This window comes from Oryctolagus cuniculus, chromosome 16 (assembly GCF_051225735.1).
Source record: "Oryctolagus cuniculus isolate XC-2025 breed Fujian yellow rabbit chromosome 16, ASM5122573v1, whole genome shotgun sequence".
Taxonomy (NCBI): Eukaryota; Metazoa; Chordata; class Mammalia; order Lagomorpha; family Leporidae; genus Oryctolagus; species Oryctolagus cuniculus.
The window spans coordinates 40,889,041-40,961,129 of NC_142882.1; the positions used below are offsets into that span (position 1 = coordinate 40,889,041).

General features: G+C 44.1%; 1 protein-coding gene, 2 long non-coding RNA genes and 1 pseudogene across 4 annotated transcripts; 2 read left to right on the plus strand and 2 right to left on the minus strand.

The window, feature by feature from the left end:
• Positions 1-12,879: 12,879 nt before the first annotated feature.
• On the minus strand, positions 12,880-22,740 carry LOC149121700 (small ribosomal subunit protein uS5 pseudogene; annotated as a pseudogene). Its single transcript, XR_016222403.1, has 2 exons — positions 22,534-22,740; positions 12,880-14,215 (listed from the first exon to the last, which is right to left on the minus strand). The product of XR_016222403.1 is annotated as a small ribosomal subunit protein uS5 pseudogene (transcript).
• A 153-nt stretch (positions 22,741-22,893) lies between these two features.
• On the plus strand, positions 22,894-28,661 carry LOC149121701 (uncharacterized). The gene is made up of 2 exons (XR_016223076.1): positions 22,894-23,142; positions 28,399-28,661. It is a non-coding gene; the product is annotated as an uncharacterized LOC149121701 (long non-coding RNA).
• A 3,411-nt stretch (positions 28,662-32,072) lies between these two features.
• Positions 32,073-36,202, plus strand: LOC149121702 (uncharacterized). The gene is made up of 3 exons (XR_016223077.1): positions 32,073-32,155; positions 32,454-32,507; positions 35,267-36,202. It is a non-coding gene; the product is annotated as an uncharacterized LOC149121702 (long non-coding RNA).
• Positions 36,203-55,449: 19,247 nt separating this feature from the next.
• On the minus strand, positions 55,450-56,571 carry LOC149121703 (MAP/microtubule affinity-regulating kinase 3-like). The gene has a single exon (XM_089315614.1). The coding sequence runs from the start codon at positions 56,569-56,571 to the stop codon at positions 55,450-55,452; it is 1,122 nt and encodes a 373-aa protein (XP_089171740.1).
• Between the last annotated feature and the right edge of the window lie 15,518 nt (positions 56,572-72,089).

The following is a 72,089-nucleotide window of genomic DNA, read 5'->3' on the forward strand; positions in this document are numbered from 1 at the left end:
TTCAAAAGAAGAAGTCTAAATGGCCAACAGACACATGAAAAAAATGCACAGGATCATTACCTATCAGGGAAATGCATATCAAAACAACAATGAGGTTTTACCACACCTCAGTTAGAATGGCTTCATACAGAAATCAACAGCCAAGAAATGCTGTCGAGGATGTGGGGAAAAAAGTACACTAATCCACTCTTGGTGGGAATGTTTACTGCTACAGCCACTGCGGAAGACAATAGGAAGTTACCTCAGAAAATCGAATATAGAACTTGGGAAGGTCTGTTTTACCCCTACATTTGTAAAAAGTTACTTTTTTTCAAACACCTGCTGTTGACACTCAGAACTTGCAGTGTCAGACTCCCAGGGCCCCATTAGGACCCTTAGTACACAGTGTTGATGAAGTTTCAACTATCTCACAATCTGTGCCCTATTCCAAGCCACCCCCTAATTTGAAGGCCCAGTTTAGGCCCCTGGAGCACAAAACTGGCCACCCTGTAAATCTTCTCTGATTCTTGCTCTTCTGAGGCTGGCAAGACACTGCCACACTGGTGGTCTCCATATCTGTGGTGACACACAGAGAGGGATATGCACCCACATGCCCAGAGATGTTCCATCCACTGGTTCACTGCCCAGAAGTCACAATACCCAGGCCTAGGCCAGACCAAAGCCAGGAGCCCAAAACCGTATCTGGTCTCCTGTGTCAGTAGCAGAAACCCAAGTACTTGGGCCACTATCTGCTGCCTCCTACGTCCACCAGCAGGAACCTGGATTGGAAGCAAAGAGAAGCTGGTGCTCCAACGAGGCACTCCTATATGGGACATGAGTTGCCCAAGTGGTGCCTTAGGTAGTTAACTCTGTCTCTACTTCTCTTATAACAAAGAGTGTTATAAAGAGCTCTTCTGATTGGTTTAAAGGTAGATTTTTTAAACCTCCGTGTATTTCCTTTTGGATTCTTACCAGCTGAGCGGCGCAAGAAAAATTTGTCAATTATGTGTACCTCGTATTTCTCAACTTGAAAAATTGAGATAAAAAGTAGTTCCAGGGCCCAGAATTGTGGTGCAGCAGTTTCAGTCAATGCTTGCAGTGCTGGCACCACACATAGCTGCTGGTTCAAGTCCTGGCTGCTCTGCTTCTGATCCAGCTCCTTGGTAATGCTCCTGGAAATGCAGCGGAGCATGACCCAAATATTTGGGCCTCTGCACCCATGCTGGAGACCTGGATGAAGCTCCTGGCTCTGGGTTTCCACCTGGCCCAGCACTGGCTTTTGAGGCCATTTGTGGCGTCAATAAGCACATGGAAGATCTTTCTCTCTCTCGCTGTCTCTCCCTCTCGAATTGTGTGTGTGTAATTCTGCCTTCAAGTAAGTAAAATAAATCTTAAAAAGAATGCAAAGTGTAAGATAGACAGGGCCCGCGCCACGGCTCAATAGGCTAATCCTCCACCTGCGGCGCCAGCACACCAGGTTCCAGTCCCGGTCGGGGTGCCGGATTCTGTCCCGGTTGCCCCTCTTCCAGCCCCGCTCTTTGCTGTGGCCCGGGAGTGCAGTGGAGGATGGCCCAAGTGCTTGGGCCCTGCACCTGCATGGGAGACCAGGAGAAGCACCTGGCTCCTGCCTTCGGATCAGCGCAGTGCACTGGCCGCGGCGGCCATTGGAGGGTGAACCAACGGCAAAGGAAGACCTTTCTCTCTGTCTCTTTCTCTCTCTGTCCACTCTGCCTGTCAAAAATAAATAAATTTAAAAAAATAAAAAGATAGATAGACATGCTGTAAAAATTGAGTGAAATCAGGTATGTGAAGCTGAAAAATGGTATTTACATATTAGCTGTCAAAATAACAAACACAAATATAATCATTATTAGTGTAATAATAGTCAACTGACTGTCATTCTCAAGTAGAAGCACAGTTTTGAATGTCACATCATAGAAATATGAAAGAAAGAAGCAATCAGAGCATTTTTGATTTAGAATCGGACTTAAACCTACCTCAAATAGCCAAGAACATGCAGTGACTGAGTTGAAAAATGAGATACAGAAATCCAAATTCATTGGTGCCTCTTTCTTGCTCTTGCTCACTCCTTGATTCTTCCTTCCCCTGCCACCTCCATCATCACGGCTTTAAATACTTAACAGTTTACTATAGATTTATTCAGGGAACTTAAAATTCTATCCAAGAGAAAAAGATGTCCCGGTGGGTGTCCGGTGCCACATGCCTGCCTCTGGCTTAGCATGGGCTGTGGAAGACTGGGGCACTGCTGGCCTCTGATTGTCGAGGCAGTGTTGCATTAGGTGAGGCCCTTTCATTGCCAACCCCTCAGGATATATTTATATAAAATATGGGTATTCCCCCCGAGAAGGACTGCTAATAAATGCATGCTTTTCATTGCTAAAAGAAAAAAGTGGAAAACACATCTGCAATCTACCGCTGGCTTAGACAGACACACCATCCAAAGACTGTAATTCTGGGACTTTTCCAAGAAACCTTGACGGCTGTCACCACACTGACAGACTTGGGCCCTATTCTGAAAATGTACAATGTTGGCAGACTTTGACACTCAAATGGAGTGAAATGTATTAGGTTTTCATTTATTTTCCTTCTTCTTCCAAACTGCATTATAACACTATCTGGGGAAAATATTTTAGCCAGGAGTACTACATTGTCATAAACAGAAAGAAAAGGGCTGGTGCTGTGGCGTAGCAGGTTAAGCCAACGCCGGTAGTGCCAGCATCCCACATGGGCGCTGGTTTGAGATCCAGCTGCCCCACATCTGATCCATCTCTCTGATATGGCCTGGAAAAGCAGTCGAATATGCCCAGGTCTGTGGGCCCCTGCACCCGCGTGGGAGACCTGGAGGAAGCTCCTGGTTCCTGGCTTCAGATGAGCACAGCTCCGGATATTAAGGCCAATAGGGGAGTGAACCAGCAGATGGACGACTACTCCTTCTGCCTCTCCTTTTCTCTCTGTGTAACTCTGACTTTCAAATAAATAAATAAAATCCTAAATAAATAAAAAAAAAAAAACAGAAAAAGATAACAAGGTCTTAAATAAAGCTGATGACAGATATGTAAGTTTTAGAGTATGTTATATTTAATCAAAATATGCTACCCCATTGGAAATTTCAATTACATTTTCCAAGGTCAGTGAGTATAGGTGATGATCTGCCAACTCTTACATAATCTGCTCATTTTAAAATCTGCATGTCATTTGTAAAGTTGGTAGTTCATAAATTAACTCAATAAATACTCTTTGATTAATGTGAACAAGATGTTACTAGTAAGTTTCCAAATAATTCTAGCTGGCTTGTTTAACATTAAGATAAAATGCTCCCCACTTGGTTAAGTGATCAATTTACCTGCACTGGTTAAGAACGGATCCCTTCCAAGTTAACAGAGATTATGGATGTTAATATGAGAATCATGTTTATTATTTATTTATTTATTTATTTATTCATTTATTTATTTTTTTGACAGGCAGAGTGGACTATTATGCCAGGATTGAGTATTGCAGCATGCTGATTTAAGCCACCCTGTGGTGCATGCGTATCCCGTATTGGGGTGCCTGGTTTAGTCCTCACTTCTGATGCAGCTTCCTGCTAATGCACACTATGGGGACCGGTGTGATTCTTCTGGTACTGGGGTTCCTACCATGTACGTGGGAGACCCAGATGGGGTTCTTGGCCTTGGCCTTGCCCAGCCCCAGCTCTTGTAAGCATTTGGGGAGTGAACCAGTAGCAGAAATCTCCCTCTTTCCCTTTCTCATTCTTTCTCTACCTCCTTTCCTTCTTCCTTTTTCTCTCCCTCCTTATTTTCTTCTTTTTTGAAAATATTTATTTATTTGAATGACAGAGTGACAAGGGTTAGTGACAGAGGGAGAGAGAGAGAGCGCGAGAGAGAGTGGGGGGGGAGAATATTAATAAACCATTTTAAACGTTAAGAATCATTATTACAATTAGCTTACATTTAAGATAAGTACTCATTTAAGGCTAAAATCTTCTTTTTTTGTTTTCTTGTTTGCCTTTTAGTATGAGGGTAATTCAAAAAGTTACCATAGGGGCAGATTGTTAGCCTGGTCATTAAGATGCCAGTTAAGGGATCAGAGCTGTGGTGGAATCAGCTAAGCTTCGGCCTGCTGCACCATGACCGTTCATGTCCTGGCTGCTCCTCTTCTTAGCCAACTCTCTGCTAATGGCCTGGGAAAGCAGTGGAAGTTGGTATAAGTGCTTAGGCCTGTGTACCAGCGTGGTAGACACAGAAGTAGATCCTGGCTCCTGGCTTTGGATCTACCCAGCTCCAACAGTGGCTGCCATTTGGGGAGTAAATGAGCAGAGAGAAGGCTTTTCTCTCTGTCTCTGCCTCTGTCTGTAACTCAAACTCTCAAGTAAATAAATCAAATATTTTTCTTTATTCAACATGGCATTTAAGACACTCACGTTTCACACTGGATCACCCCCATTGCCCACAAAAAAAGTTCCATATGTATTTTCACCAAAATATTATTTACATAACGTATTATTTGACCACTTCTACTCTGAACAGCTATCAGGCACTCCAGAACATCTGGTAAGACCAGATATTTCAAAAAATACTCAGGACTATCAACTTTATGTAGCGGTGAAAAAATGCACACAGGAAACAATAGTTGTGACAAGGAGATGTCTTCTCCACATGACCAGGTTGCCCTAGAACCATCCCTCCTTCCCTTCCTCCTCACACTCCTTTGCTCCAGGACCTCGAACCTTCTGAAAGGCCACAGCGGAAGTCCCTCAGGGGTGCCCCCAAGGTATGGGTTAATCAAGGCCATTTATGGTCACTTCCAGAGAACATGTCTTTCCTATGATAATTCCACTAGCAATGGGAGCTCGCAAGACATGTGATTTTTCTAAGTCCACTCTATCATACGTTGGGAAGCTCTGTCCATCTAGAAGACCTAGATGCAGGCAAAGCATTTTGTTTGAAAAGGCCGAGGGGAAAGCTGAGAACAGCTTGTTCCAGTTATATCCACAGGCCTTCTAAAAGGGGCCAGCACACCTTCCCGAGGGCGGCTGGCCTTTCCAGGCGGGCTTCTCCCTGATACACCCCGTCCACCCACGCCCATGGGTACTCACCGCTCTGCTGGCCATTGTCCCACGGGGCTCTGCTCCCTGCCGGGCCGATGAGTCCTTGGTAGTTGTCGTCATCATCTACAGCCCAGGTGAGGTGTCGGCCAACTGTGACACAGCGCTCACCGCAGGTCCCGGATCTGCCTGGCCACAAGGCCTGAAAGCCTGGCCTGGCCTGCGTCTGTAGACCCCGACTTCTTAGGCCCTCAAAATCATAATGGCCATCACAGCATTGGAGTCACCGCACCGCCACCACTCAAAGGCGCAGTGTCCTTGGTGCCTCAGAGCATGAGCCTCACAGAGGCCCACGGGGTTGGGCCTGGAGCCCCAGCTGCTGGTGGGGTGCAGAGCCCTTACTCTCGGAGGCGGGGAAAGGTCTCTGAGGCAATCGCCCACAGGAGATCACTGAGGTGGGACCGGGGGACTTCGCTGCCTCTTCAAGGCCCCGATCAGGGACACCGATCAGTGGCAGCCCGGGTTCAGGTGCGTGCAGCCCAGATGCAATAGTCCATCCCGGAGAGCCCTGGGGCTCAAACTGCATCTGAGTTCTCAGCAGGAACTCCCACTTTGTCTCTTTTAAGTTTTTGTGCTAAAACATATGTTGTTTAGCTGTACATATGAAATTTGCATTCATGAAATAAAAGCTTTAAATCAAAGAAGTCTAAGATGTTTGATTTCAGGAAGGTTTCAACTGCCCTCTTCTTTTCTGTTCCCATGGGATATCTTTTCCCTTCTCTCACTTTCAGTCTATGTGTATCATGGTAGGGGTCTTTCTTCTTGGTAGCAAATAGATGGGTCTTGTGTCTTAGTCCATGTGCATAAATAACAATGGACACAGGATTGGAACATTGTAAGAGGAAGGGAACCCTTCAATGCATACTCGCTCATGCCAAACCCCGCCCCCACCTGACGCTGGCCACCACCCAGTGCTGTCAGCATTCTCTCCTAGACCTCAAGATTTATGCCATTCCCAAAATGTAAACCCTCCTATGAAATGACAAACTGCTTACCTGGGTGTTCATTTTAAGCACCTAGAGACCCGATGTCTCCAGGGAGGACTGCACGCTCCACCCACCACAAATGAGCCTCTAAAAAACCCACCCATGTCACAAAGTCTCCAAAGTGAATGCCTTCTCAACAAGAACACTGTGCCTTGCAAACCATTCCCTTCGCATTTCGACAAACCCAGTGGACCTGTATAACCACCTGTAATACGTACAGGGAATTTAACCTCTTCACTTCTGTGATGGAATGAGAATGCCGAGCCAGGATGGCGCTGGCGAGAGAGTCAGACCTGTGCTCAGCTACTCAGGAAATGATAGGGATCCTCCTGGTAAGGGAGCCTGCCTTGCAACAGGCCGTGATTGGTTACGGCCTAAACCTCCCCTTGAGCAGTTTGGCTGCCTGGGCTGTAGAAGCATACGTACTTCCTGGAATGAATGAGCCTGTGACCTGCTCGCCTCCAGCCTGCTTTCACCTGACTCCCAGTATCCGTGTCTTGATTCTGCGCCACTTCTCCCCAGTCCATTCACGGCAAACTAAGAAAGCCACCCATGTAAGAAAGGCTCTAATGTGAGTGTCTTCTCAACAAGCACATTGTGCCTTGCAAACCATTCCCTTCCCAGCTCCACCAACCCAGTGGACTTGGATAACCGCCTCTAACACTTACAGGGAATCTAACAATTTCACTTCCATACTGGTTCAAAGAACAGTGTTTCCCATGAGTGGTAACACAAAGCAGACTCAAAGAAATTGAGCACTAACTCTACTTTCAGCATACCCCAGCAACCCCTTGAACACCTACAAAGACTAGATGTTGTAAAGTAGCATGCCTTTGCCCTGTATATGTACATTCTAGACACAGCAAAGAAAAGAAAAACAACATGACAAACAGCATGGCCCATGCTTAACCTTGTCACTCCACACACAAGCTGGCAAAAAGCCCTTTACTTTTTTCCACCGCTTCACCCTGAAGCAGCACCAAACACAACAGATGCAGCTCTTGCAAAAGTTCACAGAAAATACTTCGTACGAAGAAGCTGTATGGGCTTCAATTTGTTTGCACCAAGATAAGCTTCTTCTGATTTCATTTTCCATGAACTTTCTGAAGTCTTCTCAGGTCAGGGCTTGCCCACTAAGAACACAACACCTTAAACAAAATTGCGCATCGTCTAAAGGTTAGGATCTGGGGTATCCTTTAAATGTGACCAGTTTGGTCTGGGGCCGTTCCCTTCTCACTTTCCTCTCCGCCTTCGATCTAGTAAACAGGTACAAGCTTATGTAATGCTTAGAGATGGCTTCACCCACGGACATCCAAAAGTCATTTACAGAGGACGAGCTTTCCTATGAATTTAAATACAAATTCTGTCATACATATCATCTGCAATCTTGATGTTGCAACATTAGGACTCCTTTGACCATTATACACACACTATACAGAGTAAAAGGAAATGTAGAAAACATACAGGGAAATGGCTGAAAACATCCCAAGTAGCAACACCTTTTGCAGTTCCTCGCCTCCTACCTCCTCTAAAACGCGGAACAAGCACAGGTGGCACAAGGCTCACTGTGGTGGCCAAAAATTCCATTCCCCAGAGATGCAATTCACGATTGTTACCAAAAAGATATTTACAACGCGATTTCACTCCTTCTGTGTTTAACCTACATTTAGGAACTTCTGAAAAGGGCCAGCACACATTCCCTAGGGTAGCAGGCCTCTCGGGGCGGCCTTCAACATGATGACACTACTGTCAGCAGGAGCCGAGACCACCAGCCCATGCCCACGGCCACTCACCGCTCCACCTCCTGTCCTCTCGTGAGGCTCTGCCTATGGAACAGATGAGGCGTTGGCCAACTGCGACACAGCGGTCAACCCAGGTCCTCGATCTGGGTTGCCCCAAAGCCTGAAAACATGGTCAGGGATCCATAGATCCCGCCTTCTCTGGCCCTCCAGCTCTTAATGGCCACTGCGGCATTCGAATGGCCTCACCATCACCACTCAAAGGTGCAGCGTCCTTGGTGCCTCGGGGCAGGGGCCTCAGAGGCACCGCGGAGTTTGGCCTTCAGCCCAAGCAGCTGGTTGTGTACGGAGGCCTAACTCTTGGAGCCAGGGTCTGCATTCTGAGGCATCGCCCACAGGAGATCACTGAGCTGGGCCCGGGGGGCTTTGCCGCCTCTTCAAGGCCCCAACTAGGGCCGTCAATCAGTGGCAGCGAGGGTTCAGGTGTCTGCAGGCCAGATGCCATAATCCATCCTGGAGTGCCCTGGGGGAGCAAACCGCATCTGAGTTCTTTGCGGGAACTCCCTCTATGTCAGTTTTCCTGCTGAAGTATATGTTGTTTAGCTGTACATAGGGAATTTGGAATCAGTAAATAAAATCCTTAAATAAAAATGTCGATGTTGTTTGATATTAGAAAGCCCTTTTCAGTTCGCATCAAATATCTTTTTTCCTTCTTTCAGTCTATGTGTCATGTTAGGAGTTTGTCTTCTTGGCAGCAAATAGATGGGTCTTGTTTCTTAGTCCATGCACGTATATAACAACAGATAGACAACTGGAACTTTATAAAAGGAAAGGAACCCTTCGACGCATACTTCCATACTCCAACCCCAACCCCACCATCCACCATCCACCATCCACCATCCACCATCCACCACCCACTGACTTCAGCATTCTCTCCAAGATCTCAAGATTGTTGCCTTTCCCAAAATGTAAACCCTCCTATGAAACAACAAACTCCTTACATGGGTGTTCATTTTAAACACCTAGATATCTGATGTTTCCAGGGAGGACTTCAGGTTCTCATGCACCACTGTAGTCTCTAAAAAACCCACCCATGTAACAAAGGCACTACAGTGAATGCCTCCTCAACAAGAACACTGTGCCTTGCAAACCATTCCCTTTCCACTTCTACCAACCCAGTGGACTTGGATAACCACCTGAAATACTTACAGAGAATCTAACATTTTACTTCCATACTGTTTTTATTATTATTATTATTATTATTATTATTTATTTGACAGATAGAGTGAGAGAGAGAGACAGACAGAAAGGTCTTCCTTCCGTTGGTTTACCCCCAAAATGGCCGCTATGGCCGGAGCTATGCAGATCTGAAGCCAGGAGCCAGGTGCTTCCTCCGGGTCTCCCATGCGGGTGCAGGGGCCCAAGCACTTGAACCATCCTCCAATGCCTTCTCGGGCCACAGCAGAGAGCTGGACTGGAAGAGGAGCAACCAGGACTAGAACCCGGTACCCATATGGGATGCCGGAACCACAGCAGAGGATTAGCCAAGTGAGCCAAGGAGCCAGCCCCCCATACTGGTTTTAAAAACAGTGTTTCCTAGGAGTGGTAACACAAAGCAGACTCAAAGGATCTGTGCACTAACTCTGCTTTTAGCATACACCAGCAACACCATGAACATCTATGAACACTAGATGTTGTAAAGTAGGACATGTTTGCCCTGTAAATGTACATTACTTACACACCAAAGAAAAGTAAAACAACACGACTAACAACATGAACCATGCTTAAACGTGTCCACCGCACACACGTCGGCAGAAAGCTCGTTATATTTTTTTTTCCCCACTGCTTCTTCCCTTAAAGCAGCACCAAACACAACAGTTTGTACTACTCAGACAAGGAGTGCCTGGTTCCATTCACAAGGGACTGCAATTCGTATGAATTTCACAAAAGGATAGCTACAAAATCATTATACATTACCTCTACTTTTAACATACTTTGTGCACTTCTAAACTTCCAGAAGGACTAGATGTTTCAAATGAGGACTTCCTTGTGTCCAGCCTATACACAGTAGTGTTGAAGAAACTATATACACGGAACGGGTTCTATCAGAAAGTGTCTTCTAAGTAGGAACCTTCACGGAGGTCTAGAGAAGACTTCGTTGCTTCTATCTCCTTCTCTCTACAGCCAACAGGTAGATGTGGGCACACTTGTCACTGCCATGTGATGTTACAATTTCACTTTCCAAAGTCCTTTTCAGAGGACAGTCTTTCTAGGGAATTTAACACAAAATACACAACACGTGTGAGTTTATGTACACTACTTTTGCCATACATCGGCACCTCTTTAATATTACTGACTAGATATTGTAAAATGAGGACTCCTTTGTCCAGTATATACGCATCGTGTACATTACAGCAATGTAAATGAAATACATGTAACATATAGCACAATAGCTAAGAGCGAATGTTCTAGCACACACTCGCAAACACACAGTTTGGAATCTCTTCCCACCCACTTCTCTTGACCCAATAAACAATGTACAAGAGAGTATACTCTTCACCAAAGGGACTTAACAATTCTACTGCTAAACGGTTCCTATCACTTTTTAAAACTACTTACTGCTCCTACTTTTACACACACCAAGCACTTGTACACATCTAGAAGACTCGGTATCTCAGACGCAGCACTACTAAAACTTCATGGAAAATACTTAGTTCAAAGAAGGTATGTGGGCTTCAATTTGTTTGCACCAAGATAAGCTTCTTTTGATTTCATTTTCCATGAACTTTCTGTAGTACCCTGGTAAGGCCTTGCTTACCATGAACACAACACCGTTAAACAAAACTGCACAAAGGTCACAATGGATAGGATCTGGGGTATTCATTAAGTATGACCAGTTTGGTCTGGAGCCAATCCCTCCTCACTTTTCTCTCTTCACTTGATCCAGTGCACAAGTACAAGCTTATGTAATGCTTAAAGATGGCTTCACACACCGACATCCAAAAGTCATTTAGGGAGGACAAGCTTTCCTATGAATTTCAATACAAATAGATAACATATGCTAGTTTTCCCATTGCCATACACTGGCAACCTCCTTAACATCTGAAATCTAGATGTTACAACATTAGGACTCGATTGTTCTTTATATACACTATGTATACAGAGTAAAACAAAATGCAGAAAACATACAGGGAAACGGCTGAAAACATCCCAAGCAGGAACATCTTCCGCGGTTCCTCACCTCCACCTGCTCCACACCATGGAACTTGCACAGATGGCACAAGGCTCGCAGTGGTGCCAACAATTCCATGTCCATGAGATGCAGCAAAGTGAAACACATTGCACAACGCACACACCCAGGAAGACAGTGGTCTTGCCTCACAAGAGGCTCAGTGGCGTGGAGCTCTAGGGACTTCCGTCCTCTCTTTCAGATCCTCCTCCCACAAATCCTTCCCCAAACACAAGGTCTACCACTCAGGAGTGAGTCTGGCCACACGCCAACACCACCCGAGCCCCGTCCAAAAAAAGTTTCATAGTTTCATAATGCATTGAAACAGAAAGTCTATTTAGAAAATGTGTTAATCCGTTTCTTCTACTTTGAACATATATCAGGCACTGCAGAACATCTAGTAAGACTAGACTTTTCAAAAAAGTACTCAGGACTGTCAACTCTACATAGCAGTCAGAAAACGCACACAGAAAACGATAGTTGTAACAAGGACATGTCCTTCTCCAATGACCAGGCTAACTAGAATCTTCCTTCCTCCCCTTCGCTCCACTCCAGGTCCTCCAAACTTCTGAAAGTCCACAGCTGCTTGTCTCTCCCGGGACACCACCAAGAGTGGCTTAATCAAGGCGGTTCACAGTCACTTCCTGAAGAGCTTTCTTTCCTTTAATAATCCAGACGAATAGGCAAGACCTGTGATTTTTCTAAGTCCAATCTCAAATGTGTCAGTAAGCTTTTCCATCTTGAAGGACTGCAAGCAGCCAAGCGTTTTGTTTGTAAAGGCCAAGGGGAAAGCTGAGAACAGCTTTTTCCAGTGATATCCACAGGCCTTCTGAAAGGGGCCAGGACACCTTTGTTCCAAGGGCGGCCGGCCTCCCCCTGATGATACCACCATCCATGGGAGGCGAGACTGCCCGTCCATGCCCAGGGCCACTCACTGCTCTGCCGCCCATCCTCAGGGATCTGCTCACTGCCAGGCCACTGAGTCCTCAGTGGTCATCATCATCCTCCTTGGCTTTCGACCAGGTGAGGTGTTGGTCAACAAGGCAGTGCTCACCACAGGTCCCAGATGTGCGCAGGCCCAATACCTGAAAACATGGCTGCTCTGGGGTCCTCCAGCTCCCAATGGCCGCTGCGGCATGCGAGCGGCCTCACCGGCACTTCTCCAAGGTGCAGCGTCTGTCTTTGGCGACTCAGAGCGGGAGCCTCACTGAGGCTCCACGGGGTTGGGCCTGGAGCCCCAGCCATAAATTTTGATATTTCTTACCATCATTCATTTCCGGAAATTCTTTGATTTCTTCTACGACCCACGTTTCATTGAGGAGCATGTTTTTCAGGCATCTTAAGTTTGCATATATTTAATTTTGGGGGATTCCCTTCCTTTCAATTGTTTTGAATAGCTTGTGAAGAATTGAATTACTTCTTTATATATCTGGTAGAATTCAGAGTAAAGCCATCTGGTCCTGGGATTTTGTTTGTGGGAGTTCTTTCTCTGAGATTCAACCTCCCTTTTGCTCATTGGTGTGTTTAGATGTTCTATGTCTACTTTACTCAACTTAGGTAGATTGCATCTGTCCCAGAATCTATATATTTCTTCTAGGCTGGCATAAACCTCTTTGAAGTATTTCCTCAGGATTCTGTTTATTTCTGTGGTATCTGTCATTAAGTTTTTCAAAACTTTGATTTTGTTGATTTGTTTTCCCCTCTTTTTTTTTTTTTCTCTTGGGGGGGGGTAATTTGGGCAAATGTTGTGTCAATGTTGTTTAATTTAATTTTATATTTTTAAAAGACTTTATTTCTTTATTTGAGAGGTAGAGTTATAGACAGTGAGAGGAAGAGACAGAGAGAAAGGTCTTCCTTCCATTGGTTCACTCCAGAAATGGCTGCAACAGCCAGAGCTGCACCGATCTGAAGCCAGGAGCCAGGAGCCAGGAGCTTCTTTCAGGTCTCCCACAAGAGTGCAGGGGACCAAGCACACAGGCCATCTTCTACTGCTTTCCCAGGCCACAGCAGAGATTACTTTTATAAACTACTGTTCATTTAGGAGCATGTTGTTCAATCTTGATGTGTTTGCATATGTTCTTCAGATTCCTGAGTTGTTGGATTTGAACTTTTTTTTTTGCAGGCTCCATCCACTTTATTTTTCTCAAGTAAAAACCTATGTTGTGGCCACAGCTGGAGCCTGGGTCCTCTGCACGGACACCCCGGTATGCGTCTTCATGAGGTGGTTGGTGAACTCCTGGTAGGGAGACTTGGTGAACACGGTCTCTTTCCAGAGGTTGGGGATCAGGTAGCTGTAGGTCTTGGAGATGGCATCGAAGGTGGCCTTGGCGAAGTTGCCGAGGGTGGCAGTGCAGCCCCGGGCTGAGGTGTCGCAGTCGTCAATGCCAGCCATCAGCAGCAGCTTCTTGGGGACAGGGTCGGAGACGATCCCGGTGCCCCTGGGCGCGGGGATGAGGCGCACCAGCAGAGCCACAGCGGCCGGTCACCTTGCACGGCACTGTGTGTGTGTGGGGCTTGCTGATCTTGTTCCCCCAGTATCCTCTCCGCACAGGCACGATGGACAGCTTGGCCAGGATGATGGCCCCTCGGATGGCGGTGGCCACCTCCTTGGAGCACTTCACGCCCAGGCCGATGTGGCCGTTGTAGTCCCCGATGGCCACAAATGCCTTGAAGCGGGTCTGCTGGCCGGCCCGCGTCTGCTTCTGCACCGGCATGATCTTCAGCATCTCATCCTTGAGGGCGGCGCCCAGGAAGAAGTCGATGATCTTGGACTCCTTGATGGGCAGGGAGAACAGGTAGACCTCCTCCAGGGACTTGATCTTCATGTCCTTAACCAGGCGGCCCAGCTTGGTGACAGGCAGCCACTCCTTGTCCTGATCAGAGAGTTGTGCGCTATGATGTTGATTTTTTTTTTAATTTGATGACACTTGCTTTATGGCCTCCTATACGACCTATTCTGGAGAAAGCTCCTTGCACTGCTGAGCAAAATATGTGTTCTTTAACTGTGTGATGAAAAGTTCTGTCGAATCAGTTAGATGCATTTTGTCCATAGCAGGGGTCACCTTTGTGGTCTCTGTTGGTTTTCTGTCTGCGTGATCTACCCATGATGAAAGTGAGGTGCTGAAATCCTCTGTTGCATTGTGTCATCCCTCTTTGTCTTTTTTTAGGGGGGGGGGGAGGGCGTTAAATGACTTTAATTTTATCAAAGCTACCAAGTGAATTAAATGAAACTTCAAAACAAAAGAAGCAAATAACAAAGTCATCTACAGTCACAAGCAGTTGAAATCAACAAGTCCTTTTAGGTCCCTTGCATACACACTCAACATCTGCTTTTATGTGACTTTGATAAAGAATGTATGGATCATGGTTTTTCACACTTCAAAAACTTTTTCCCAATTCAAAATCCCTACGTTCTATGACTACTGGATAACCAAAAATATACTGCATCAACTCAATCTAGGAAAAAATGTCACTGATTTTCTTGGGAGCAAGAATTTTGTAAAAGACAAAAACAGCAACAGGCCTCTAAAAGCAAGTTTGGTACAGGTTACAATTAAGATGCTGCATTCCCTTACTGCATCACAGTGACACACACAGCAATGTTGCATACTAAGCGTCCTGTTTCTACGAGAATTCATGATCAGATTGGTACTACCAAAATATTAGCAAGAAGGCATATTTGCATTCACTTTCTTAATGTACTACCACAGCACAGCCAAAAGACATGCCCATCCACCAATGGCTATCATCAAAATGTAAATAGGACACCTCTTGCTTTGTACCTCCTTCTGCCCCCTTGCTGCTGGCCCAGTGAGGAATTTCTGATACTCGCTGACTGCTCAGAGGTGGTTTAACGATTCCTGATCCAGGATGTCTCTAGTCTATCAATTATAACAAAAAGATACAACTCTAACAGGAAATTTATAGTTCTCTGTTACTGACCCTTCTTGGCCGTCCCCTCTGCAACGGTGGTCACTTTGGAAGCTGGGCCGAGTGAAGGGCTTTTCAGCTTAGAGCCAGCAAGATCTGTAGCTCTGACCTGAAAGTCCTTCGACTCCAGGGCAGTTCCATTTCCGGTGATCCAACTCTTGGCTGGCAGAGCTGCCAGGGCTCTTCACAAGCTGACTTCTGCTGAAGGCCTGGCTTACCACATTGAAAGCCACTGCAGTGGACCGGCCTGTTGGGTCTCCTTGAGGGAAGATCAATGGCTGTGTAAAGCAGCCATTCATTGGCCTGCTACCTATCTTTACATTGCTTCTGATGCCTAGCTTTATTTTCCTCCTGGTTTTTGTTAAAGCAGACAAGAGGATGCAAGTCAAGGGGGTGCTCTCAAGTCCCATCTCTAATCGTTGTGGCCTAAACTAGAAGTCTATAGTCACAGGCATGTTCTGACAGTGGTTTATTTTGAGGTAGACAATACCTGTGAGGAAAGCTATGTCCTTAATTAAAACGTTCTCTCCTTTTGTTTCGTCTGAAAGGGAGGTTCTGCCTGTTTATTGTGCTGATGGCAAAGTAATTCGAGCTGTGAAATTATAATTTAAGCTCTCATTTTGGCTATGCTATTACAGAGAAATGCTAGCCATCCCTTTTATAAGGTCTAAAAATCCAATTGTGCATTTTGGGGAGTCTTCAGAATAGAATTAGTTTCCTACCTTGTAGAGAACAGAGAAATGAGAGAACAAGTCGGGCTTAGAATAGAGAAATAAGGGAGCAAGTCCCAGATTGCTTACTGACAACAGCAGTATCAAATGAAAGCTTAGCAAGCGATTTCAACCATTAGATAACAACATAGGAAAACATTTACCAGAAGGTCCAATGCCTTCTATAAATTTGAAGAATACATGTATTTGGAAACACCTTTTAAATACCTAACATGGTGTAGCTTATTTAACCAGAAAACACAAGCACAAGCATATAAAACATTTTCAGTTTCTTTCTACCAACAGATTTAAAACATCTGATACAGAGATCCAGGTCACATGAATCAGAATGTATCTTTGATTAATTTTAGCTGTTTAAATTGATGGTCAACCTTTTATCTCTAAGCCAATTAAAACAACATTCTTAATAAATTTTCCCTTGTAGACATACAATATGTATACACATATAACATAAAAGAACAATAAAGCAGTTTCAGTAATAAGCTTTTAAAAATCTTTAACTTTTTTTTCTGTAAATTACCAATTGATTACAAAGACTTTCTTCTCTTTGTAATCTCAGTTATCCATACTTTCTCTCAGTTGGTACCTGTAATATATTATTGGCTTCATCAGTTTATAGAACCACCCCCAAAGTACTGAATGCAACAGAAGTGGCTGGATAAAGCTCATCGGAGCCTATACAAAACTGTGGATGACAAAAGACTTTAAATAGCCATGTTTAAAATTATAAACTCATTACCCAACAAGAGGCACTGGCCTACTTCACACAGTCTTTTAAAAAGCACCTGTAGGATTTTTACAAAGCATTTAACCCTTTTAGGCCTTTAGAGCTTTCTCATTAAGATAACCATCATGTCTAGTAACACAAGATCATTAGACTTTTTATCTTTCATACATTTGTATCAGTAGCATTTTATATTATACAAACTTAAAGTTTAGCTCCACTTCACATCTTGACAGTACTTCTAACATAATCCAAACAGCCTGATTAGTTGGTGTCTCATGTGTCCTGGGGGCCATTTGGAAATTGTCAAAGTCTAAATTTTTGAAATTTTGATTTTTTGAATGACTGTCAAGGATGCAAAGAAGGCTCAACATCCACAATATCTGGTTGAAATAGGATCCCTTAGCATCATGACATAATATAGACCAAATTTTATCATGGTTACAAAGTGATCATTCAAATGTTTGAAAATAAGCACATATTTAAATGACCCATAGCTCTTGATAAAAAACTCAGCTGTTTTAAACAATCAGAATTTAGGAGAACAAAATAGATTACTTTAACTCACTGCTTTCATGGAAGATCAGATTCTAATTTTATGTCAAAGAAAAATAGATTAATAGCTTTTCTATCCAAAATTTCTTTCTTTCACAACCTTCTGTGACTTCCACACACCCTCTTCAACTTGAAACATTCCATCATTTCCATTCCAGTCTAGAGTAAACTAGCCATCAGGATGAAGTCATCTTTACAAACTATATCCTTTCTTTATACTCAAAAGAACTCTTTCCTTCGTAATCTTCCTTACCAAGAACACTCTTTCCTTCATAGCCTTTCTTACCGAGTACACATTTCTATACTTGTGCTGTTTTCCATCTGCCAATGTTCTTGTTGATATTTTGAAATAATCTCCAAATGTAGAAAACATTTTTCAATAAGGTAACACATCACATTCTAGCCTCAGTTACTTTAAGCAGTGTTGAACTACTTTTCATGGACAGTTTATGCCTTAACCCAATTTAAATGAGCAGTTACACCTAAATGACTTTAGATGCTGATATTGTATTATATCTCTATCTGAATTCAATTAAAATTAAAATTGCATTCATCTATAAAACAAGTACTAATTCCCCACTGCTCTTTCACTGAGTACTGATTACCAAGAAACCTGTTAAAATAAATTGCAAATTAAGTTCAGCATGTTACAAAGCAGTATTTTCAAAGGTAGTGATCTTCCTGGATTGAGAGATAGAAATTTCTTCAAACTCAGTGTCTAGTTACAGTTGTTTTTTTTTCCTGAGAACACCTTAGGCCCAGGAAATCATAGTCAGCCAATTGGGTCTGCCTCTGAAAAAAAAGTGCAGGCAGCTGCAAGACAGGGCCCAAAGGTGAAGGTGGACCAGAAGCTAATGCACCAGGGATAAGAAGCCCACTGCAGTGGAAGCCAAAAGACCTGATTTTCCTGTCTGGCTTGCTCATGATAAAACAAAAGTGCCATCAGAAGGGTGGGATACCTAATTTGTTTCTCCATAAGCAGGGAGCTCAAAACGATGGGATTACCACTCCCTTGCTATGCTTCTGGTAAAACTGGAACAAGAGAGGGAGGGGCAAAAGACCAGCTGGAGGGCAAGGGATGGGGAGTGAAAGCATGGATCATTGATAAGACGGGGAGAGTAGAATTTGGACCAGGCCTGATTCTAAGATAAAATCAGAATTCCTGGGTGGGATGGGGAGGTACAGTGAGCTGAGACAGTGAAGAGTTGGGGCTGCAAACGTGGAAGGCAGAGGTTTTGGCTCAAGCCCTTGACCTCTAGTGGAAACTTTGGATGCCAATAGGACCTGGGCTGGGAAGCAAGAAGCACACATAGAAGGTTTAAATAGAAGAAAGCAAGCTTGAACATATGGGGTCTCCTTCCATTTTCCTGAACATTCACAGAAGTGATAAAGATCTTGAATGCTATCGGGCTCAAACATACCATGGAGGGGCCACTTTGACTGACTGTTAAGGTCATACATGGGCCACGCTCAATTACAGAGAAAGATGAGGCATCGGGGTTTGAGGGCTGGAGCCAATTTGAGAGGGACCCTATTACGTAGGAGGCTACCAAGAGAATCCGAAGGATCGTGGAAAAAGAAAATTCCCATTGCGACCTGTAAAATCAGATCAGTGGACATTGAAATCCCGGCCGTCTGACTAACAAGAGAGTATGATGAAAGAAGGGAGAAAGAAGGTGAGGGTGTGAGAGAGAGAGACAGATACAGAGCCAGAAGTCAGGAGACAGAGAAAAGAGAGTTTTTATCATCTATTGCTGCCCTAAGACATCTGTAACATGTAGCCGCTGGAACAAATGAACTTTGTCCACAATAAACATGGGTATTTACCAAAAAGTGCACGCATACCTACTGGTCAAATCTAAAACCATTTGCTAGATGTGGAGCTACTTGTAATGAGCACTTCCCTCACCCTCGCCTACTGCCATTCCAGGGACTAAGCCCAGGACTGCAACATCTCCCTCCCAGAGGAGGGCTAGCAAGGGTCACTCCAAGAAGATAGTCCTTCCTACAAACTAACAAAAGGGGTGTTTAGATAGGGAATATCTTATTACCTCTACTGTTAACATACTTTGGACACAGGACTTATTTAATACACAGCAGTTTCACTCAAATGCACGTATATAACGACAGACAATTGGAACATTATAACATGAGGAAGGGAACCCTTCTATGCATGCTTCCTCACGCCAACCACCGCCCCCTCATCCCGCCAGCCACCACCCAGGGACTTCAGCATTCTCTCCAAGACCTCAAGTTTAATGCCATTCCCAAAATGCAACCACCCCTACCAAATAACAAACTCCTTAAACAGGCGTTAATTTTAAATACCTAGAGACCTGATGTTTCCTGGAAGGACTTCAGTTTCCCACTAACCACACAGTAGCCACCAAGAAACCCACCTGTTGTAACAAAGGCTCTTCTATGCATGTCTTCTCAACAAGAACATTCTAGTCTAGAAAACTCTCCCTTCCCATCTCTACCAACCCAGTAAACAGGTCGAAGTTCCTGTTACACTTAGTGGGCCTTTTAACAATTTCACGTCCCTAAGTGGTTGTAAGAACAGTGCATCCTATGAGTTATAACACAAAGCATACTCAATGCATTCGTGTACTAACTCTACTTTGTCATACACCAGCCACCTCTTTAACATCTAGATATTGTAAAGTAGGACTCGTCTGACCTTTATGTATCCATTATATACACAGCAAAGAAAAACAACATGACAAACATTGACAATGGTTCACCCTCCCCTACTGCACACATGCTGTAGGAAAAAGCCCTTGAGACTTTTTCCACCACTTCTTCCCTGAAGCAGCACCCAACACAACAGTGTGTACTACTCAGAAAAGGAGTCCATCGTTCCTTTTCCAAAGGACTGTATTTCATATGAGGTTTACAATAGGATAGCTACAAAATGTATTATGTTTTATCTCAATTTTAACATACATTGTGCCCTTCTAAACATCCAGAAGGAACACAAGATTCAAATAGGGACTTCACTTTGTCCACTACATACACAGTAGTGTTGAGGAAACTAGACACATGGAACTGGGTATATCAAAAAGTTTCTCCTAAGTAGGGACATTCAGGAAGGTCTAGAGAAGCTTTCGTTTCTTTCATGTCCTTCTCTCCAATACAGACAGGTAGTAGTGGACACACTTGTCACTGTAAAGTCGTGTTACAATTTCACTCCCAAACGTCCTTTTCAGAAGACAGTCTTTCCATGAAATTTAACACAAAAGGTATAACACGTGTCAGATTATTAACACCACTTTTGTCATACATCGGCATCTCTTTAATATGTAGAGACTAGATATTGTGGAATGAGGACACCTTTGTCCAGTATATAAACAACCTCTACATTAAAGCAATGTTAAATGAAATGCATGTAACATATAGGGCAATAGCGAATATTTTAGAACACACTTGCATAAACACAGTTTGGAATCTCTTCCCTCCCACCTCTCTCATACCAATAAACAATGTGCAAGAGAGTATACTCTTCACCAAAGGGTCTTACCAATTCCACTTCCAAATGTTTCCTATCACTTTTTAAAAGCTACTTAACAAAAGTGGTAATCTGTAGCTCCTACTCTTACATAGACCAAACACTTCTAAACATCTAGAAATCTCGCTATTTCAGACACTGCTCTTCCAAAAGTTCATGGAAAATACTTAGTATTGTACTAAGAAGTATATGGGTTTCAATTTCTTTACACCAAGATAAGCTTCTTTTGATTTCATTTTTCATGAACTTTCTGAAGTCCTCTAGGGTAAGGGCTTGCCCACTAAGAACACAGCACCGTTAAACAAAATTGCACAAAGGTCACAATGGTTAGGATTTGGGGTATCCTCGAAATATGAGCAGTTTGGTCTGGAGCCATTCCCTCCTCACTATCCTCTCTTCCTTTGATCCAGTGGACAAGTACAAGCTTATGTAATTCTTAGAGACGGCTTCACACACGGAAATCCAAATGACATTTATAGAGGACTAGCTTTCATATGAATTTCAACACTAATATCTAAAATATGCTAGTTCTCCTAACAAATTTGTTATACACTAGCAACCTCTTTAACATGTAGAATATTGATGTTACATTAAGACTAGTTTGTCCATTATACACTCTCTATACATAGTAAAACAAAAAGCAGAAAACGACAGGAAAATGGCTGAAAACACCCAAAGTTGGAACACACCAGCATAACACCTTTGGCAGTTCCTCGCCTCCCACCTCCTCCAAACCGTGGAACAAGCACAGCTGGCACAAGGCTCCCAGTTGTGGCCAGCAAGTCCATTCCTCAAAGACACAACTAATGAGTGATACCAAAAAGATATTTACAGAACTATTTCACTCCTTCTAAATTTAACCTATGTCGGGTACTTCTGAATATCCAGATTAGACTACGTCTTCTCAAGGAAAGACGTAGCTGTCCACTATATACACAGCAGTGCTAAACTGCACACGACTAACCAGATTTACAATGTGAAAGTGTCTTTGAAATGTGAGCATTCTGTCCCAGAAACTTTCCCTTCTCCACCATCTCAGTGAGCCAGAATGCTCCACGTTTCTGAAGACAATCTTTCCGAGGAATCTTAATGTAAAATGGACAAAATTAGTGTAACTGACTCTAGTTTTTTCATGCAGTGGCAGCCTCTTTTAAAATCTAGAATGGCTAGATGCTCTAAGTCAGGATTCATTGGTCCTCTGTAGACAATCTATACAAGGCAGAGTGAAACAAAATGCACACACCCAGGAGACGTGGTCTGTCTGGCCTCACTAGAAGCACGCTGGCATCGAGTTCTTGGACTTCTTCCCTCTCCTCTACCTCCTCCTACCACAAATCAGTTCCCAAACACAACCTCTACTGCTCATACTCTGGCCACCCACCAACACTCCTCCCCCAAAAAGTTTCATATGCATTTAACACAAAGTCTATTTACAAAGTGTGTTATTGTACTACTTATGCTTTGAACATAAATCAAGCACTTCATAACATCTATTAAGACTAGCTATTTCAAAACAGTACTTAGCACTCTCAGCCCTCTATATTATTGAGGAAATGCACACAGAAACAGTAGTTGTTAGAAGGAGATGTCTTCTCCACACGACCAACTAACCTAGAACCCTCCCCGCCTTCCCTTCCTCCTCACGCTCCTTCGCTCCAGGACCTCAAACCTTAGGAAAGGCCATGGCTGTGTCTCTCTCCTGGGGCGCGCACACGGGCGGCTTAATCAAGGCCGTTCAGTCACTTCCTGAAGACCTTTCTTTCTATATTAACTCATGCACAAGACGTCTGAATTTTCTAAGTTTACTCTGCTATGTCAGTAAGCTCTGTCCATCTAGAAGGCCTGGATGCAGGCACATCGGTTTGTTTGTAAAGGCCGAAGGGAATGCTGAGAACAGCTTTTTCTTCTTCTATCCACAGGCCTTCTGAAAGGGGCCAGCACACCTTCCCGAGGGCGGCCGGCCTCTCCCTGATGATACCACCATCCACAGGAGCCGAGACTGCCTGCCCATGCCCACGGCCACTCACCGCTCTGCCGCCCATCGTCCCGCGGGGCTCTGCTCCCTGCCGGGCCGCTGAGTGCTCGGTGATCGCCGTCTTCCTCCTCGTCCGCTGAGTCCTCGGTGGTCGTCGTCTTCCTCCTCGTCGTCGTCTTCCTACCAGGTGAGGCGTAGACCAACCAGACACAACGCTCATCTCAGGTCCCGGATGTGCGCAGGCCCAATGCCTGAAAACAGGGCTGCGCATGCGGCTGTAGACCCCCACCCCACCCCCACCCCACCCCCACCCCACCCCCGTGCCTTCCGGGGTCTATGGCCACTTGCGCTCACTCCAGGTCCCGGATGTGCGCAGGCCCAATGCCTGAAAACAAGGCCGCGCATGCCGGGGTCTACGGCCACATGCGCGGCCCTGTTTTCAGGCATTGGGCCTGCGCACATCCGGGACCTGGGGTGAGCGCTGCGTCTGGTTGGTCTATGCCTCACCTGGTAGGAAGACGACGACCACCGAGGACGAGGAGGACGAGGAGGAAGACGACGACCACCGAGGACTCAGCGGACGAGGAGGAAGACGACGACCACCGAGGACTCAGCGGCCCGGCAGGGAGCAGAGCCTCGCGGGACGATGGGCAGCGGAGCGGTGAGTGACCGTGGTATGGGCGGGCGGTCTCGGCTCCTGCGGATGGTGGTGCATTAGGGAGAGGCCGCCAGGAGAGGCCGGCCGCACTCAGGAATGTGTGCTGGCCCCTTTCAGAAGGCCTGCGGGTAGGACTGGAAAAAGCAAGCCTCAGCTTTCCCCTCGGCCTTTACAGACAAACCGCTTTGGCTGGGCCTTCTGGATGTACAGAGCTTACTGATACATGAGAGATTAGACTTAGAAAATTCAGACGTCCTGGGAACATCTATTTGTAGTTGAATATTATTTAGGAAAGAATGGTGACTGTGAATGGCCTTGACTAAGCCACCGGTGGGGGTGCCCCTGAGGGACAGGCAGCGTGGCCTTTCACAAGGTTCAAGTTCATGGAGCAAGGGATCGTGATTAGGAAGGGAAGAGGGAAGTTTCTATACCAGTCTGGTCATGTAGAGAACACATGTCCTTGATAGAACTATCGATTTCTGTGTGCGTTTTCTCACCAATATAGAGAGCTGAGAGTGCTAAGTACTTTTTTGAAATATCTAGTCTTACCAAATGTTCCGAAGTGCCTAATTTATGTTCGAAGTAAAAATGGTACAGTAACATATTTTCTAAATAGACTTTTTTGTTAAAAGGCATATGAAACAATTTGGGGAGGGGGTGGTGCATGGCCAGACTCACTCCCGAGTGGTAGACGTTGTGATTGGGCACTGGTTTGAGGGAAGAGGAGGTAGAGGAGAGGGAGGAAGTTCAAAGAGCTCCACGCCTGGGAGATTCTGGTGAGGCCAGACAGACCACTGACCCATGGGTGTGTGCTTTTTGTTTCACTCTGTTGTGTATGGAGTGTATACCAAAGACCAGTGAGGCCTGAATTACAACATCTAGCCCATCTAGATGTTAAAAGAGGTTGCCACTGTATGACAAAAGTAGAGTTAGTTAAACTAATTTTGTACATTTTATGTTATGAGTCCTCGGAAAGATTGTCTTTGGAAAATTGCAACATTCTAGCTCTCTGAAATGGTGGAGAAGGGAAGGGTTCTGGGCCAGAAATGATTGTTGATGTTGAAATGATTAGTTTCCCTGTAAGTATTACAGGTGGTTATTCAAGTCCACTGGTATCGTAGAGATGGGAAGGGAATGGTATGCAAGGCACAGTGTTCTTGTTGAGAAGACATTCACGTTAGAGCCTTTGTTACATGGGTGGGTTTTTTAGAGGTTACTCTCTGGTGCGTGAGAACAATCGGTTTCTCTAGGTGTTTAAAATTAACACTTGTGTAAGGAGTTTGTCGTTTCCTTTGAGTGTTCACATTTTGGGAATGGCATAAATCTTGAGGTCTAGTAGAGAATGCTGACATTACTATGTGGTGACTGGTGTCAGGTGGGGTCGGGGGTTGGCGTGAGTAAGTATGCGTAAATGATTCCCTTCATCTTATAATGTTCAAATCGTCTATGCGTTGTTATATAGGTGGGAGGACTAAGAATCAGGACTAATCTATTTGCTGCCAAGAAGAAAAACCCCTTCTATGATACACATAGACTGAAAGTGAAGAAGGGAAAAAGATATTCCATGTGAACTGAAAAGTGCAGGTGAAGCCTTCTTAATATCAAACAACATACACTTTTTTATTGAAGGTTTTTATTTAATGAACGCAAATTTCCTCTGTCAGCTGAGCAACATATACTTTAGTACAAAAACTGTTACAAGAAACATAGAGGGAGTTCCTGCAGAGAACTAGATGCTGTTTGCTCCCCTGGGGCCCTCGGGGACAGATTATGGAATCTGGCCTGCAGACACCTGAGCCCTCACTGCCACTGATTGATGGCCCTGATTGGGTGTTTGAAGAGGCAGAGAAGCCCCCCAGGCCCAGCTCAGTGTTCTCCCGTGGGTGATCGCCTTAGAGTGCAAACCCAGGCACTAAGGGTAAGTGCTCTGCATCCCAGATGGTGGTGTCATCAGGGAGAAGGCCGCCTGAGAGGCCGGCCGCCTGAGAGGCCGGCCGCCCTCGGGAAGGTGTGCTGGCCTCTTTCAGGAGGCCTGCAGATAGAAGAGGATAAAAGCTGTTCTCAGCTTTCCCCTCGGCCTTTACAGACAAACTGCTTTGCCTGCATCCAGGCCTTCTGGATGGACAGAGCTTTCCGATATATGATAGAGTAGACTTAGAAAACTCCGATGTCTTGCGAGTGCCCATTTAGTTGAATTATCATAGGAAAGAAATGTCCTCTGGAAGTGCCTGTAAATGGCCTTGTTTAAGCCACCCATGGGGGAGCCCCTGAGGGACATGAACCGTGCCCTTTCACAAGGTTCCAGGTCCTGGAGCGAAGGAGCATGAGGAGTTAGGGAAGGAGGGAAGGTTTTAGTTAGCCTGGTCATTTGGAGAACGCTTCTCCTTGGTACAACTATCATTTTCTGTGTGTGTTTTCTCACCTCTATGTAGAGTTGACATTCCTGAGTATTTTTTGAAATACCTAGTCTTACCAGATGTTCTGGAATGCCTGATAGCTGTTCAAAGATGAAGTAGTCAAATAACACATTTCTTAGAGGCTACTGTGTGATGCCTGGGAACCTGAAGTCCTCCCTGGAAACATGCGGTCTCTAGGTGTTTAAAATTAACACCCATATAAGGAGTTTGTTGTTTCCTTTGAGTGTTTACATTTTGGGAATGGCATAAATCTTGAGGTCTTGGATAGAATGCTGACATCACTGGGTGGTGGGTAGCATCAGGTTGGGGCGGGGGATGGCATGAGCAAGTATGCATTGAAGGGTTCCCTTCCTCATATAAAGTTCCAGTTGTCTATGTGTTGTTATATACGTGCATGGACTAAAAGGCAAGACCCATCTATTTGCTGCCAAGAAGTAAAACCTCTAGCATGATACACATAGACGAAAAGTGAAAGAAGGGAAAAGATCTTACATGGGAACTGAAAAGAAAAGGTCAGGTGAAGCCTTCCTAATATCAAACAACATAGACTTTTTTATTGAAGTTTTTATTTGATGATTGCAAATTTCCTATGTACAAAGAAATAACATATACTTTGGCACAAAAACTGTTACAAGAGACAGAGAGGGAGTTCCTGCAGAGAAATCAGATGCGGTTTGTTTCCCTGGGGCCCTCAAGTCCAGTTTACGGCATCTGGCCTGCAGACACCTGAGCCCTTGCTGACACTGATTGATGGCCCTGATCGGGGCCTTGAAGAGGCGGCCAAGCCCTCTGGGCCCACGTGAGTGATCTCCCAAGAGCGATCGCCTCAGTATCCAGACCCGCCTCTAGGAACAGGGCTCTGCACCCCACCAGCAGCCTGGGCTGCAGGCCCAACCCTGGGGGCCTGCCTCTGTGAGGCTCCTGCTCCGAGGCGCCAAGGACACTGCACCTTTGAGTGGTTCTGGTGAGGCCGCTTGAATGCCTTGGCTGCCATTAGGAGCTGGAGGCACCCAAGAAGGCGGGGTCTGTGGACTCAAGCAGGGCCATGTTTTCAGGCCTTGGGGCCACGCAGATGCGGGACCTGGGGTGAGGGCTGTGTCCAGTTAGCTGACACCTCACCTGGTCCTAAGTCCATGACAACGAGGAGTGGCCCTGCAGGGAGCAGAGTCCCACGGGACTGTGGTCGGCGGAGCAGTGAGTGGCTGTGGTCATGGGCCTGCCTCTCAGCTCCTGCAGATGGTGGTGTCATCAGGGAGAAGGCTGCTCCGGGAGGCCGGTGGCCGTCGGGAAGGTGTGCTGGCCCTTTTTAGAAGGCCTGTGGATGTAACTGGAAAAAGCTGTTCTCAGCTTTTCCCTCGGCCTTTACGAACAAACCGCTTTGCCTGCATCCAGGCCTTCTAGATGGACAGAGCTTTCTGACATATGAGAGAATAGACTTAAAAAAATCACGCATCTGTCATGCGTCCATTGGTAGTTGAATTATCACAGGAAAGAAATGTCTTCGGGAAGTGACCATATATGGCCTCAATTAAGCCACACATGGGGTCACCCTAAGAGGGACATGCAGCCGTGGCTTTCAGAAGGCTCCAGGTCCTGGAACAAAGGAACGTGAGGAGGAAGGGAAAGGTGAGAAGGTTCTAGGCTAACCTGGTCATGTGGAGGAGACTTTTCCTTTTTACAACTATGCGTGTGCATTTCTCACCACGATGTAGGGTTGACAGACCTGAATATTGTTTTGAAATATCTAGTCTAACTAGATGTTATGGAGTGCCTGATACCTGCTGAAAGTAGTAGCAGTAAAATAACATTCTCTAAATAGACTGTGTTTAAATGCATAAGAAACTTTTTTTGGGGGGGTGGAGGTGACATGTGGTTAGATTCAAAACCTAAGCGGTAGTCGTTGTGTTTGGGACAGGCTTGAGGGAGGAGGAGGTGGAAGAGAGGAAGGAAGTCCAATGAGCTCCATGCCAGCGTGCTTCTAGTGAGGCCAGACAGATCACCGTGCCCTTGGTGTGTGCATTTGTTTCACTCTGCCGTGTATAGTTTACAGAGGACTAACTAGTCCTGACTTATAACTGCTAGCTCATCTAGATGTTAAAAGAGGTTGCCATTATATGAGAAAAGTAGAGTCAGTTAAGCTAATTTTGTCCATTTTATATTATGATTCCAACTTTGATATACACTACGCACTTCCAAACATCTTGAAAATGCAATATTTCAGGCACAGCTCTTCTAAAAGTTCATGGAAAATACTTAGTACAAAGAAGCTATATGGGTTTCAATTTGTTTGCACCAAAGAAGCAAATTTTGGATTTCATTTTCCATGAACCTTATGCAGTCCTCCCGGGTAAGGGCTTGCCCACTAGGAACGCAACACCATTAAACAAAACTGCAAAAGGTCACAATGGTTAGGATCTGGGGAATCCTCTAAATATGAGCAGCTTGGTCTGGAGCCATCCCCTCCTCACTTTCCTGTCTGCCTTCGATCCAGTGGACAAGTACAAGCTTCTGTAATACTTAGAGTCCTTATTTTAAACATCTAGTCCTGCTACAGCAGCATCCCATGTGGGAGCTGATTGGAGGCCTGGGTGCTCCACTTCCAATCCAGCTCCCTGCTATTGTGCCTGGGAAAGCAGCAGTAGATGGCCCAAGTATTTGGGCCTCTGCCACCCATGTGGAGGATCTGAATGGAGTTCAGGACAGACCTGAGCCAGCCCTGGTAATTGTGGCTCCTTGGGGAGTGAACCAGCAGTTGGAAGATATCCCTTTCCCCTCTGCCCTGTTCCCCCTCTCTTGCTGTATCTCTGACTTTCAAATAAGTATCTAACTCTTTTTATTTTAGAAAAAATGAACCCACTCATCCTGTGAAAGAGAGTGGAGCCCTAGTCCTGCATTCCCCACCTCTATACTGTAGCATTGACCCTGCAGTTTGAACATGAAGTTTGGAGGGACATGGACATTCCTCACCACTAGACCTGCTCTGCATGAAAGGAATCTTTGAGGCTGAACTACAGGACGGCGAATCCGAAAAGAAATACGATGATCTCTGGGAAGGCTAATTGACTGGTATGATCAACTTATGCTGAGTGTATGTGTTGAAATAGTGAACTGTAACCATAAAACAAGTAGTACATGCTAATCTCATATCTAAAATACTCTTTAATTTCTGTCATCAATGATGTATACTTTCAATTGTAGAGATCTTTTACCTCTTTGGTCACAGGTATTCCCATTATTTTCCTTTTTTCTTAGTGTAGCTGTTGAACATGGGATTGGCTTTCTACTGGTCAGTGCACGTTGACTTTGCAGCCTGAAACTTTGCTGATTGTGTTAGTTCTCTCAGCATTCTGGTGGAGTCTTTGGGGAGATTTCTATATGTAAGATCATTCATTAGCCAAAAGTGACAGTTTGGCCTCTCTTCAATTTAGGTGCCCTTGATTTTTTCTCTTGCCTAATTTCTCTAGCTAGTATTTCCAGGACAATGTGGAACAAAACTTGAATGATTTTAAAAAAGAATCTGCATAACTTTAGTACCTTTTAGCATCAATGTTGGTTTTACAATGTCTAGAAATATGGTTTCATTTCAAGGTGTATTTCTTCAGTTTTTAAATTGAGTTTTCCAGTATAGGAATCAAATTATTAAACTGGACTTACTGGTTTTATATAGTCTAATTATAGTAGAATAAACAGGATTTATAGGTCTGTTATCTCTGAGATCAGCCGGTAGTACTTCTCTTTAAGAAATACAGAAAGTGGCACCAGTGTACTGGCATGGTAGGTAAAGCCATCCCTTGCTGGCATCCCCTATGGGCGCTGCATCGTGTCATAGCTGCTCCAGTTCTGACCCAGCTCCCTGATCATTGCCTAGGCAAAGCACGAGTCTTTGCACCCCTGCCACCCAACCGTGAGACCCATATAATGCTCCTGCTCCCTGGCTTTGGCCTGGCCCAGCCCTGGCTGTTGTGGCTTTCAGAGGAGTGAACCAGTGTATGGAATATTTCTCTCAGTCTCACTTTCTCTTTCTGGAGCTCTGGCTTTAAATAAATAATCTCTCTTTTTAAGACAGAAGTACAGAAATAGCTTCAATTTTATTTTAGTTAATAATTCTAGTTCAGGATTGACTTAGTTTGACTAAAGGTGACATTTTCTTTTCTGACACGTGGTGAATGGTGTTTTCAGATTCTCTAACTGTCAAAAACAACGATGTCAAGAAAACAATAATGTGGGCATTTGTAATAAATACTTTCTCCTATGAACTCTAGGTTATTTCATGTCATCTATTAATATTGAAGTACATGGCACACATTAAGTGCATACATGGTCTGTTTTTATACCTTAAGTTATATTTTCCTGGCTGGCGCCACGGCTCAATAGGCTAATCCTCCGCCTGCGGTGCCAGCACACCGGGTTCTAGTCCCGGTCGGGGCGCCGGATTCTGTCCCGGTTGCCCGTCTTCCAGTTCAGCTCTCTGCTGTGGCCCGGGAGTACAGTGGAGGATGGCCCAAGTGCTTGGGCCCTGCACCCGCATGGGAGACCAGGGGAAGCGCCTGGCTCCTGCCATCGGATCAGTGCGGTGCGCCGGCCACAGCGGCCGTTGGGGGGTAAACCAATGAAAAAGGAAGACCTTTCTCTCTGTCTCTCTCTCTCACTGTCCACTCTGCCTGTCAAAAAAATAAATAAATAGAAAAGATACATTTTCCTCACTTAAAAATTCAGCATTTATTTGAGGGCAGAGGGGAAGAAACAGACAAACACAGAGGTAGACAGACAGACAGATGGAGAGTGCCATCTGGTAATTCACTCCTTAAATTCCAGCAACAGCCGTGGAAGTGCTGCAGCTGGAAGCCAGGATCTTGGGGCCAGGACACAACAACACAGCGCAGGACTTCTACATCATTAATCAAAACCCATTTTTTTAAAAGATTTATTTTATTTATTTGAAAGACAGAGTTACAGAAAGAGGTAGAGACAGAGAGAGGTCCTCCATCCACTGGTTCACTTCCCATATGGCTGCAATAGCCAGAACTGCACCCATGTAAAGCCAGGAGCTTCTTCTGGGTCTCCCACGTTGGTGCAGGGGCCCAAGGACTTGTGCCACCTTCTGCTTTCCCAGGCCATAGTAGAGAGCTGTATTGGAAGTAGAGTAGACGGAAGTGGAAACAGTCCCTATATGGGATGCTGGCACTGTAGGTGGCACTTTACATTCTAAGCCACAGTGCTGGACCCATATGGTGTCTTTTTTTTTTAAAGATATATTTTGGGCCGGTGCCGCAGCTCACTAGGCTAATCCTCCACCTAGCGGCACCGGCACACCGGGTTCTAGTCCCGGTTGGGGCGCCGGATTCTGTCCCGGTTGCCCCTCTTCCACACCAGCTCTCTGCTGTGGCCAGGGAGTGCAGTGGAGGATGGCCCGAGTACTTGGGCCCTGCACCCGCATGGGAGACCAGGAGAAGTACCTGGCTCCTGCCATCGGATCAGTGCGGTGCGCAGGCTGCAGCGCGCCAGCCGCGGCGGCCATTGGAGGGTGAACCAACGGCAAAAGGAAGACCTTTCTCTCTGTGTCTCTCTCTCTCTCACTGTCCACTCTGCCTGTCAAAAAAAAAAAAATTTTTTTTGTTTTATTTGTTTGAAAGGCAGAGTAAAGGGGGCAGAGTTGGGGGAAAGTTGGGGCATTGAAGAAAATCTTCCATCTACTAGTTCACTCCCAAATAGGCACAACTGCAGGGGCTATTCCAGGCCAAAGCCAGGAACCTGGAACTCCATCCAGGTCTCCCATATGGGTGGCAGGGGTCCAAACACTTCAGCTGTCTTCTGCTGCTTTTAAGGCACAGTGGCAGGGAGCTGAGTTGGAAGCAGAGCAGCCAGGCCTCAAAACTTTCCTCTGATAGGAGATGCCACCATTGCAAGTGGCAACTTAACCCGTTATGCCACAACACTTAATAACGAGGCTATCTACTCCCTAAAAAATACCGTAAAAATTAGGTATTACTATAGCATCAGTGTGTCTCATACAGTACAGCTAGCATTTGGCCAGGTTGAAGCCAGAAGTCAGGAGCACCATCCAAATCTCCCATGTTCGTGGATGGGGCCCAAGTACTTTGGCCATCTTGCCAGGCAAACTTGCAGAAAGCTGGAAGGGAAGTGAAACAGCCAGGACTTGACCGGGGGCTCTGATATGGGATTCAGACATCACAAGCAGGAGCTTAACTAGCGGCACCACATGACTTTCCTCTGCATAGTACGTTTCTGTGTATTGATGGGTCATTCTCCAGTGTATGGATGTACCACAGCCTGCTTATCCACTTGCCCATTGAGGGACAACTTGGTGGCTTCCAATTTTTGAAGATTATGAAAATAATTACTATAAACATTCTTATATAGATTTTTGCAGTAGTATAAAATTTTAAATCAAAAGGGGACATACCTAGGAGCATGATCTATAGTAAGATGTTAGGTTTATAAGAAACTACCAGATTGTCTTTCTAAAGCGGCTGTACCATTTTTGCACCCCTACCAGGAATAAATGACAGTTTTCCTGTTATTCCATGTTCTTGCCAGCATTTGTTATTCAGTTCTTTGGATTTAAGAATTTCTAATAGGTATGTACTGGTATCTTGTTAATGTTCAGTTCTTTAATGTCCTATGCTATTGTCTTGTCACGTGTATATAGTCTTCCATCGAGTATTTGTTCATAACTTCTACCGGCTCCTTAATGTGGTTGTTTCCTAATTGTTGAATATTATGTTTTCTTTGTATATATTAGGTATGACACCTTCATCTGGTGTTTGCAAGTATGTCTCCAGTATTTGGTTTACATTTTTGTTCTCTTTATAGTGCTTTTGTGCGGCAAGAGTTTTTGAATTTAATAAATCCCAAATTTATTTTTTTCCTTCACAGAAATTTTTTGGTTCCTCCGTATAGTTTGTCATGGTCAAGTACAGGATCAAGAAGGTAATCTCCAATTTTACCTTATGGAAATTTTATAATATTGCTTTTTGCACCTTGGTCTGTGATTCATTTTGTATAAGTTTATGTAAAAGATATGAAGGTTCTGTTTAGATTCTTTATTTTTGCATAGACATGACCATTTGTATTACTACCATTTGAATTGTGGAGACATATTTATAGAATTTCTTCTTTTTAAATTAGCACATAATACTTGTGTATATTTATAAGGTATGTTGTAATGATTCAATGCATGTATGCAACATGCAATAATCGAATAAAGGTAATTATCATTTGCATCTTGTTAAGCATTCACCATTTCTTTTCTTGAGAGTCTTTAAAATCTTTTTTTCTGATTCTTTATAAAATACATGGTAAATTGTAACCCTAGCATTTTTTTCCTCCTACCTAACTGCCTTTTTTTTAATTTTATAACTTTTATTTAATGAATATAAATTTCCAAAGTACAGCTTATGAATTACAATGGATTCCCCCCCATAACTTCCCTCCAACCCGTAACCCTCCCCTCTCCCACTCCCTCTCCCCTTCCAATCACATCAAGATTCATTTTCAATTATCTTTGTATACAGAAGATCAGTTTATCATATATTAAGTAAAGCTCTCAACAGTTGACACCCACACAGAAACAGAAAGTGTGAAATACTGTTTGAGTACTAGTTATAGCATTAAATCACAATGTACAGCACATTTAGGACGGAGATCCTACATGAGGAGTAAGTGCACAGTGACTCCTGTTGTTGACTGAACAAATTGACACTCATTTATGGCATCAGTAATCACCCTAGGCTCTTGTCATGAGTTGCCAAGGCTATGGAGGCCTTTTGAGTTCACCGACTCTGATCTTACTTAGACAAGGTCATAGTGAAAGTGGAAGTTCTCTTCTCCCTTCAGAGAAAGGTACCTCCTTCTTTGATGACCTGTTCTTTCCACTGGGATCACACTCGCAGAGATCTTTCATTTAGGTCCCCCCCCCCCCCCAGAGTGTCTTGGCTTTTCATGCCTAAAATACTCTCATGGGCTCTTCAGCCAGATCTGACTGCCTTAAGGGCTGATTCTGAGGCCAGAGTGCTGTTTAGGACATCTGCCATTCTATGAGTCTGCTGTGTATCCTGCTTCCTATGTTGGATCATTCTCTCCCTTTTTGATTCTGTCAGTTAGTATTTGCAGACACTTGTCTTGTTTGTGTGATCCCTTTGACTCTTAGTCCTATCATTATGATCAGTTGTGAACAGAAATTGATCACTGGGACTAGTGAGATGGCATTGGTACATGCCACCTTGATGGGATTGAATTGGAATCCCCTGGCACGTTTCTAACTCTAATATTTGGGGCAAGTCCGATTGAGAATGTCCCAAATTGTATATCTCCTCCCTCTCTTATTCCCACTGTTATATTTAACAGGGATCACTTTTCAGTTAACTTTAACCACCTAAGAATAATTGTGTGTTAATTACAGAATTCAACCAATAGTATTAAATAGAACAAAAAAAATACTAAAAGGGATAAAGTATTAAGTTGTACATCGACAGTCAGGGCAAGGGCTGATCAAGTCACTGTTTCTCATAGTGTCCATTTCACTTCAACAGGTTTCCTTTTTGGTGCTCTGTTAGTTGTCACTGATCAGGGAGAACATATGATATTTATCCCTTTGGGGACTGGCTTATTTCACTCAGCATGATGTTTTCCAGAGTCCTCCATTTTGTTGCAAATGACCGGATTTCATTGTTTTTTACTGCTGTATAGTATTCTATAGAGTACATGTCCCATAATTTCTTTATCCAGTCTACTGTTGATGGGCATTTAGGTTGATTCCAGGTGTCTTTTTTTAAAAAATGTATTTATTTGAAAGTTAGAGTTCTTTTTTTTTTTTTTTTTTTTTGACAGGCAGAGTTAGACAGTGTGAGAGAGAGAGACAGAGAGAAAGGTCTTCCTTCCGTTGGTTCACCCCCAAATGGCTGCTATGGCCGGTGCACTGCACTGATCCGAAGCCAGGAGCCATACAGGTGTAGGGCCCAAGCCCTTGGGCCATCCTACACTGCTTTCCTGGGCCACTGCAGAGAGCTGGACTGGAAGAGGAGCAACCAGGACAGAACAGGTGCCCCAACCTGGACTGGAACCCGGGGTGCCAGCGCTGCAGGCGGAGGATTAGCCTAGTGAACCATGGCGCCGGTGAAAGTTAGACTTCTGCAGACAGGGAAGGAGGGGCAGAGAGAAAGAGAGAGAGACAGAGAAAGAGAGAGAGGTCCTCAATCCATTGGCTCACTTCCCAATTGATCATAACGGTCGGAGCTGTGCCGATCCAAAGCCTGGAGCCAGGAAGCAGGAACTTCTTCACGGTCTCCCATTTGGGAGCAGGGGCTCAAGGACCCTGGCCAACTTCCACTGCTTTATCAGGCCATAGCAGAGAGCTGGATTGCAAGTGGAGCAGGCGGGACTTGACCTGGTACACACATGGGATTCCAGCACTGCAGGTGACATCCTTACCCATGACACCACAACACTGCCCCTAACTGTCTTCTAATACCCTTATGTAGCCTCTCATTATCCTTCTTGCCACCTTCCCTTATATTCTCTAATGACCCATTTTGATGGGTTAAGGAAGGAGATGTGATGTAGTTATGGCATCTGAAAGCTGGACCTGGAGAGAGGTCTTTAGGTCGCTGGGGGCTGGTCCTCCAAATGAGTTCCCACAAGAGGGGAGGCTGCATAAGCCAAGAGTCCTTCCTTTGTCTGTTTGCTTCCAGGTCCACCGTGCAATGCTTCCTGCATACACACTGCATCATTGCTGGCTTCCATCACACACCAGGCTAGTGGGACCACCTGATCCTGAACCGTAAACCTCAAACTGTAAGACAAAATGATGTGTTCCCTTCCCAAGAAGTTATTTTCCAGTATTTCAAATTAGCAAGTAACTGACTGTCACACTGATAGATAGGAAAGCAATTTGCTCTGTATTTACCTGAATTACTGGGGACATGATGTAATCGCTTAATAATTCTAGGAATTTGTTTTCTATCAGCTGAGGTTTCTTCATTAGATGATCATGTCATCAGTAAAAAAAAAAGTTTTATGGTTGCCTTCCTGATGGTTATGCATTTCTTTTATTTTTTCTTGCATTGCTTTTCTTTGTATTATTGCATTAGCTTGGAATTACAGCACAGTGCCAACAGGAGAGGTGAGATACAGCATCCTTTTCTAGTTGCTGATTCTAGAGATCAAGTGTCTGGTTTCTCCACATTAGGTACAATACGAGCAGTATTTGTAGGCATTCTTTATCAAGTGAGGAAGTTCCCCTCCCTTGTCTTTGATTATTTCTTAGTCACTCTAAAGGATTTTATTGGATGGTCCACAAATGATCCCTAAATTTAGAACCAGCTTGAATGATCATATTGATACTAGACCTGTTCTTCTACAGGTGGGCTAGTTTCTTTAGGAGACCACAATGATGAAAATCTGAACTAAACTATTCGTGTACATATTTGCATATCTAGTGTTCAGTGCATTGAATTTAGCATGCTTCTCTTGAGTTCCAACTGTGTGCAGAAAGGTATATAATCAAGGTAAATTTAAAGAATTCCATATAAAATAAGTGAGTTTGACTTTTAAAAATATTTATTTTGTTCATTTGAAAGGCACAGTGAGAGAGACTGAAAACACATTCACACACACACACACACACACACACAGAGCGAACAAGAGAGAGGGAGAGAGAGATTGATTTTCCATCTTCCATAGAATTGATACACAGTAATTGAATTTTTTCTTTTGTTAATACTTTCATTTAATAAATGCATTTTTCATAGTTTCAACTTTGAGAATACAGTGTTTCTTTCCCCTCCCACCCCACTCCCATACCACCTCCTACTACCTCTCCCATTCCCTTCTTCATTATGGTTTATTTTTAGTTATTTTTATACACAGAGGACCAACACTCTATGTTAAGTACTGATTTCAACAGTTTGCACCCACACCCACACACAACACATAGAGTACAGTTTGAGAACAATTTCTGCAGTTAATTCTCATAGTACAACTCATTAAGGATGGACATGGGGGTTAAGTGCACAGTGATTTCTGTTGTTCCTTTACCAAGAAACACTCTTTATTTATAACGTCCGTGATCACTAGAGGCTCTTGCCATGGGCTGCCAAGCCTTTTGTGACGACAGACTCCATCAGTATTTGGACACAGCCATAAGCAAAGTGGAAGTTCTCTCCTCCCTTTAGAGGATGGCCCCTTCTTTCCACTGAGGTATCATGGAGATCCTTCGTGTAGGATTATTTTTTGTCACAGTCTTGGCTTTCTTTGCCTGCAATGCTCTTAGAGGCCTTTCAGCCATACCAGGAAGCCTTAAGGATTGATTCTGAGGTCAGAGCGTTACTTACAGTGAATGTCATTCTAGGAGTCTGCTGTGTGGACTGCTTCTCATATTGGACATTCCCTCCTTGTTAATGTTGTCTATTATTATTACCAGGCACTTGATGTTATTTATATGATCAGTTTACAGTTAAACCTATCTATATGTTGACTTTAACATTTAATAGGATCACTTTAACCATTAAGATGGCATTTTTACCGCCACTTTTGATGGGAGTAGAGTCCCATATCAAGTTTTTAGGCTGTACCCTTACAAGTAAGTCTGTAGGACTGTATGCAGAACTATATAGATTTACAGGTATAGACTACCTCCTCCCTTTCTTATTCCCACTCTTACTTTTTAATGGGATCTTTTCTCAATTGACTTAATATACATATGATTAACTCTATGTTACTTAAAGAGTTCAATATTAGTATGAAGAAGAGAAAAGCAAAAGAAAGAAAAAAAAACAGAGAAAAAAAGAAAACACTAAATAAAAACCAAGAATAAAAAACTGTCCCTCACTTTTAAAGCACAGGATTTGCTTTTTTAAATATATAAACATGAAACTATCACTAGAAACAAAATAGCAATTATATCCATTGTCCCCAAAGTTCCCTTGTGGCCAAAAAAGCAGCATATTTTAAGGTGGAATTCATGTAATACATGCTAGAGTACAGAATAAATGAATACAGAAATAAATCCATATATCCTATTCTGATTTTTGGAAAGAGTATCGAGATTATTCAAAGTAGTGGGAATAGTGTTTTTGAGAAATGCTATTGGATATCCACATGCAGAAGAATGATGTTGAACTCCTACCTCATACTGTATGGTAATGTACTCTATTTAAATCAACAATCTAAATATGAAGGTTAAAAACAATAAAACTCAGAGACAAAAGCGTAAGGGTGAATCTTCATGATCTTGGATTAAGCAAAGGATTCTTAGGACACTAGAACACTGAGCAACAACAGCAACAAAACAGATCCATTGCATCTCATGAAAATCATAGATTTTGGGCAGGCCTTTGGTGCCGAAGTCAAGACTTGGGTTGCCCCATTCTGTATCACTCAAACCTGAGTTTGAGTTCTGGCTCTGCTTCCAGTTCTTGTTCATTTGCACTCTGGAAGGCAGCATGTGATGGATGGCTCAAGTCGTCGAGTCCCTGCCACACATGCAGGAGACCTGGTTTGAGTTCTGAGTTTTTGGCTTCATTCTGGCCCAGAACTGCATTGCAGGCTTTTGAGGAGTGAATCAGTGGTTGGAAGATCTGCCTGTCTGTCTATCATTCTGTCTGTCTCTATCACTCTTTCTCTGTTTTTCTGCCTGACAATTAAAATGAAATAAGTAAATATTTTAAGGAAAAAATTTTAAATTTAAAGTATTAAAGAGCATATTCCAGAAAGTGAAAAGATGATTTATAGAATGTGATATGATTCATATATATGAAGAGTATGAGATTACATTGAGAACCCTTATCACTGAACCAAAAAGAAAGTGAAGAAGATATATAAAAGGGTAAAAGCACATGCAAAGATGCTCATGAGGGAAATGGAAATCAGTGTATCACAGTGAGATACCACTTTAACACCACCATGATGGTTAATATCAAGGCAAACAAACTGAACAAGTATCAGTAGGGATGGAGAGCAGTTGTAACCACCATGCATTGGTCATGAGGATGCAAAAAGACTCAGCCACTGTGGATAACCATTTTCTGGTTTCTCATAAGGTAACATATAGATGCCAGTGTGCCGTGGTGGTTAAAGCTGATGCCTGCAGTGTTGGCATCCTGTATGGGTAACGGTACAATTCTTGGCTGCTCCACTTCCAAACCAGATCCCTGATAATGTGCTGTAAGATCAGTGAAGGATAGCCCAAGTGCTTGGGTCCCTGCACCCATGTAGAAGACCTGGATGAAGCTCCTGGCTCTTGGCTTTGGTCTGACCCAGCCTTGGCCATGGCAGTCATTTGGGGAGTGAACCTGCAGATGGAAATTCTCTTCCTCCCTCCCTCCCTCTCTCCCTCTCTCTCTCCTCTCCCTCTCTCCCTCTTTCTGTCGCTCGCCCTCCCTCCCTCTCTCCCTCCCTCCCTGCTTCACCCCTCTCCCCCTCTACCTCTCTCACTCTCATTTCTCTCTCTCTCTCTCTCTCTCTCTCTCTCTCTCTCTATTTGCCCCTCAAATACTTCCTCCCGGTCTCCCATGAGGGTGCAGGGACCCAGGCACTTGGGCCATCCTCTGCTGCCCTCTCAGGGCAACAGCAGAGGGCTGGACTGGAAGAGGAGCAACCAGGACTAGTACCCGGCGCCCTAACCAGGACTAGAACCCACGGTGCTGGCCCCGCAAGCGGAGGATTAGCCAAGTGAGCCACAGGGCCGGCCCTTTGCTGATGAATTCTACCAGAGATTTAAGAACTATCTCAAGATATTCAGAACAATTCATTGAAACGGAGGGAATCCTGCCAAACTCCTTTGTTGAAGCCAGCATCACATTAATTACTCAACCTGAAAAAGATATAACAGAGAAAGAGAACTATAAAAAATTTTCCTGATGAACATAGATGCAAAAATCTAAAATAATGGAATTCAACAACACATCACAAACATCATCCACCTGGACCAAGTTGGATTTATCACTGGCTCTACATTTGCAAATGAATCAGTGGAATATGTAACATTAAAAAACTGAAGAGAAAAATCATATGACTAGCTCAATAGATGACCAGGAAGCATTTGATAAAATACAATAATATTTCATGATGAAAACCTTAAGTACATTGGGTATAGAAGGAACCCACAGCCAGCATTCTATTGAATGGTGAAGAGCTGAAAGCATTCCCATTGAGATCCGGAACCAGAAATGGATGACCCCTCTCAACACTGCTATTTAAAATCGTCCTGGAAGTTGTAGCCAGAGCCATTAGGCAAGGAAAAGAATTCAAAGGATACAATTTGGGAAGGAGGAAGTAAAAATATCCCTATTGGCAGATGACATGATTCTAAGTATAGAGGATCCAAGAGACTCAGCTACAAGACTATTGGATCCCATAGAAGAGTTTGGTAAAATGGCTGTATATAAAATCAACACACAAAAAATCAATAGTCGTGTATACAGAGACAAAGCCACAAATCCCATTCACAATAGCTACAGGAAAAAAATCATATACCTTGGAGTAAATGTACATACATATCCCGTATTGGGGTGCCTGGTTGAGTTCTCATTTGTGATGCAACTTCCTGCTAATGCACACCATGGGGGACAGTGAGTGATTGGTCTGGTACTGTGGATCCTACCACCCACATGGGAGACCTAGAGGTAGTTCTTGGCCCTTGGCTTTGGCCTGGTCCAGCCCCAGCTGTTGTAGGCATTTGGGGCATGAATCAGAAGAAATCTCTTTCTGTCTAGCGCACTCGCTCTCTCTCTCTCTTTCCCTTTCCCTTTTCCCCTTTCTCCCTCCATCTATTATTTCTTTTTTGTTAAAGATTTATTTATTTATTTGAAGTACAGTGTCACAGACAGGAGCGGCAAAGAGAGAGAGAGAGAGAGATCTTCCATCAGTTGTCTACTTATCAAATGGCCACTACATTCAGAGAGTATATATTCATGTATACATTCATAGGATTAAGCATACACCAAGTAGAGGGTTCACTAATTAATATGAAGAAGAAAAGAAGGAAAGAACAAAAACAAACAAATAAGAAAAACTGTTCCACAACAGTCAATCGAAGGGCTGTTCAAAAATCATCACATCTCAAAGTGTCAGTTTCGCTCCTATAGATTATATTTTACACACTCTAAAAGTTTCCACAGATCAGACAGACCATGTGGATTTTGTCCTTTTATGACTTGCTTATTTCACAAAGTATAATGATTGTCAGTTGCATCCATTTGTTACAAATTACAGTATTTCTTTATTTACTACAGTGTAGTATTCCATAGTGTGTACATACATCATAATTTCTTTGTCCAGTTTTCAGTCGATGTGCATCCATATTGATTCCATATCTTAGCTATTGTATGGTGAGCTGAAATGAACATAGGGTTACAAATAACTTTTCATTTGCTGATTTCATTTCCTTTGGATAAATTCTCTTGAGTGGAATAGCTGGGTCACGTGGTAGGTCTATATTCAGCTTTCTGAGGCATCTGCATACTGTCTCCCACAGTGGCTGTACCAGTTTGCATTCCAACAAACAGTGGATTATGTTGCCCTTCTCTCCGTGTCCTCACCAGCATTTGTTGTTTGTTCATTTCTTTATGTGAGTTATTGTAATGGTGATAAGGTGAAACCTCATAGCGATCCTGAGCAGTTTTTCATTTGTCTATTGGCCATTTGAATTTCCTCAGTTGAAAAAAAAATACTGTTCAGTTCCTTTTCCCATTTCTTAATTGGATGTTTGGTTTTGCTGTTTTTGAGTTTCCTGAGCTCTTTATAGATTCTGGAAGTTAATCCTTTTTCATTTGCATAGCTTATAAAAATTTTGTCTCATTCTGCCAGTTGCAACTTCACTTTGCTGAGTGTGTCTTTTGCAGTGCAGAAGCTTCTTAGATAGAAATAACCCCACTTGTTAATTTGGATTGATTTCCTGTGCTTTTGGGGTCTTTTCCAAGAAGTCTTCCTCTATGCCACTGTCTTTCAGGGTTTCACCATTGTTCTCTAGTAGATTGATCATATCACATCATAAATTTAGGTCTCTGATCCATTTTGAGTGTATTTTTGTGTAAAGTTTGAGGCTGGAATCTTGTTTCTGCATGTGGAGATCCGGTTTTGAATATAACTGGCCTTTAGTAAGTATTGAGGTCTGGTATTGTGATGCTTCCAGTTTGTTTTTGTTGTTTAAGATTGCTTTAGCCGTTCAGGGTCTTTTGTGTTTCCATATGAATTTTAGCATAGCTTTTTCTAGATCTGAGAAGAATGTTGTTGGTATTTTGATTGGTATTGCATTGCATTGAATCTATAAATTGCTTTCAGTAGTATGTACATTTTGAAAATGTTTATTCTTGCAATCCATGAAAGTTTTTTCAACTTTTTTGTGTATTCTTCTATTTCTTTCTTTAATGTTTTCTAATTTTCATCATAGAGATTTTTGATGTCCTTGGTTAAATTTATTTCTAGTTATTTATATTTTTAGCTGCTGTAACTGGGATTGTACTTAGTTATTTCTCCTCCATGGTATTGTTTGTGCATACAAAGGCTATTAATTTTTCTGTGTTTATTTTATATCCTGCTACTTTACCAAACTCTTTTAGGAGTTCCAATAGTCTCTTCGTGGAATATTTTGGGTTCCCTGTATATAGGATCATGTCCTCAGCAAATAGGGATAGTTTAGTTTTTTCCTTCCGTATTTGCATCCCTTTGATATCTCTTTCTTGCCTGACGGCTGTGCCTAAAACTTCCATGACTATATTAAATAGCAGTGGTGAAATCGGGCATCTTTTCTGGTTCTGCATCTTAATGGGAATTCCTCTAATTTTCTTCCATTCAGTAGGATTCTGGCTGTGGGTTTGTTATAAATGTTTTTATTATGTTGGGGGAATGTTCCTTCTATACCCAATTTATATTTAATGTTTTCATCATAAAAAGGTATTAAATTCTGTCAAATGCTTTCTATGCATATGTCGAGATAGGCGCAGGGTTTTTGGTCTTCTGCTTGTTAATGTGGTTAATCATGTTTATTGATTTTTGGATTCTGAAACATCCCTGTATACAAGGATAAATCACAGTAGATCCAGGTGAATTATCTTTCTGTTGTGTTGTGGATTTCATTGGCTAGTATTTGTTGAGAAATTTTTTGTCTATGTTTATTAGAGAAATTGGTCTGTAGTTCTGTTTATCTGTTGTATCTTTTTCTGGCTTATGAATTAAGCTGATGCATACTCCTTCATAAAAACAGGAGTTCAGGGGATTCCCTCCCTTTAAATTGTTTTGAATAACTTGAGAAGAACTGGCATTGGTTCTCCCTTAAATGTCTGATAGAATTCAGCAAATAAGCCATCTGGTCCTGGGCCTTTTGTTGTTGTTGGAGGGTGCTTATTACTGATTCGATCTTCGTGTTGGTGATTGGTCTGTTGAAATTTTTTAGGTCTTCATGGCTCTATATAAGTAAGTCGTATGTGACCAGGAATCTTTTCCTTTCTTCTAGGTTTTCTGATTCAGTATCATACAGGTTTTTGTGGTAATTTCTGAATTTTTTTGCTTTTTGTGGTGTCTGTTGTTATATTCCTTTTTTTATCTATGACTTTTGTTTATTTTCGGTCGGCTCTCTCTCTTGTTGTTTTTTGTTGTTGTTGTTGTTTTTTTTTTTTTTTTTGACCAGTTGGACCAATGGTTTGTCAGTTTTATTTTTCTGATATTTTTTATTTTATTTTATATTTCTGATATTTTTCTCCATATCACTCATATTTTTTGCATTCAATTTTGTCTGTTTATTCTTTAGCTTTAATTATTTATTTCTTCCTACTAATTTATGGTTTAGTTTGTTGTTTTTTCTAGGTTCCTGAGATGCATTGACAGTGCATTTATTTTGTGGCTTTCCAGTTTCTTGATGTAGACACTAATTGCTATAAACTTCCCTCTTAATACTGCTTTTGCTGTATTCCATAGGTTTTTATAGGAGATATTGCTATTTTCATATGTTTTCACAAATTCTGTAATTTCTCTTGATTTTTTTCTAACCCACGTTCAATTAGGAGCATAGTGTTCAGTCTCCACGTGTTTGTGCTTTTCAGCTTCAGTCCATTGTGATCAGAGAATGGCAAGGTATGATTTTGATTTTTTTCAATTTCTTGAGAAGTTAGATCCTTGCCTAGTATATGGTCTATCCTGGAGAAAGTTTCATGCACTGTTGAGAAGAATGTGTGTCCTGTAACTGTGCCATGAAATGTTCTGTAGATATCAGTTATATCCATTTGGTCCATAGCTAGGGTTAGCTGTGTTGTTTCTTTGTTGGTTTCTGTCCTGTTGATCTATCCATGGAGAAAATGGGGTTTTGAAGTCTTTTGTTACTATTTTTTTTTTTTTTTTGACAGGCAGAGGTGGACAGTGAGAGAGAGAGACAGAGAGAAAGGTCTTCCTTTTCTGTTGGTTCACCCTCCAATGGCCGCCGCGGCCGGCACACCATGCTGATCTGATGGCAGGAGCCAGGTACTTCTCCTGGTCTCCTATGGGGTGCAGGGCCCAAGGACTTGGGCCATCCTCCACTGCCTTCCCTGGCCACAGCAGAGAGCTGGCCTGGAAGAGGGGCAACCGGGACAGAATCCGGCGCCCCGACCGGGACTAGAACCCGGTGTGCCGGCGCCGCAAGGCGGAGGATTAGCCTAGTGAGCCGCGCCTTTTGTTACTATTGTACTGGTGTATATGTCTCCCTTTAGATCTGTTAACAGATCTTTTTAATAGTGAAGTGCTCTGTAATTGCATGCATATATATACATTGTTATAGTTATGCCTTCCTGTTGTATTGACCCCTTCATAATTACATTGTGTCCCTATTTGTCTCTTTTTTTCTTCTATTTTTTAAAATAGACTTTGTTTTATCAAAGCTAATAAGTGCATTACAGGAAACTTAAAAACACAAGAAACAAAGAACAAAGTCGCCCGCAATCACAAGCAGTTGAGTTCAACATGTCCTTCTGGGTCCTGTGCATGTGCACATAACAGCCATTTTATGTGACTAATATACAGAAAGTATGGATCATGCTTTTTCACACTTCATGTAATGTTTACCAATTCAAAATCCAAAACCTGTATGAGAATTTTGATAACCAAAAATATACTGCATCAACTCAGTCTGTTATGCTGTAATGTGAATGTCTTCTCCACACGAACATTCTGGCCTAGAAACCTTTCCCTTCCCATCTATGCCAAGCCAATGGATTTGTATAATAACCTGTCATACTTACAGGGAATTTAAGAATTTCATTTCCAAAAGTGGTTGTAAGAACAGTCTTTCCTATGAGTTTTAACATAAAGCATACTCAGCTCTACTTTTCTCATAAACCAGCAACCTCTTTAACATCTAGGAAGCCTAGATGTTGTAAAGTAGTGCATGTTTGCCTGTTATATTTACATTATATACCCAGTAAAGTAAAACAGCATAACAAACAACATGGACAATGGTTAGCCTTGTCCCACTGCATGCACACTGGTGAAAAGCTCTTTAGACATTACTTCCTCTGCTTTCCTCCCTGAAGCAGCACCAACACAAGTGTATATTGCTCAATGAATTTCTCATTCCACATCCAAAAGACAGTATTTTATATGAATTTCACAAAAGGATAGCTACAAGATGTATTATTTACTAGCTCTACTTTTATCATAGCCATGTACTTTTAAACATCCAGAAGTAGGTGTTTTAAATAAGGAATTAAATTGGCTCACTATATACAAAGTAGGATTGAAAAAACTATACACATGTAACTGGTTTTATTAGAAAGTCGCTTCTAAATAGGAACATTCACAAAGGGCTAGAGAAGCCTTCCTTTCTTCCTACTCCTCTCCACCACCACGGTAGATGTAGGCACACTTGTCACTGCAATGTGATGTTACAACTTCACTTCCAAAAGTCCTTTACAAAAGACAATCTTTGTATGAGTTTTAACACAAAATATACAAAATGTGTTAGTTTACCTACTCTGCTTTTGTCATAGATCGGCACCTCTTTAATATCTAGGACTACAAATTGTGAAATTTGACTCCATTGTCTTGTATATACACAATATATACATTACTGCACAGTTAAATTAAATGCATGTAACATATAGGGCAATAGGTAAGTTCATATTTTCTAGCACACACTAGCAAAAACACATTTTGGAATCTCTTCCCTCCCGTCTCCCTCAACCCAATGAAAAAAGTACAACAGAGAATACTGTTCACAAAATTGGCATACCAATTCCACTTCCAAACATTTCTTATCACTTTTAAAAAGCTAGTTACAGGCCGGCGCCGCGGCTCACTAGGCTAATCCTCCTCCGCCTTGCGGCCCCGGCACACCGGTTCTAGTCCTGTTCGGGGCACCGGATTCTGTCCCGGTTGCCCCTCTTCCAGGCCAGCTCTCTGCTGTGGCCAGGGAGTGCAGTGGAGGATGGCCCAAGTACTTGGGCCCTGCACCCCATGGGAGACCAGGATAAGTATCTGGCTCCTGCCTTCGGATCAGCGCGGTGCGCCGGCCGCAGCGCGCCGGCCGCGGCGGCCATTGGAGAGTGAACCAACGGCAAAGGAAAGATCTGAAAGATCAGTTTACATTTTAAATAATTCCTTTCCAAGATGTGAACATGAAAGACTTTTTAATTTTTGTGTGTCTTCTTTTATTTATTTCTTTAATGTTTTACAAATTGTATCTTAGATATCTTATACATTCTTAGTTAAATTTATTCCAGTGTATTTGATTTTTTTTGTAGCTGTTATGAATGGGATTCATTTTAGAATGAATCTTCAGAATGAATCTTTTTTAGATGTGGCATTTATACAAAGGCTATTGATTTTTGTGTGTTGATTTTATATCCAGGCACTTTTGCACAACTCTTCTAAGAGTTCCAATAGTCTCTTAACTGAGTCTTTTGGATCCCTATATTTAGAATCATGTCAGCTGCAAATAGGAGCAGTTTGACTTCCTCCTTTCCAAATTGCATCCTTTGATTTATTTTCCTTGCCTAATGGCCCTGGCTACAACTTCCAGGACTGTATTAAATAGCAGTGCTGAGGCAGAAAGAGAACGGAGTGGAGAACCAGTGAGAGGGCAACCGCCGTTGCACCCTGGGGGAAGCAGGTGAGAGGGTGCAGCCCTCAGAGATGTAGACACAGATGAGAGGGAAACAGTGGACAGCACTTGGTGGTATAAGGGGGAGGAGGGTGCATTTCTGGGGGATGAAGAGAGAGATCTCGGTGTCTCCCACCCTGCCCAACCGGAGCTGCAGCAGGTGGAGGGCAGGAATTTTGCTGGGTTCCATCCTGGAGTGCAGGCAGGCGGTCTGTGCTTTCACCTCCAGCACACAGACATCAGTTGCAGGAACCACCACACCCAGGAACAATGATCACAACAGTTCGGAGTGACTCCCCTGCACAGTGGCCAGGAAGGCTGAGCAACAGAGGCCCAGAGCTTTCCCGTGAACAAAGGAACAGGGAGTCCAGCCCCAGTGGGCAGGGCTTACTACATCAAAGCCCAAGTACCTGCTACTTAAGTACCTGCCTCCTTCAGCTCCCAGAAATAAACAAAGCTCTAGGAAGTGGAGCTGCTTGCTTACACTAGCAGTTGGCACAGACCCATAGCAGCCCATAGCAGAGGGAAATCAATTTAAAAATTAACCCAAACAGAAATGCAGAAGAACAAAGGAAAAATCCTGAGTAAGAATATGGAAGAACCTATGCACTCACCAGTGGAGCAATCTGAACCTTCAGTAATAGAAGCTAAAGAAGAAGAAATTGAAGTCATGGCAGAAAAAGAATTCAGAAAATTAATAATCAGATTACTTAGAAGCAATCAGAAACAGATTCAAGATCTGAATGAAAAGCACACCCAAGAAATAGAGATTCTGAAGAGAAAACAGAATGAAACACTAGAAATGAAAAACTCAACTGACGAAATAAAAAATGCTGTGGAATCCCTCAGAAATCGAACAGATGAAATAGAAGAGCGAATATCAGAATTCGAAGACAGACTTCCAGAAATAATACAGGAACCTGTGCTGTGGCGCAGTGGGTTAACCACCGGTCTGAAGCACTGGCATCCCATATGGGCACCAGTTCTAGTCCCGGCTGCTCCTCTTCCAATCCAGCTCTCTGCTATGGCCTGGGAAAGCAGTGGAACATGGCCCTGGTCCTTCGGCCCCTGCACCCACGTGGGAGACCTGGAAGAAATTCCTGGCTCCTGGCTTCAGATTGGCACAGCTCCAGCCATTGCAGCTAATTAGAAAGTGAACCATTGGATGGAAGACCTCTCTCTCTCTCTCTCTCTCTCTCTGCCTCTCTTCTCTCGTGTAACTCTCTGACTTTCAAATAAATAAATAAAATCTTTTTTTTTTTTTTGACAGGCAGAGTGGACAGTGAGAGAGAGAGAGAGAGAAAGGTCTTCCTTTTTCCGTTGGTTCACCCCCCAAGTGGCCGCTGCGGCCGACACACTGCGCCAATCCAAAGCCAGGAGCCAGGTGCTTCCTCCTGGTCTCCCATGTGGGTGCAGGGCCCAAGGACTTGGGCCCTCCTCCACTGCACTCCCAGGCCACAGCAGAGAGCTGGGCAGGAAGAGGAGCGACCGGGACAGAATCCGGCGCCCTGACTGGGACTAGAACCCGGGGTGCCGGCGCCACAGGCAGAGAATTAGCCCATTGCGCCACGGCACCAGCCTAAGTAAAATCTTAAAAAAAAATAAAATAAAATAAAATAAAACAAAAACAAATTGACCAAACACAAGAAGAAATTAGAAAATTAAAAATCACAGTTGGAGATTTGCAAGATTCAATCAAGCATTGTAACATCTGGATAATAGGAGTCCCTGAGGGAAAGAGAATGGATTAGAAGGCCTTCTTAATGAAATAATATCAGAAAACATCCACAATAGGCAGATTAAAAGAGACCTCCAAGTGCAAGAAATACACAGAACTCCTAACAATTCACCACGATACATTGTGGCAACACTCAGCTCAGTGAAACACAGAACAAATCTTGAAATGTGCTAGAGAGAAAGGACAAATCACATTCAGAGGTAATCCAATCAGACTCACCCCGGGCTTTTCATTGCAAACCTTACAGGCAAGGAGGCAATGGCATGATATATTCCAAGTTTTAAAAGAAGAACACTGTCAACCCATAATACTGTACCCTGCAAAGCTATCAGTTATGAATGAAAGGGAAATAAGGATTTTCCACGACAAACAGAAATTGAAAGAGTTTGTATCTTTGCGCCCAGCCCTACAACACTGGCTCAAGGATGTGCTGCACGCTGAAACACAGAAACAGGAAGTTCACTACAAAAGAAGACGAACATAGAAAATGACCCAGCTACAATACAAAAGCCAAAATACATAAACAGGTCCTTTGCAACAAAATGGAGCAAGCTGGAAAACCTCATACTTAGTGAAATAACCCAGTCCTAAAGAGTCCTAAAGAGACAAATACCATATGTTCTCCCTGATTCAGGAGAATTAACAGTGTCGCTAAAATGAAAGCTATAGAAAAGAAATCATCACTTTTAGAATCAATGTCTTCAAGAGCTCTTTACCTGATTGTTGAGGGACAGTTTACCGTGGTTACTTTTTACTGTGTATATTTTGATTTTGTTTTGTTTTGTTGGTTTTTTCCTCTGTTTTCTTTCTCTTTTATTTCTCTTCTTCATACTTTGTACTGAACTCTCCATGTAACACAAAGTTAATTATATGTATTTTGAGGCAATTGGAAAAAGACCCCAGTTAAAAATAAGAGGGAGAATAAGACATGGAGGAGGTAGTCTATAACTGTAAAACAGTCTAGTTCTGCATACGATCATACAGACTTATTTTAAGGGTACAGCCTAAGAACTAGTCGTGGAGCTCCAATCCCATAAGAATCGGTGGTATAAACACCATCTTCACTGTTAAAATGATCATGGTAAATGTTAAAGGCAACAGATCGGCCTAAGTTTAAAAGGGATCATACAAATATTATCAAGTACCTGGTAGAGAAAATAGAATTAAAAAGGAAGGAAGGACTAAAATGGGAAGCAATCCACACAGCAGACTCCTAGAGTGACATTTGCAGTAAGTAACACTCTGACCTCATTAAGGCTTCCTGGTCCGGCTGAAAGGCCGGCCTGAGAGAGCATTTGAGGCATGGAAAGCTAAGATTCTGTGACCAAAAAAATATCCTATACGGAGGATCTCTGTGAGGCCTCAAAGGAAAGAAAGTGTCCTCAAAGAAGGAGACGCTCTTCTCTGAAGAGAGGAGAGAATGTGCACTTTGCTTATGGCCGTGTCCAAATACCAATGGAGTCTATGACCACCAAAGGCTTCCATAGCCTTGGCAGGCCATGGCAAGAGCCTCGAATGATCACTGACGTCATTAAAAAAGAGTGTTAATTGTTAAAGGAACAACAGTAGTCACTGTGCACTTGCTCCCCATGTAGAACCTCTGTCCCTATTGAATTGTAATATGAGAATCAACTGCAGATTCTCTTCCCAAACTGTACTCTATGTTTTGTGTGTGCATGGGTGCAAATTGTTGAAGTCTGTGATTAGCATGGAGTTGGTCCTCTGATATAAGTCATACTAAAAATGAACCATAATGAAGAAGGAGATGGGAGAGGGAGAAGGAGGTGGGATGGGATGGGAGGTCTGGGGGAAAGAACCACTATATTCCTAAAGTTGTATCTGTGTAAAAATGCATTCATTAATTAAAAATTTGAAAAATAGCAATGGTGAGAGTGGGCATCCTTGTCTGGTTCTGGATCTCAGTGGGAATACTGACAGCTTTTGCACATTTGATAAATCTGGGCTGTCATTTTGTCATAAATTACCTTGATTGTGTTATGGAATGTTCCCTCTGTAACCAATTGACACAAGGTTTGCACTATGAAAGGATGTTGTACTTTATCAAATTTCTGGTCATATGGTGAGTTACAGGTTTTTGTTCTTCAGTTTTTTAATGTGATGCATTTCATTGATTGATAGTGAATGCAGAACCAGGAATGATTCCAACTTGATCCCAGTGAATGATCTTGCCAATGTGTTGTTGGATTCAATTGGCTTGTAATTTGTTAATGATTTGTGTGTCTATTTTCATCAGGGAAATTGGTCTGTAATTCACTTCCTTTGTTACATCTTTTTCAAGTTTGGTAATTAATGTGATGCTGGCTTCATAGAAGGAGTTTGGGAGGAGTCCCTCCCTTTCAGGTGTTTCTAATAGCTTTAGAAGATTTGGAGTTAGTTCTATTCTAAATGTCTGGTAAAATTCAGGAGCAAAGCCATCCAGTCCTGGTCATCTCTTTACTGGGAGGGTCTTTATTACTGATTCAATTTCTGTCATGAATATTGGTCTGTTTAGATTTTCTGTGTCTTCATGGCTCAATTTAATTAGGCTTTATTTGTCCAGGAATCTATCCATTTCTTCTAGGTTTCCTGGTTTGTTGTCATACAGCTCATTGTAATTTCTGATAACTCTTTTTTATTTCTGTGGTGTTACTTGTTACATTCCTTTTTATCTCTAATTTTATTGATTTGGGTCTCTTTTTTTGGTCAGTTGGGGCAAGGGTGTGTCAGTTTTGTTTATTTTTTTAAAAGATCAGCTTTTTGTTTTGCTGACTTTTTTGTTTCAATCTTCTTCATTTCTTCTCCAATTTTAATTATTTTCTCTTAACTAGTTGTAGAATAGTTTGTTGTTGTTTCTATAGGTCATTGAGATGCATTGATAGCTCATTTATTTGGTGTTTTTCTAATTTCTTGATGTAGGCACCAATTACTGTAAACTTTCCTCTTAACACTGCTTTTTATGTGTCGCATAAATTTTGACATGTTATATTGTCATCTTCATTCATTTCCATTGTTCGATTTCTTCAGTGACCTACTGTTCATTCAATAATATGTTGTACAGCCTCCTTGTGTTTACATATATTTTACGGATTCTTGAGATATTGATTTCTAGTTTCATTCCATCATGGTCCAAGAAAATCATGGTATGTTTGAATTTTTTTAATTTACTGAGAGTTGCTTTGTGGCCTAGCATATGGTCTATCCTAGAGAATGTTCCTATGCATTGGTGAGAAGACTGTGTATTCTGAATCTGTGGGAAGAAAAATTCAGTAGATATCCATTAGGTTATTTTTAGTCTATATGTCATTTAACTGTTGTTTCCTTGCTGATTTTCTGTCTGATTGTTCTGCACATTGCTGAAAATGGAGTATTGAAGTCCTCCATGATGATTATATGGGCGTCTCTGTCTCCTTTTGGATCCATTAACATTTCTTTTAAATAGCAAGGTACCCTGTAATTAGGTAAATATACATTTTTTGAAAGGCAGAGTTACAGAGAGGCAGATGCAGAGAGAAAGAGAGAGAGAGACAGACGTATTTCATCCACTTGTCTACTCCCCAGATGGCCACAATGGTTGGAGCTGAGCCAATCTGAAGCCAGGAGCCAGGAGATTTCTCCCAGTCTCCCATGTGATTGCAGGGGTGCAAGAACTTGGCCCATTATCCTCTGCTTCCCAGGCCATAGCAGAGAGATGGATCAGAAATGGAGCAGCCAGGACTCGAGGTGGCCCCCATATGGGATGTTGGCACCACAGGCAGCAGCCATAACTGCTCCTCCACAACACTGGATTATATGTACTCATATCTTCCCTGTTGGAATGACCCCTTAATCATTGCTTAGTGGATTAAGAATTATAAGTGTTTCTTTAAAAAAAAAAAAGATTTATTTATTTGAAAGCCAGAGTTACACAGAGACTTGAGAGGCAGACAGAGAGAGAGAGAGAGAGAGAGAGGTTTCGCATCTGCTGGTTCGCCCCCCGGTTGACCCCAATGGCCAGAGCTATGCCGATTCAAAATCAGGAACCAGGAGCTTCTTCTGGGTCTCCCACATGGGTGCAGGTCCCCTAGCACTTGGGCCATCTTCTACTGCCTTCCCAGGCCGTAGTAGAGAGCCGGATTGGAAGTGGAGAAGCTTGGACTCAAACCAGCGCCCTTATGGGATTTCGGCTTCCAGGCATTTGCTTTACACACGATACCACAGTGCTGGCCCCTGTCAGTGTCTCTGAGACATTTCTTTGAAGAACAATTTCAAGTGTAAGATTTCTGTAAGTAATACCTGGCATTGAAATAGATGTAATCATGTTTGCACACAGTGAATGTTTAAAGATTCAAAAACAGCACAGCAATGTTCTCTATAGCAGCATTCAAATAGAGTTCATTGCAGTTTAAATAAAACCCAGAGAGGTGCAGGTGTCTGGGGCAGGTCTCGAGACCCTACTTGAGAAGCACACATGGACAGACTGCCCAAGTGCCTGGGTTCCAGTCCTGGCACTGCTTTCAATCTCACGTTCCTACTCACACGCAGTGTAAGAGGAAGCAGGTGAACACCCAAGTCCTTGGTTCCCTGACACCCAGCATGAGAGACCCAGATGCAGATCCAGGCTTCAGGCTTGGTCACCCCAGTCTGCTGTCTTCCCAGAGAGGAAAGAGCACATGCAGTGGACCAGAGGTGACCCAGTACCTGTGATAAACAAGGCTGTTCAATGTGTGCAGAGGGAAGGTGGGCAGGGGGCAGGTGAACAAAGGTCTCCAGTATGAGGGGAGGAGCTGAGTCCTGCCCTGAAGGGGACAGAGCCAGGCGTGGCTTTGAAGGACAGCAACAGTGGGAGTCCACACTTTGTGTTGCTGTGAAATAAAACCCACACTGTGGAACAGATTGGGGCACCCAGCCTGCCACCCCGTCCCTGGCCTGCTTCTTGCTTCCCTAGCCCTGCCCTCAGGGAGAAGGACAGTCTCACCTGGATGGGGAGGAACCAGGATCATGATAGGTAGGCTGTGAGCCTTGTAGTACACTGAAGAGGAAAGTCTTCCCCGCTGCCTCTCTTGGGAATCCACAGTCTTGTGGCCCTGGAACCTGCCTTGGCAAAGGCCCCTCCTACAGACACCAGCCCCTCCGAGCTGCTGTGCTTTACCATCGCTCCCAACTCTGGAGCCCAGGGTCCAGGGAAGCTGAAGTTGGGACGTGGCAAAGCCTCTCGGGACTTCTCCAGGCCACAGATCACAGGAAGGGAACACGACTCCCAACAGGGCCTGCTTCTTGGGACCTTGGCACTGTGTTGTGAACTTGGGGCAGATGCAAACACACCAGCAGGACCTCGTTCCCATTGCATCTCTGACAATGCTAGCCAGCTCATGTACATGCAGGATGCTCACAGAGAGTGTGTGTCTGCCCTGCACGTGGCCCACAGCCTTATCCATTGGCATCACCATGAAGAATTTGTCACTCCTGGGGATGACTTTGAGATTTCTCTGGAGTCACTTTTCCCTGTAACTTAACCGAGGCCTCCAAGAATGGCCTGCTCACCCGCATAATCTGGAGCACAGTGCAGCTCCGATTCTGTCCAGGGAGGAGGCCGAACAGCAAATACACTGTGATCTGTATGGGGGAGCATCGATCTTACCTTCAAATCTGAAACAAATGATCATTAGCTAAGAAACCTCTCCCATCCCCCAGAAACATGGAGGAGAAGAGGAACAAGGGTGTGTGGAGTGCTCTGTTCACAGCTTCCCCGGGTGGAGCCCAAGAGGCCCTCTCCTCCCCAGGTAGCCCCCAGCTCTCCTTTCACCTCTGTCCTGTTTGCATATGCAGCTTTGGAAGACCAGGCTGGGGACAGATGACCCAGTATCCGGAACACTTGCAGAGAACCGCTGCTACATGGCCACCTCTGTTCTCTGCTGAACCCAGGCCACAGTTGAAGTCCCTGCCCAGCTTCCACCTGCAGCTGCCTGAGTCCACACCTGGCCAGTCCCATACACTGTGATGTCAGAGTCCTTTGCCCTTGCGGTAGTGTCTTGTTCTCCATTGGCAATGCAGGTGGACATTGCCTATGGACACAGCTCTGCCTTAATGCACATCACTAATGACAGGACCTCCCTGCTGTGTCACACATCCACGAACCCTTCCTGTGGAGGAGCAGCTATGCACGTTTGGGCCTCTCCTTCCCTCCCTCTACCCCATCCCTCGTCACAAGCCTCACCATGCTCTCCTCCCTCACCTCCACCTCCCCCAAACTCCCACACCCCAGACCCTCCCTCCTGCTCCCACCACCCACACCCAATCCCCCACCCACCAATAACCACCATCAACCTCCCCTCCAGCCAGCTTCTGGGAGCCATCCCTCTCTTCTCAGGTCCAAGAGGTCAGCCTTTGTGTTAACCCAGAGCAACGAGAGGGGACCGTACTTGTCCAGGGGAGATCCATCTGGTAGTCAACTCCATCCAACCACGCCAAGGTGCACACAGGGACCCAACACAGGACCGATAGCACGGATAAAGTTTAGATTTTTTTATTGATGAGAAGCACAGAAAGTCTCAAGCAAATGAGGGCCCTCAGGCAGCTCAGCTTGCACACTGAGGCAGGCTACCTGGGGGCCACCTTTCGGCTGCGGGGGCCAGGGCCACGGGCTGGGGCAGGCAGGCAGCAGGCACGCAGGAGGAATCTGAGGATGCTCCTGCCAATCCTCCTGCCCAGCCCCTGCCGGCCCTTGCTCGGGACAGAGGCCGATGCTGAGGTCCCAGGCTCCTGAGGCTCAGCTGCTGGGACCTCTGGCACCACCAGGTGCGGACTGCTCCTGGGGCTGGGGGTGGAAGGGATGACCACAGGGACGGGCTCGGGGGCTGGGCTGGCACCAGAGCTCCTCTCCTGCAGCTGTCCAGGGAGGGAAACGGCCAGCACGGGGGCAGCAACGGCAGAATCTGGCTTAGGTTCCGGCTTGGGCATGGGCTCCGGCTCCAGCACCAACTCTGAATCCGACTCCGCCTCGGACTCGGACTCCAGCTCAGGCTCGGGCTCCCTGTGTCCCTGAGGAGAGAGGGGAAGATGGGTGAGGAAGACAGGTGCACTCCGGACCTCCCTCATGCCCACAAAACCACGAAGCTGTGCGGGGAGACCACGGCCAGACCCATGCTCTGCCCACAGGGCTGTACCTGCTCCAGGCTCCGGGAGTCCGGCTGCAGGGACATCCGGCTGGATCCTCCAGGACCAGATGGCACCGAGGCTCCAGCGTCCGGAAGCAGACCCAGGCCCGCCAGGTACTCCTGGGCCTCTGGGTCCTCGGGAACCCCCAGGGGCTGCACCACGATCACCTCCTCGCCCTCAGCTTCCTCTCGTAAGGGGTCAAACCACCATTGCTGGTGGGCAGATTCCACTGTAGGCCTGTCGCAGGGGTCTGGGCTGAGGAGTGAGCTCAGGAGCTCCTCCAGGGCTGGGCTGGCCGCACACGGGAGCTCGTAGCTCCCCCTCTGGATGCAGTCCCGCAGCTCCGCCAAGTCCTTCCCGCTGAAGGGCATGGCCCCTGCCAGCATGGCAAAGAGGATGACCCCCAGGCTCCAAAGGTCTGCTGCGAATGGATCATACGGCTCCTGCCGGAACACCTCGGGGGCGCTGTACTCTGGGGTCCCACGGAAGCCCTGCACCAGCTCGCCCTCGGGCAGATGGCAGCTGAGCCCAAAGTCTGCCAGCTTCACGTTGAGCTGAGAGTCCAGCAGCAGGTTCCCCAGCTTGAGGTCCCTGTGCGCCACCCGCTGTGCATGGCAGTGGCCCACGGCTGCCAGGATTTGGTCAAACATGACCATGACCTTGGGCTCTGGCAGGCCGCCCCGGCTCATCACGTGCTGGTAGAGGTCGCCCCCGTCCACCAGCTCCATCACCAGGCAGTGGTAATGGCCGACGCGCCCCACCTCCAGCAGCTGCACGATATTCGGGTGCCTCAGGAGCTGCATGATGCTGGCCTCTCGCGTCACTCGCCTGGTGCCGAAGGGGTCGCCAGCATGTAAATGAAAGAACTTCACAGCCACCTGCCGCTGGCTGGAAGCCTGGCGGGCCAGCACCACCATGCCAAAGCTGCCCCGGCCCAGGGCCGACAGCAACTGGAGCTCAACCTGTGAGCTGTCGATGGCATCCCGGTCCTCACGGCCTTCCAGGTTGGTGTCCCTAACTACGCTCTCTGCTCTGCTCTGGCTAATATTCCTGTCCATACACACTAACTAAGGAGCTACCCTAACTACAATAACTAAGAAAATAAAGGGACAACAGGGGACTACCTCCTGATCTGACTATAGTGGCACACTAGCTATACTAACTACACTAATCACACACAGTGGCAAGACTAAGTCCTATCTAACCAAAACAGAAAACAAAAACCAGAAAAACTCCAAAAAAACAAACACTAAATAGCTACACTAACACTCAGAGATCTAGCAGCACTTCCTAGCTAAAGATGGGGGAAGCCAAAAAGAAAAAAACTGCGAAAAAAAAGACAAAGTGGGCCAAAAAAGAGATAGGAGGAAAAAAACAAACTAAAACAAAATGGGGAAAAGAAAAAACGAAATAGAACAAGAAACAAACAAACAAACAAAACAGCACACCAACACCAACCAACACAAGCGCAAGCAAAGAGGGGTCCAAGCACACAGGTCACCGAAATAGCTCCCTGGTAAAGCGGACAAAAACCTGGGCCGCGCAGCCGCTTATATAGGCGTGTGGAATTCTGTCATCACAGGGCTCCTTATGAAGTCAGAGGGAGAAATGGACCAATGGCAGTGCAGCAGGGACTTGCACGAATTTTTATTTCATCACAGTTGGTCCTTATGAAGTCAGAGACAGGTGGGGACCAATCAGAGCCACAGCTAATCCTCGGGGGTTTCCTCAGCCAGCTTTCTCTTAATATCATAGACCCCAAGAGCTTCTGGCGTAGATTGGTGATACAGACTGATGTTTACAATTTGAACTTTAAATACGTAGGATGCACCTATGGCCTTTTCCTTTCTCCTTAAGAAGTGATAACAATTGTGGGGTCTTTAAGACCTCTGATCGTCTACACTCCAGAGACACATCCCATTGCCTTTAACCCTGAATGATAGGTCTCTGAATGTTGCTACAACTTCTCTGGCATCATGATATCCTTGACAAAGTGTCCCGTTGCCCCTGACACCACCAGGCACATTACTATAATGGACACAGCTGAGAGAAGGGCATCTTTCATAATCCTTTCCCCCTAAGATCCTCACCAGATTTCTCGTTAGAACCCCTGGAGGACCAGAAGGGAGCTCTGAGTGGGTATAGTCCAGGTACGGAAGGCCAACTAAGTGCCAGCATTCTCCAAATTGTCCTTAGAAAAGCAGGGAGAAACTGACGCATGTTTGCTGTCTCAGGGTTCCCATGCTGCTCTCACAAAGTGTCTTGAACGGAGTCATGAATAAAGAACAGAACTTCATTCCTCAGTGTTTGTTCTGCAGGCTAGAAAGTGGAAGGTCAGGGCTCCAGCAGACTCGTTGTCTGGAAAGCGCTCCCTCTCTGCTGCTGCTGCTGAGCCTTCTTCAGAGAGAGATGGTAAGATGGGAAGGCTGGTGGTTTGTTGTGGTTGGTTGAAGCCAAGTATATGTGTGGAGAGTGGCGTTGTAGTCCTTAAAAAAGTACCACACCTTAGTCCAAAACTCCCCAGTAAATTTTAAGGAAAGATCATGGCTTCCTGGGGTGTCCTCAGATGGTGAAAGCACAGACCTCACCCCGTCAAGCCCTTTAGACAGACAGGTAGCCTGCGGCTGACACTGCAGTCCAGCAGGTTAAACCCTGCTACACCAGCATCCCATGTGGGTGCTGGTTGGAGGCCTGGCTCCCCTTCCAAACCAGCTCCCTACTATTGTGCCTGGAAAGCAACAGAAGACGGCTCAAGTAATTGGGCCTCTGCCACCCATGTGGGAGACCTGGATGGAGTTCTAGACTCCTGGCTTTGGCCTGACCCAGAGGAGGCAATTGTGGCTATTTAGGTAGTAAACCAGCAGTTAGAAGCTCTCGCTATCTCTTTCTCTATTTCTCTCTCCCTGTCTCCCACCTTCACTCTCTGTAAATAAATAATTGTCTTTTTTTTAGAGAAGAAACTCAATCATCCTGCAAAAGAGAGTGGACCCCTAGTTCTGTTTTCCACAATTTAGAAAGGAAGTGTCATCGAAATGAAGTGAATGAAATATAATTATAACTTCCCTTTTAATAATTCAGCAGAATTTTCCTCTAATGATCCTTCAGATTAATTGGAAAGCAATTTAAGGAAAAAGACATAAAGGAAGCAAGAACATGTTTCACTGTTGACAGTGGAGACTTCCTGTTTATATCCTGGGTTTGTGTGTGTCTATTTGGCAGGTGCACTAGAGCCCTCTCTCTACCACAGGGAGTCTACAGTGCTGACCCAGGGCTAGCCAGCACTTTGTAGAATCTTGTCGTCCTGCCTTTAGCGGTACTAGACTCTTCCCTTACCTTTGGGTGCTTTCTTACGCTTTGATAGTTTTGTTTCCCTTTTCCTGGTTGGATGTGTAGGATCCCTATGGTGGCGATGCTTATCCAGATGTGAATCCTGCTTCTTCCTAGTTCCTGGGTGTGAAAGATCATCTAGTGCCGGGTGTTTTCAAGGAGCTCAGGAGGAGCAACCCCAGACGAAGGTGGGAGTCACAGTGCAAACCCAATGAACCCTTCTCTCTTGAAACATTCTTCCCAGTCTTGTCATATGTCACAGACAGATGTGGTGCTTCATTAGGAGCTAAAAATGGGAGACGACTATAAATACAGTGCTTGGGAAGGGAGTTTGTTCTGACTATGTAAGCCTAGGAGAAGGAAGACTTTATCTCTGAGACAGGATTGCAGCACTGGATACCTCCTTGGGTGCAGAAGATGGTGTATTACAGTATAACTCAGCTAATATTTGCCTGCTTTCACAGCTATTCCAAGTCATTGAAAGTCTTTGATTGTTAAAATTGTCCTCACAACAACTTGCAAGAATATTCCAGAATCAGGCATGAGTAAGTACATTGACATTTGCTATACATTGAACCTGTAACAGAAAGACCTTCGTGTTTCTCACCAACAACAAGAACTGAATTTAAAAACACTTTTATTTATCAATGAGTGAAGACAGACAACATAAATTAGTAACAAAACTCACTAATGAACTAAGCAATGTACATAAATTTTTGGACAATGTAACAAGATCTTGGTAAGCCAATGATCCTATGCTGTCATAAAGACTGTCATTCATGACTTGATATTAGAGATAATTCAGCACTGTTTATCCTGTGTAATGTGGTTGATTTTTGTGTTTTATCATCATGCTGATTAAATATATGAGAGTTTTATTGTTATTAGCACAATGTATTAATTTTGCTGTTAAAATTAAGCTATATGTGAAAGAACTCATAATTTCATTATGTCACAAGGATCTTTCTTCTTTGAAAGAACTGTACTTTTTTTTTTTTTTTGCGGGGGGGGAGGCAGGCAGAGTTAGACAGTGAGAGAGAGAGAGAAACAGAGACAAAGGTCTTCCTTTCTGTTGGTTCACCCACCAAATGGCTGCTACGGCCAGCGCACTGCACCGATCTGAAGCCAGGAGCCCGGTGCTTCTCCTGGTCTCCCATGTGGGTGCAGGGCCCAAGGACCTGGGCCATCCTCCACTGCCTTCCAGGGCCACAGCAGAGAGCTGGACTGATAGAGGAGCAACTGGGACAGAATCCAGTGCCCGGACCAGGACTAGAACCCAGGGTGCTGGCGCCGCAGGCAGAGGATTAGCCTAGTGAGCCGTGGCGCTGGCCCTTTTTTATTTTTCAAAGGTAATTCATTATAACTTTGATTGGTAATTTATAATTTAATGAAAGTTAAGTGTGATATAAACATTGTGAAAAATATTAAACCATCAAAATGTTCCAAAAAGACACATTTTTAAAAATTTTATTGCAGTATAGTATACACCAAGAAATGCACAGACGTATACAGAAAAGTGAGGTTTTGGTCCTCTGATCACAAAACTACTTTTTAAAAAAGATTTGTCATATTTATTTGAAAGGCAGAGAGATGGGGAGAGACAGACAGAGAAAGAGAGATCGTCCATCTGCTGATTCACTCCCCGAATGGCTGTAATGGTCAGGGCTGGGTCAGGCCAATGCCAGGAGGCATGAACTCCATCTAAGTCTGCCACACGGGTGCAGGGGCCCGAGTACTATCTTCTGCTGCTTCCCTAGGCTCATCAGCAGGGAATCTGGATGCGAAGCTGAGCAGCTGGAAGTCAAATCAGCACTCCCATATGAGCTGTTGGCATTTAAGCAGCAACTTAACCTGCTGTGCCACAGAACCAGTCCCTGTCACTGAGATCTTAACACAACATGTTCTAGTTACTCACTTGTCAAGTTAGCAACACTGTCATTTGTCCTTAAAGCCTAGAATTAATTTGTAGAGCATAAACAGTGGGATAATTTTCAAGTTGCTGGCTGGTGTTTGTCTGCAGAGGAGAGCACCAGGCAGTGAACTCGTTTTTGTTTTTTTGTTTTTTTTTTTTGTTTTTGTTTTTTTTTTAAGATTTTATTTATTTATTTGACAGGCAGAGTTACGGATGGTGAGAGAGGCGGGGTGGGGAGGTCTTGCTTCCATTGGTTCACTCCCCAAGTAGCCGCAGCGGCCGGAGCTGTGCCGATCCGAAGCCAGGAGCCAGGTGCTTCCTCCTGGTCTCCCATGCGGGTACAGGGCCCAAAGACTTGCCATCCTCCACTGCCCTCCCAGGCCACAGCAGAGAGCTGGACTGGAAGAGGAGCAACCAGGTCTAGAACCAGCGCTCATGTGGGATGCCGGCGCCGCAGGCAGAGGATTAACCTAGTGCACCATGGTGCCAGCCCCCAGGCAGTGAACTCTTAAAAATAATTAAGAACAGGGGCCAGCGTTGTGGCGGAGCAGATGAAGCTCAGCCTGCAACTCTGGCACCACCTATGGGTGCTGGTTCATGTCTTGCCTGCTCTACTTCTAACCCAGCTCCTTGCTGATAGCCTAGGAAAAGGACTGGAAGATGGCCCAAATGTGTGGGCCCCTGCAACCCACGAGGGAGACCCAGATGAAGTTCTCGGCTCCTGCTTCCACCTGGCCCAGTACTGGCTGTCGCTGCCGTCTGGGGAGTGGACTGGCAGATGGAAGATCTCATTGTCTCTCCCTCTGTCTCTATAATACTGACTTAAATACACAAATAAATAAATAATGAAGATTAAATAATGATTAAATAAAAAGATAAAAACACATAATAAGGATTAAGTGAGAGAGATTTTGGACTCTTGGTATGAACACTAAGAGATACGGACTCATAGCTGTTTCACAATTTGAATATATTTTAACTTTATCATTTCACAGTAAGCAACATTGCAGTCCACTCTGTTTTGTTCTCTACTGAGGGAAGGTACCCAGGGGAACCTGTGTGCACTATTTTATAAACTATCCCAGACGACCTGCATCTTGTTCTGTGGGTTTCAGTAGGGAGTGTCAGAGTCCCAGGGCTGAGATGTGAGGGGTTAAACTCCCATGCAATCCGCATCCTCTGTGTGCATCTGAGTGTCAGCAGGGGCACTTCCAGGACAAAATGCAAGGAAAGATCCCAGCAGGCAGCTGAGGTTGCCTTGCTTTCTTGCTGGTGTTTTCCCCCTTCTCATTCTTTTTTTTTTTTTTTTTTTTTTTTTTTTTTTTGACAGGCAGAGTGGACAGTGAGAGAGAGAGACAGAGAGAAAGGTCTTCCTTTGCCGTTGGTTCACCCTCCAATGGCCGCCGCGGCCGGCGCGCTGCGGCCGGCGCACCGCGCTGATCCGATGGCAGGAGCCAGGAGCCAGGTGCTTTTCCTGGTCTCCCATGTGGTGCAGGGCCCAAGCACCTGGGCCATCCTCCACTGCACTCCCTGGCCACAGCAGAGGGCTGGCCTGGAAGAGGGGCAACCGGGACAGAATCCGGCGCCCCAACCGGGACTAGAACCCGGTGTGCCGGCGCCGCTAGGCGGAGGATTAGCCTAGTGAGCCGCGGCGCCGGCCCCCCTTCTCATTCTAATGGTGGAGTGGTTACTGTGTGAAGTTGCAGGGAGATGAAATTTGGAGAGGAGAGTACAATACCTGGAGGGCAAGGACTTCCTATGTTTTATACACAAACAAATAATTTTATGTTTTTGAGACAGCTGTATGTTCTTACGGGCTGCAGAAGGAACAAAAAAATTTATAATTTTCTTCAGTACTGCAAAACAGAAATACTGCTTAAAAGGGGATTCTTAATTTGATTAAGAACACATAATACATATTTTATTATTAACTTGAGCTCAGTGCTTTTTAAAATATTCATTCATGCTATAGGGATGATTTTCTTGCTGTGTTTGTTTTTAAAAGAGTTATTTTATTTATTTGAAACAGTTACAGAGAGAGAGGTAGAGAGACAGAGAGAGAGAGAGGGAGGGAGGTCTTCCATCCACAGCTTCACTCCCCAAATGGCCACAGCAGCCAGAGCTGAACTGATCCAAAGCCAGGAGCCAGGAACTTTTCCGGGTCTCCAATGTAGGTGCAGGTGCCTGAAGCACTCTGGCCATCTTCTGCTGCTTTGCCAGGAACATTAGCAGGGAGCTAGATAGGAAGTGGAGCAGCCTGGCACTTGGACTGGTGCCTATATGGGATGCCGGCACTGCAGGCCAGGGTTTTAACCTGCTGAGCCACAGTACTGTCCCCTTCTGATGTGTTTTACATTTAGCTACCTGGTTTCTTAATGTTTACATGTACATTCCACTTGGTGTTCTGTTTTTTTTTCTCTTTTGTTTTAAGATTTATTTGTTTGTTTGTTTACTTGAAGGAAAAGTGATAAAAGGAGAGAAAAAGAGTGAGACAGCTCTTCCATCTGCTGATTTCATTTCCCAAATGCCCACAAGAGCCAGGGCTGGACCAGGCCGAAGCCAGAACACGGTAACTCCACCTGGTGACCCAGAGGGATCCAGGGGCCCAAGTGATCTGCTGCCTCCCAGGAGCATTAGCAGGGAACTAGACTGGTGATGTCCAGGAGCCAGGAATCAAACCTGCACTCCATTGTGGGATTCGGGAGTCCCAGTAGCGGCCTACCCTACTGCACCACACCTCACTCTGTGCTCTTGCTACAACAGCCTTGCCTGCCTTTCCTCTTTTCATGGTTGTTTCCAATGGGGTTTTGGTACTTGAGCTTAAAACTATGGAAGATATTTCTCAGTAGTTGGATATGAGTGTAGATGTCTATATGTGTGGAAATATCTGTACCTGTGCACGTGTATTTTTGATGGTGCAATGAATATGAGCTATTCCAAGCTAAAATTCACTTTGTTGCTGTCTATAAGTGTATTTAATGTTTTCTGCAGGTTTTAGTGTGGCACATGCCTTCATGCTCCAAACTAGCTTTGGTGCTGTAGGTATTGGGCTAAGTTACCTTTTTTTTTTTTTTTTTTAATGACAGATAAATGTCATTTCTGTTCTGTGGGTTACTTAATATGCTATTTATGAGATAACAATATATTATATGTTATATGTAAATAACTTTAGATATTTAAAACACATTACAAAGTTAGCCTCCACAGATTACTATTTTAGAAACTTGGCTCATTCAGTAGCCAAAGTAAGAATAAGGGTCTATGGGAGCTCATAAATGAATTTTTTTTTTATCTTTTATTTAATGAATATAAATTTCCAAAGTACGACTCATGTGTTACAATGGCTTCCCCCCCCATACCGTCCCTCCCACCCACAACCCTCCCCCTTCCCACTCCCTCTCCCCTTCCATTCACATCAAGATTCATTTTCGATTATCTTAATATACAGAAGATCAGCTTAGTATACCTTAAGTAAGTATTTCAACAGTTTTATGGGAGCTCATAAATGAATTATAAAATAATTTATTCAGGTCAAGCAATGATCACATCATCACAATTCAAAAATCTTTGTTTTTTGGTGGCCGGCGCCGCGGCTCAATAGGCTAATCATCCGCCTAGCGGCGCCGGCACACCGGGTTCTAGTCCCGGTCGGGGCGCTGGATTCTGTCCCGGTTGCCCCTCTTCCAGGCCAGCACTCTGCTGTGGCCAGGGAGTGCAGTGGAGGATGGCCCAGGTGCTTGGGCCCTGCACCCCATGGGAGACCAGGAAAAGCACCTGGCTCCTGGCTCCTGCCATCGGATCAGCGTGGTGCGCCGGCCGCACTGCGCTGGCCGCGGCGGCCATTGGAGGGTGAACCAACGGCAAAGGAAGACCTTTCTCTCTGTCTCTCTCTCTCACTGTCCACTCTGCCTATCAAAAAAAATTTTTAAAAAAAAATCTTTGTTTTTTGGAAGACCCCTATTCTTTTTTTTTTTTTAATTTTTTTTAAATTTTGACAGGCAGAGTGAACAGTGAGAGAGAGAGAGACAGAGAAAAAGGTCTTCCTTTTGCCATTGGTTCACCCTAAAATGGCCGCCATGGCCAGTGCACTGCGGCCCACGCATTGCGTGATCCAAAGCCAGGAGCCAGGTGCTTCTCCTGGTCTCCCATGCGGGTGCAGGGCCCAAGCACTTGGGCCGTCCTCCACTGCACTCGCGGGCCATAGCAGAGAGCTGGGCTGGAAGAGGGGCAACTGGGAGAGAATCCCGCGCCCCGACCGGGACTAGAACCCATTGTGCCGGCGCCACAAGGCAGAGGATTAGCCTATTGAGCCACGGCGCCAGCCTGGAAGACCCCTATTCTTATAGCAGCATCACAGGGTGGTGAGCCTGTCTCCAGGACTTAGGACTCAGTAGATCAAGGTGGAGCCTGAGAATCTCACCTCTGGCTCAGTCCCACTGCAGTTAATTATTCATGCTACACCTCCTAATGAGCCAGGTCCTCTCACACTGCTGTGTCACAGAGCCTTTTCATCTACAGTTACTTTGTGTTATTCTGTATTCTCCTTTGACACTTTAGTGGCCCTTACTTCTGTTCATAGTCTGTGTCCTGCAGCAAAATATTCCCACTTTTTTTTTTAACAGATTGAGATGTTTATTGGGAATAGATTGAATCTAAGATGAAATTGGGAAGACATCTTGATAGTAATGAATTTTCTTACCCACGCATTGGGGAATATCTCTCTATTAGTTCTTACTTTTTGTCAGTTTTATAGTTTGCCTCATATAGATCTTGTACTTATTTTGTGAGATTTGTGTTTAAGTATATAATTTTGTATGCTCATACAAAAATCTCAAATTCCAATGATTTTCCCTCAGCAACCTTTAATTTAATAAATACAAACTTCATGCTTTTCATAAATACAACTTTAGGAACATAGTGATTCTTCCACTGTACCCACCCTCCCATCTGCTCTCTTCACCCTTTTTCCTCTTCTCTCTCTTTTATCTTACTACAATCTATTTTCAATTAACTTTATACACAGAAGATTAACTCTATACTAAGTAGAGTTCAACAAATTTTATGAAAAAAAAAAAAAACTGTTCCTCAGCAGTTTTTTGATTTCTTTGTTGATGTCTTCTATGACCCACTGTTCATTCAGGAGCATGTTGTTCAGTCTCCATGTGTTTGTGTATGTTCTATAGATTCTTGAGTTGTTGATTTCCAGCTTCATCCCATTGTGGTCAGAGAAGATGCATGATATGATTTTTTTGAATTTGCTGAGACTTGCTTTATGGCCTAGCGTGTGGTCTATCCTGGAGAAAGTTCCATATTCTGGTAAGAAGAATGTGCATTCTGAAACTGTAGGATGAACAGTTCTGTAGATACCCATTAGGTCCATTCGGTCTATAGTGTTGATTAAATGTTGTTTCCTTGCTGATATTCTGTGTAGTTGATCTGCCCATTACTGAAAGTAGTGAATTGACATCCCCCGTTACTACTGTTTGCGAGTCTGTGTCTCCCTTCAGATCCATTATCATTTCTTTTGAATAGCCATGTGCCCTGTAATTAGGTGTGTATACATTTGTTATATTCACATCCTACTGTTGAATTGATCCCTTAATTATTGCATAGGGCCCATATTTGTCTCTTTTAACAGTTGATGTGTTAAAGACTATTTTGTCTGATATTATGATGGATACACCAGCTCTCTTTTGGTTTCTGTTAGCATGGAATATCCTTTTCCATCCTCTCATTTTCAGTCTGTGTGTATCTTTGTTGGTGAGATACGTTTCTTATAGGCAGCACATAGATTTTTTTTAAAGATTTATTTTATTTATTAGAAAGAGCTACAGAGAGAGGTAGAGAGAGAGAGAGAGGTCTTCATCTGCTGGTTCACTCCCCCAATGAATGCAACAGCTGGAGCTCTGCCGATCTGAAGCCAACAGCCAGGAGCCTCCTCCAGGTCTCCCACATGGGTGCAGGGGCCCAAGGACTTGGGCCATCTTCTATTGCTATCCCAGGCCACAGCAGAGAGCTGGATCAGAAGAGGAGCAGCAGGGACTAGAACCGGCGCCCATATGGGATGCTGGTGCTTCAGGTCAGGGCGTCTTAATGCATTCAGCCAGTCTGTGTCTTTAAAAAAAATTATTTGTTTATTTATTTGAAACGTAAAGCTCCTTATGAAGTCAGAGGGAGAAATGGACCAATGGCAGTGCAGCAGGGACTTGCACGAATTTCTATTTCATGACAGTTGGTCTTTATGAAGTCAGAGCCAGGCGGGGACCAATCAAAGTTGAGTGGCAGCCAAGAACTCCAAGAGCTTTTGGTTAGGTTGGTGATACAGATTGATGTTCATTTTTTGAGACATTAAAACATGTAGGATGCCCCAATGGCCTTTTGATTTCTCTTTAAAGTGTGATAAAAACTGTTGGGTCTTTAAGACCTCCAATTGTTTACACTTAAGATACACATCCCATTTCCTTGATCCTCAGAATGATAGGTCACCGAATGATGTTATAACTTCTCTGTCATCTTCATAACCCTGACAAAGTGTTCTGCTGTCCATGGCACCACCAGGCACATTATTCACATGGACAGAGCTGAGAGGAAGGGATCTCTCATCATCCTCTCTCCCTAAGATCCTCAGCAGATTTCTTGTTAGAACCCCTGGAGGACCAGAAGGTAGCTGGGTTGCTATAGTCCATGTATGGAAGGCCAACCAGCTGAGTGAGCTGCCTCCTCCAGCTTGTCCTTAGAATAGCAGGGAGTAATGGAGGCATTTCCAGATGTCTCCGGGTTCCTGGGCTTCTCTCACAAAGTGTCTTGAACGGAGTCATGAATAAAGAACAGAAATTCATGCCTCAGTGTTTTTTCTGGAGGCTGGAAGATGGAGGTCAGGGCTCCAGCAGACTCGTTGTCTGGAAAGAGCTCCTTCTCTGCTGCTGCTGTGCCCTCTTCAGAGAGAGATGGTAAGATGGAAAGGCTGGTGGTTTACTATGATTGGTTGAAGCCGAGTGCATGTGTGGAAAAGTTGCATTGTAGCCCTTAAAAAAGAACCACATCTTATTTCAACACTCACCCATAAATTTTATGGAAAGATCTTACCTTCCTGGTGTGTCCTCAGATTGTTTAATCAGAACCTCACCCTTTCAGGCCCTTTTAGACAGTCACGTAGCCTGGGGCCGACACTATGGTCCAGCAGATTAAACCCTGCTACACAGCATCCCATGTAGGAGCTGATTGGAGGCCTGGGTGCTCCACTTCCAATCCTGCTCCCTGCTATTGTGCCTGGGAAAGCAGCAGTAGATGGCCCAAATATTTGGGCCTCTGCCACCCATGAGGAAGACCTGGATGGAGTTCAGGACTGACCTGACCCAGCCCTGGTAATTGTGGCTCTTTGGGGAGTGAACCAGCAGTTGGACGATCTCTCTCTCTCTCTCTCTCTCTCACCCTCACCTCTTCCCTCTCTCTCGTTGTATCTCTGACTTTCAAAATAAATATCTAATTCTCTTTTGTTAGAAAAAAGAAACTCACTCATCCCGTGAAAGAGAGTGGAGCCCTAGTCCTGTGTTCCCTGCCTCTTTATGCTGTAGCATTGACCTTGAAGTTTGAACATGAAGTTTGGAGGGACATGGACAGTTCTCACCACTAGGCCTGCTCTGCATGAAAGGAATCTTTGAGGCTGAACTACAGGACCCTGGACAGGACTGCAAAGCCCAAAAGAAATAAGATCTCTGGGAAGGCTAATTGTCTGGTATGATCAATTTATGCTGAGTGTATGTGTTGAAATAGTGAACTGTCGCCGGCGCCGCGGCTCACTAGGCTAATCCTCCGCCTAGCGGCGCCGGCACACCGGGTTCTAGTCCCAGTCGGGGCGCCGGATTCTGTCCCAGTTGCCCCTCTTCCAGGCCAGCCCTCTGCTGTGGCCAGGGAGTGCAGTGGAGGATGGCCCAGGTGCTTGGGCCCTGCACCCCATGGGAGACCAGGAAAAGCACCTGGCTCCTGGCTCCTGCCATCGGATCAGCGCGGTGCGCCGGCCGCAGCGCGCCGGCCGCGGCGGCCATTGGAGGGTGAACCAACGGCAAAGGAAGACCTTTCTCTCTGTCTGTCTCTCTCACTGTCCACTCTGCCTGTCAAAAAAAAAAAAAAAAAAAAAAAAAAAAAAAAAAAAAGAAATAGTGAACTGTCACCATAAAACAAGTAGTACATGCTAATCCCATATCTAAAATACTCTTTAATTTCTTTCATTGATGATTCTTAGTTTTAATTGTAGAGATCTTTTACTTCTTTGGTCACATGTATTCCCAGCTGTTTTCTTTTTCCTTAGTGTAGCTAGTGAACATGGGATTGCTTTCTACTGGTCATTGTATGTTGACTTTGCACCCTGATACTTTGCAGAATGTATTTGTTCTCTCAGGTTTTTGGTGGAGTCTTTGTGGGTTTTCTATATGTAAGATCATTCATTAGCCAAAAGTAACAATTTGCCTCTCTCTTCAATTCAGATGCCCTTGATTTTTTTCTCTTGCTTAATTTCTCTACCTAGTATTTCCAGTACAATGTAGAACAAAACTTGAATGATAATAAAAAAGAATCTGAATAACTTTATTATCTTTTAGCATCAATGTTGGTTTCATTTCAAAGTGTATTTCTTCAGTTTTTAAATTGAATTTTCCTATATAGGAATCAAATTATTAAACTTGACTTAATGATTTTATGTATACTAAACATAGTAGAATAAGCATGATTTATAGGTCTGTTATCTCTGTGATCAGCCAGTAATACTTCTCTTTAAGAAATACAGAAAGTGGCACCAGTGTACTGGCATGGTAGATAAAGCCATCCCTTGCTGGCATCCCCTATGGGCGCTGCATCATGTCATAGCTGCTCCAGTTCTGACCCAGCTCCCTGATCATTGCCTAGGCAAAGCAACAGAACATGGCCCAAGTGTTTTCACCCCTGCCACCCACCTGTGTGACCTGAAAAAATCTTCTGGTCCCTGGCTTGACCTGGCCTAGCCCTGGTTGTTATGGTAATCAGAGGAGTGAACCAGTGGATGGAAGATTTCTGTCTTTCTCTCTCTGTAACTGTGACTTTCAAATAAATAATCCCAATTTTTTAAAAAAGACAGAAATGCAGAAAGTAGCTTCAATTTTATTTTAGTTAAAAATTCCAGCTCAGCATTGACTTAATTTGACTAAAAGTGACATTTTTTATGACACATGGTAAATGGTATTTTCAGATTCTGACATTGTCAAAAACAATGATGTCAAGAAAACCATAACTGTGGATATTTATAAAAAACACTTTCTCTTATGAACTCTAGATTATTTCAAAATCATTCAGCTGGTGAAAGCAGACCACTCGGTCTACTTAATCAAATGTTGTCCTTTCCAGAAACAGTGTTTTACCTGGTTTCTGGAAATCCCTTGGTTGAGTCAAGTTGACCCTTAAAAATTTACTGGCACAAGTCTACCCCTGTCATTTTGTCACCCATATTCATCTCTGGATTAAGCCACACTTGTCTCCAATAAAGACAGTAACACAGTCATAATTCTACATAACACAATGCAACTATCCTCCATAAAACTAAAATGCATGAACCAATCCCCCCAAAAAAGAAAAACCCTTGAATAGTGTTTGCTCTTCTTCCAGTATCCCATAACTTAAATATTATAATGTGAAATTAGCAATAATTTGAATATAGATGTAGACTCAAACATCTTATATTATACAATGAGGGAATAAAGGATCCAGAATGTAATTGTGTTTTACAACACACATGTATTTATAATAATGAGAAACTGTTCATTAAATTATAGGAATTGTTTCTATTTTTTAAATTATTTATTTTTATTTATTTGAAATGCAGTATTACAGAAAGGAAGGAAGAGAGAGATCTTCAATCTGCTAGTTCACTCCCCACATGGCTGCACCATAGCCTGCCAGGACTGCACCAGACTGAAACCAGGAGCCTAGAATTCCTTCCAGAATTCCCTTGTGGGTGCTTGGGCCACCTAGCACTGCCTTCCAAGCCCATGATCAGGAAGTCAGAGCTCCAGATGGGAGGCAGGCATCTCAAGCAGTGGCTTAACCCACTGTGACATGACGTTGGCCCCTGGTACACATTTCTGTGACTGTCCATGTGGTCTTAGAGGCTGTAACTAACTTGCTTGACAGTTCCTGCTGCATTCTTTTGCCTTCCACAAGCACTTCAGCTTATCTCAGGTCTTTCCTTGGTGGTAACACCCAAAGCATCATTCTTGAAGGGTCTGTGCCATTAGTTCTTCTGGGTAGAATTGTTGCACCTTGATTTCTGCTTGCTTTTATCACATGGCTTGATAATATTGAAATGCTTAGTGAAATAAACAAATCCCCAAAAGACAAATGAAGTATTCCTTGATTTGTGGTAGCTAATATATACAGAGTACGACAATGGTATGTGTATGAGTGAATGGGTGAAATTGACATTTTGGGATTTGTTACTGCTTACAGCCCTTGTCTATACTCCTGAGGACAGTGACTTTCCTACATGCTACTTGAATTCCTTATTTATGGAGGGTTAAGCTTTTTATTATAAAATAAATTGAAAGCATGTCGTTGTGAAAATTAAAGATAAGAAAGGAAGAAGGAGGGAGGGTGGAAGCACAGGCATGAGGGAGCACATGGTGTGAAGTATGATTTGCTCTTAAATCTGTGTATATGAGATTTTTCCACCTGATATAAATAAAAATTTAAAATAAAAAATTGAAAGATGCTATAAGTATTCTAGAAATACTCTTCTTACCTCCAGTGTGGAGGGGTGGCCCAGTGTCCTCCTAGGAGTCAGGATCATCATAGATAGCAATATATTTTCCTTTTTTGCATATTGACTCACAAGAATGAAGAGCTGAAGTGGCTGAGTGGCATCTTTTTTAAAAAATATTTATTTATTTATTTATTTGAAAGTCAAAGTTACACAGAGAGAGAAGGAGAGAGAGAGAGAGAGGTCTTTCATCCATTGTTTCACTCCCCAGTTGGCCGCAGTGGCCAGAACTGTGCCAATCCGAAGCCAGGAGCCAAGAGCTTCTTCCAGGTCTCCCACATAGGTGCAGAGGCCCAAGGAGTTGGGCCATCTTCTGCTGCTTTCCCAGGACACAGCAGAGAGCTTGATCAGAAGTGCAACAGCCGGGACTTAAACCGGTGTCCCTATGGGATACAGGCACTGCTGGCAGTGGCTTTACCCACTATGCCACAGCACCAGCCACTGAGTGGCATCTTAACTGTCATTTCAGTTGTATCATCGGTTTGCCTCCTGGTGAAAGCCATCCTCCCTCTGGAACCAAGACTTCCGGGCCAGCAGAGCATAAAGTCATGCGA

Excerpts from the sequence above, each read along its gene's own strand:
- LOC149121703 (XM_089315614.1), bottom strand. The coding sequence starts at position 56,571 with ATGGACAGGAATATTAGCCAGAGCAGAGCAGAGAGCGTAGTTAGGGAC.